We start from the raw sequence: 72089 nt of genomic DNA, 5'->3' as shown, positions 1-72089 counted from the left end.
AATCTGGAATTAAAAAGCCTAATGATCACTATGAAACCATTCTTGATTTTCGTAAAAACCCATCTGGTTCAGTAATGCCCTTTAGAATCATAGAAACCCTACAGTGCAGAAGGAGGCCATTCGGCCCATCGAGTCTGCACCGACCACAATCCCACCCAGGCCCACATATTTTACCCGCTAATCCCTCTAACCTACGCATCCCAGGACTCTAAGGGGCAATTTTTTTAACCTGGCCAATCAACCTAACCCGCACATCTTTGGACTGTGGGAGGAAACCGGAGCACCCGGAGGAAACCCACGCAGACACGAGGAGAATGTGAAAACTCCACACAGACAGTGACCCGAGCCGGGAATCGAACCCGGGACCCTGGCGCTGTGAAGCAGCAGTGCTAACCACTGTGCTACCATGCCACCCCCTTAGGGAAGGAAATCTGTCATCCTTACCTGGTCTGGCCTTTAGTGACTCCAGAGCCACAGCAATGTAGTTGACTCTCAAGTGCCCTCTGAAATGGAGGGTGATTAAAGATGGGCAACAAATGTTGGCCCAGCCAGCGATGCCCACATCCCATAAAATGAATAAAAGAAACATAGAGGCCAATTGTTTCGGTTTGATTTGAAATCTGAAGAGGGAAATTATTAACCAGCTAATAAGGTTTTAGACAGAATACATAAGGCACTGACAGCACTACCAGCAAAGAGTTAAATGATTCTTGAAACAAAGTTAATAAGCTAATGAGACAAATAGTTTACACATATGTGAATGCAATAAGAGAATTGAACAAGTAATTATGATTTTAAAACATATATGCTGATATTTTAAATGTATTTTAAGCATTGAATGAACCGTTGTTCATTTCAGCCAAAAGCAAGTTACTGCAAAGTATGATGGTAAAGGTGAAGAGTTCAGAGCCAAAGGCCTGGGAACCCCGGTAGTCAGCAAAATTCATATCAGAAAGTTTCTGGTGAGGGAACACATTTTGCAACTTGATGAATAGGGACATTCATTGTCTAGACATAGAATAGATATATACCTGGACGCAGGATCACATGTCTATCCAATTTTGGCAATGAGCCAGTGGGAATGTTCACTTTGACCTCTATGTCATAGTTACATAACAACAGAGTTCAGCTCAGATGGGAGTCAGCATCCGGATTAAATGGACGAATGGGATATCATTATGCCGGATGGTAAAACGCGATTGGCTGAGTTACTTGTCAGGAATTATTATTGATCTATGTTGACTAAATGTAATTGATTTTGAATTAATATGAGGCGGGAATGATCAATAAGAAAATCTCTAATTGATCTGTTTTTGATTGTACACACTAGATTCATCGGAGAGGTTCTGTCGTTCTATTCCAGAGTGGCTTAACCCTTTTGGTAATCTCCAAGCAGTTTCTTGTTGTGTTTTTGTTTTAATTAAATGTTATGTCTTTATACAAGTATCTGCCTCATGAGTTATGTATTGTCTGTAGTCAAAAACAGTACCGGCCATCTCAATTCACCCCACAACATTCCAGTTTGATTTGAAATGTGAGAATTCACAAAACAATGTTGTGATTTTGTGTAATTCTCAATAAACGTTATTCACAAACGTCCTGCAATTATCAGAAGCATTTTTCAGGAACTGAGTAAGACAAGCATGTACGGTCCTCACTGAAATGTGAGGCAGCATTATTGGCCACAGTGTATTGCTGAAACAATCGCATTCTTCTGAACCTGACCGCGACAAGATTAATTATCCTGTTGGCTTTTTCTTCTTTCTGCTAACACAAAATCTTCATTTGCAGTAAATTAATTTATCAAACGAGCTAGTCCCTTAAATAAAACCATTAAAGCAACAGTTCAAAGAGTTATCAGGTTTCATGCAAACAGACAGTTATTTCATCTGTGCCAGTCCAAACACTAGCAACCAGCTGCCATCTGCCAGAGACACAGAGAGAAATAGAAAACAAATCTAAATAAAACATCTTTGTTTTCTTTTAATAGAACACTCATGGAAATATTTGGCAGCTTGGTACAACCACCCATCTGTTTGTTATTTAATATGTGTGAATAGATGGGGTAATGAACTGGTTTCTGGAGCATTCAGCAGCAAGAGAGCACAAGTTTTCTTCTAACACACGATAGTTGAAGTGAGGCGTTGCTCTTTTAATCCCACACAAAGCAAGTGACAAATGAACTTCCATAGTTGATTCAGTAGTTACGGCACAGCGACAGACCACCAGATTGACACAAGTATTTATGCCCCACATGAGTCACCTCTCACCATTAACTGGGTGGGAGTGCAACTTGTACAGTGTCCCGGAACCTGTACCTGAGAAAGTGACCCGTAGCAACAGAAATGTTTAGAATAATAAAACTCAGGTACACTATATGGAAAGAAATACTGCTTATGACTACAGCTGCTTTGTGCAAGGTATTCCAGACACTCACAACATATAATTGTGGGCAGCACAGTAGCACAGTGGTTAGCACTGCTGTCTCACGGCACCAGGGACCCGGGTTCGATTCCGACTTGGGTCACTGTCTGTGCGGAGTCTACACGCTCTCCCCGTGTCTGTGTGGGTTTCCTCTGGGTGCTCCGGTTTTCTCCCACAGTCTCCAAGGCATGCTAGTCAGGTACATTGACCCGAACAGGTGTCGAAGTGTGGCGACTAGGGGAATTTCACAGTAACCTCATGGCAGTGTTAATAAAAGTCTTACTTGTGACTAATAAATAAACTGAAAAAAAAGATTTAAAACTTTATACAGGGGAGGATATTGCCGTCGCAATGAATTGTTTCAGAGTTGCTCTGGCTGCACCAAATCATAGAATCCCTACAGTGCAGAAGGAGGCTATTCAGCCCATTGAGTCTGCACCGACAATAATCCCACCTAGGCCCTATCCCCATCACCCCACATATTTACCCCGCTAATCCCTCTAACCTATGCATCCTGGGACACTAAGGGTCAATTTAACATGGCCAATGCACCTAACCCGCACATCTTTGGACTGTGAGAGGAAACCGGAACACCCAAAGGAAACCCACGCAGACACGGGGAGAGTGTGCAAACTGCACACAGACAGTGACCCAAACCGGGAATTGAACCATGTCCCTGGCACTGTGAGGCAGCAGTGCTAACCACTGTGCCACCGTGCTGCCCCAGTAAATTGGCATTGTACAATATGGTGGTGTCAGTACATTAAATCTTCCAGCAGTGTCCTTGGTGTACATATTCTGCGAGGTTGTACTGTCCTTGAAGTCATAGTGCCAGGGGCCAGCAGCCAATGAAAAGCACTGGCTCCCTGTGAAATGCTGGCATATTCGATGGTGGTAGAAGTCGGGGGGAGGCAGTGGTGTAGTGGTATTGTCGCTGGACTATTAATCCAGAGACCCAGGGGAATTTGAATTCAATGCCAAACTGGAATTAAAAGTGATCATGAAGCCATTGTCAATTGAAGTAAATTCCCATCTTGTTCACTCATGTCCTTCAAGGAAGGAAATCTGGCGTCCTTAGCTGGTCTGACCTATATGTCACTCCAGAGCCACAGCAATATGGTTGACACTAAATGCCCTCGGGGAAGGGCAATAAATGCTTGATCAGCCAGCAACGCCCACATCCCATGAACGGATTGCAAAAAAAGAGAGGAGAGAAGTAGTGAGGACTCAGTTGCAGGAGAGGAAGGTAGTCTATACAACAAAGGGAACATTGCCCTGGATCAAATTGTTAAATGTTCGACGCCAAGCTCCCATAGACACCTGCTGGAAACAGCTGGTGTGTGTGTGTGTGTGTGTGTGTGTTGGGGGTCAGTGTTGTTTGTCTGTGTGTTGGGGAGGGGGTTGTGTTTGACTTGATTTGATTTATTATTGTCACATGTATTAGCATACAGTGAAAAGTATTGTTTCTTGTGCGCTATACAGACAAAGCATACCATTCATAGAGAAGGTAACAAGAGAGTGCAGAATGTAGTGTTACAGTCATAGCTAGAATGGAGAGAGAGATCAACTTAATGCAATGTAGGTCCATTCAAAAGTCTGATGGCAGCAGGGAAGAAACTGTTCTTGAGTTGGTTGGTATGTGACCTCAGACATTTGTATCTTTTTCCCGACAGAAGAAGATGGAAGAGAGTATGTCTGGGGTGCATGGGGTCCTTAATTATGCTGGCTGCTTTGCCGAGGCAGTGGGGAGTGTAGACAGAGTCAGTGGATGGGAGGCTGTTTGAGTGATGGATTGGGCTACATTCACGACCTTTTGTAGTTTATGCGGTCTTGGACAATGCAGGAGCCATACCAAGCTGTGATACAACCAGAAAGAATGCTTTCTGTGGTGCATCTATAAAAGTTGGTGAGAGTCGTAGCTGATATGCCAAATTTCCTTCGTCTTCTGAGAAAGTAGAAGCGTTGGTGGGTTTTCTTAAGGTGGGTGAGCTTGCAGCATGGGTTGGTACCTGGGATTTCGATGTTGTGGCCATCTCGGAGACATGGATAGAGCAGGGACAGGAATGGTCGTTGCAGGTTCCAGGGTTTAGATGTTTCAGTAAGTGCAGGGAAGATGGTAAAAGAGGGGGAGGTGTGGCATTGTTAGTCAAGGACAGTATTACGGTGGCAGAAAGGACATTTGATGAGGACTCGTCTACTGAGGTAGTTTGGGCTGAGGTTAGAAACAGGAAAGGAGAGGTCACCCTGTTGGGAGTTTTTTATAGACCTCCGAAAAGTTCCAGAGATGTAGAGGAAAAGATTGCAAAGATGATTCTGGATAGGAGCGAAAGTAACAGGGTAGTTGTACTGGGGGACTTTAACTTTACAAATATTGACTGGAAAAGCTATAGTTCAAGTACTTTAGAGGGGTCGGTTTTTGTCCAATGTGTGCAGGAAGGCTTCCTGACGCAGTATGCAGATAGACCAACAAGAGGCGAGGCCACATTGGATTTGGTACTGGGTAATGAACCAGGCCAGGTGTTAGATTTGGAGGTAGGTGAGCACTTTGGTGACAGTGACCACAATTCGATTACGTTTACCTGAGCAATGGAAAAGGATAGGTATATACCAAAGGGCAAGAGTTATAGCTGGGGGAAAGGAAATTATGATGCGATTAGGCGAGATTTAGCTGGCATAGGTTGGGGAAGGAAACTGCAGGGGATGGGCACAATTGTAATGTGGAACTTGTTCAAGGAATAGCTACTACGCGTCCTTGATAAATATGTACCTGTCAGGCAGGGAGGAAGCAGACGTGTGAGGGAACCGTGGTTTACTAAGGAGGTTGAATCTCTTGTGAAGAGGAAGAAGGAGACTTATGTTAAGATGAGACATGAAGGCTCAGTTAGGGCACTTGAGAGTTACAAGTTAGCCAGGAAGGACCTAAAGAAAGAGTTAAGAAGAGCCAGGAGGGGACATGAGAAGTCTTTGGCAGGTAGGATCAAAGAAAACCCTAAAGCTTTCTATAGGTATGCCAGGAGTAAAAGAATGACGAGGGTAAGATTAGGGCCAGTCAAGGACAGTAGTGGGAAGTTGTGCGTGGAGTCTGAAGAGACTCCGTGGGCGGCACTGTAGCACAGTGGTTAGCACTGCTGCTTCACAGCTCCAGGGACCTGGGTTCGATTCCCCGCTCGGGACACTGTCTGTGTGGAGTTTGCACATTCTCCTCGTGTCTGCGTGGGTTTCCTCCGGGTGCTCCGGTTTCCTCCCACAGTCCAAAAATGTGTGGGTTAGGTTGATTGGCCATGCTAAAATTGCCCCTTAGTATCCTGAGATGTGTAGGTTAGAGGGATTAGTGGGTAAAATATGTAGGGATATGGGGGTAGGGCCTGGGTGGGATTGTGGTCGGTGCAGACTCGATGGCCGAATGGCCTCCTTCTGCACTGTAGGGTTTCTATGATTTCTATGAGATAGAAGAGGCACTAAATGAATATTTTTCATCTGTATTCACACTGGAGAGGGACAGTGTTGTTGAGGGGAGTACTGAGATGCAGGCTGTTGGACTGGATGGAATTGATGTTCATAAGGAGGAGGTGTTAGCAATTCTGGAAAGGGTAAAAATAGATAAGTTCCCTGGGCCGGATGGGATTTATCCTAGGATTCTAGAGAGGAGATTGCAGAGCCTTTGGCTTTGATCTTTGTGTCGTCATTGTCTACAGGAACAGTGCCAGAAGACTGGAGGATAGCAAATGTTGTCCCCTTGTTCAAGAAGGGGAGTAGGGACAACCCTGGTAATTATAGACCAGTGAGCCTTACTTCTGTTGTGGGCAAAGTTTTGGAAAGGATTATAAGAGATAGGATTTATAATCACCTAGAAAGGAATAATTTGATTAGGGATAGTCAGCATGGTTTTGTGAAGGGTAGGTCGTGCCTCACAAACCTTATTGAGTTCTTTGAGAAGGTGACCAAAGAGGTGGATGAGGGTAAATCGGTTGATGTGGTGTATATGGATTTCAGCAAAGCGTTTGATAAGGTTCCCCATGGTAAGATTTTGCAGAAAATACGGACACATGGGATTGAGGGTGATTTAGTGGTTTGGATCAGGAATTGGCTAGCTGTAAGAAAACAGAGGGTGGTGGTTGATGGGAAATATTCATCCTGGAGTTCAGTTACTAGTGGTGTACCGCAAGGATCTGGTTTGGGGCCACTGCTGTTTGTCATTTTTATTAATGACCTGGATGAGGGCGTGGAAGGATGGATTAGTAAACTTGCGGATTACACTAAAGTCGGTGGAGTTGTAGACAGTGCGGAGGGAAGTGGCAGGCTATAGAGGGACATAGATAAGCTGCAGAGCTGGGCTGAGAGGTGGCAAATGGAGTTTAATGCAGAAAAGTGTGAGGTGATTCACTTTGGAAGGAGTGACAGGAATACAGAGTACTGGGCTAATGGTAAGATACTTGGTAGTGTGGATGAACAGAGGGATCTGGGTGTCCATGTGCATAGATCCCTGAAAGTTGGCACCCAGGTTGATAGGGTTGTTAAGAAGGCGTATGGTGTGTTAGCTTTTATTGGTAGAGGGATTGAGTTTTGGAGCCAGGAGGTCATGCTGCAACTGTACAAAACTCTGGTGCGGCCGCATTTGGAGTATTGCGTACAGTTCTGGTCGCCGTATTACAGGGAAGATGTGGAAGTGTTGGAAAGGGTGCAGTGGAGATTCACCAGGATGTTGCCTGGTATGGTGGGAAAATCGTATGAGGAAAGGCTGAGGGGCTTGAGGTTGTTTTCGTTAGAGAGAAGAAGGTTAAGAGGTGACTTAATAGAGGCGTAAAAGATGATCAGAGGATTAGATAGGGTGGATAGTGAGAGCCTTTTCCCTCAGATGGTGATGGCTAGCACAAGGGGACATAGCTTTAAATTGAGGGGTGATAGATATAGGACAGATGTTAGAGGTAGGTTCTTTACTCAGAGAGTAGTAAGGGCGTGGAATGCCCTGCCTGCAGCAGTAGTGGACTCGCTAACATTAAGAGCATTCAAATGGTTATTGGATAAACATATGGATGATATTGGAATAGTGTAGATTAGAGGGGCTTTAGATTGGTTCCACTGGTCGGCGCAACATCAAGGGCCAAAGGGCCTGTACTGCGCTGTAATGTTCTATGTTCTATGTTCTATAGTGTCGGTGTGTGTGTGTGTGTGCGTGTGTTGGGGAGGGGTCGGTGTTGTGTTTGTCTGTGTGTGTGTGTGTGTGTTGGGGGGTTGTGTGTGTTTTGGGAGGTTGGGTTGTATGTGTGTGTTGTGGGTGGGTGTTGTGCGCGTGTGTGTGTGTTTTGGGGGGTTTTGTGTGTGTGTGTGTCTGTGTTGTGGGTTGGTGTTGTATGTGTGTGTGTGTATATGTGTGTTGTGTGTTGGTGTTGTATGTGCATGTGTGTTTGCTGGGGGGTTGTGTGTGTGTGCATATGTGTTGTGGGTTGGCGTTGTGTGTGTGTGTGTTGTGTGTTGTGTGTGTGTTGGCGGGGTTGTGTGTGTGTTCAGGAGGGTGGGTGAGGGGGTTGGTGTTGTGAAGTGGTGCTGGCAGCTCAATCTCTCTGAATCCTCTGTGTCACACTTTAGGCCTTAATGAGTTTTGTGCATGGTTTGTGTGCTGGCTCCTGGTTTCTGGCTGGCTGTATGTTGGCTTGGTGAGTGAGTCAGGTGCACACGAGTTTCATGCCCCTGCACATGATGACACAGAGAGCATGTTCGTCCCGTCAGGAACCTGCACTGCATTCTTATAAACAGAACTTAGTGCTGGCTCCACCATTCTGGAACCATTCATTTAAAAAAACATTTTCTTTGAGAGATTTACAGAGCGAGAAATTTAAGATAGCTTCATGATCACTCAGAGTTATAAATGATATAATTTTCAAGACTAAAGTTGGATTCATCATCAAAGAAGGAAGCCCTTCAGTTGTTACATGAATTTCTATCCTCAAAATACTCATTGTATGCACCTAGGATTTGAGTTGGGAATAAATAATGAAATTACCAGGTTGCAATTGTCACTAATCGTAAATTTTTAACAATATTTTTTGGTGAAAATTGAAATTTGTATAGATTAAAGATTCATAATGTTTATAAATGTAATTTTCAAACAAAGAATTAGCCAAGTTTAAAGTATGTTTATTAGTATCACAAGTAGGCTTACATTAATACTGCAATGAAGTTACTGTGAAAATCCCCTAGTTTAGTTTAGGCACAGTTAGATTTATTAAGATGTCACGTCCTTGGAATGAGTGGATTGTCTCATGAGGAAGGGTTAGACAGACTGGGTTTGTTTCCAATCGGGTTTGGAAGAGTGAGGGGTGACCTGACTGAAGTATACAACACCCTGAACGGTCTCAACAAGGTGAATGTGGAAAGGATATTCCCTCTTGCGGGTGAGTCCAGAACGAGGGGACACATTTAAAATTAATTTAAGGTTTATTTATGAGTGTCGCAAGTAGCTTTACATTAACATGGCAATCAAGTTACTGTGAAAATCCCCTAGTCGCCACACTCTGGCACCTGTTCGGGGACACTGAGGGAGAATTTAACATGGCCAATGCACCTAACCAGCATGTCTTTTGGACTGTGATGACAAGTGATGACAATGATTATTTGTCTTTTGGATTTGAATGAATGACATTTCTGACCCACTGAAAGCCAATCTGAATTCACAATTCAAATAAAAGGAGAAACACTTTGTACCTGAGGCACTGCCTTACTTTATTCCTCATCCACACTCAGGTAGTAGCATTGCTCATTCATACAGACTAACTTGTGCTGGAATGAAGGCTGAGAGAGAAGTTAGGCCGAAGGCTTGCACAGCACTTCAATCCTAAAAGTATCTGAGTCCAAAGTTAATTCTGGTGCCAATGCTATGGGTATGGTTCAAGATGGATCGGAGAATAGTTTTGGAAACAGTCTAGATCATAGAATCCTACAGAGCAGAAGGAGGCCATTCAGCCCATCGAGTCTTCACCGACCGTAATCCCACCAAGGCCCTATTCCCATGCATTTACCATAACTAGTCCCCCTGACACTGAGGGGCAATTTAGTGTGGCCAATCAACCGAACCCGTACAGCTTTGGACTGTGGGAGGAAACTGAAGCACCCGGAGGAAACCATGCAGACACGGGGAGAATGTGCAGACTGTACACAGACAGTGACCCAAGCCAAGAATTGAACCTGGTTTCCTGGTGCTGTGAGGCAGCAGTGCTAACCATTGCGCCACCATGCCATCCACCATGCCACTCTGATCCTGTACAGATTATTTTGACTTCATAGAGTGATTGTGATGAGTCCGTAGAGCAATGCCAGTCCCATTCCCTGCTATATCTCTTTAACCCTGCATGGTTATTTCCCTCAAAGTTCCATCCAATGTCCTTTTGAAATGACCTAAACTTACCAAATTTCTCCTCAATCTCCTTTGCGCCATGGAGCACAATTACCTCCAGTCTAACCTGGTAGCTAAAATGTTATCTATAACTTACTCTCAAACGTCTTATCCATGAGGTATACTCCAATGCTCACTTTTACCTATGTCTGGACCTCATTGTGATATGAGCCTCAGGAGCTACAGAATATGGGTATGATGCAGAGTTAAATTAACAATGTTGTTGTTAATGTTGTTTTGATGCAGACTCAATGGGCCGAATGGCATCCTTCTGCACTGTAGGGTTTCTATGATTCTATGATTCTATAATATACAGTTTTCTGACTAGTTTCAGTCATCCAAAGGGTCCAAATCCAGAGATGTGCGGGTTAGGTGGATTGGCCATGATAAATTGACCCTATGTGTCAGGGGGACTAGCAGGGTAAATACGTGGGTTATGGGGATACGGCCTGAATGGGGATTGTTATCAGTGCAGACTCGATGGGTTGAATGGCCTCCTTCTGCACTGTAGGGATTGTATGACTTAAGAAGCTAATATATTAAAAACATGGAAGCATGGGTTGGATTTTCAGATCCCCTCCCTCCCAAACTTGTGCTTTCCGGTAGCAGAGGCGGCTTGCCATTGGCCGGTGGCAAGACCAGATATTCATGGCATCCCCCACCCCCCACAACTGGGGCATCCAACACACAAGGTCACCTTTAGCGGGACTGGAATATCCCCCAGGTGAAACTGACCGCAAAATCCCTCCTGTAGGTCATTGGGCCCATCAGGCCTGCTCCGCTATTCAATATGATTATGTCTCATTCTCCATCTCAATGCCATACTCCCACACTCCCTCCCACCCCCTACATATCTCTTGGTACCTTTGGAGTCTAGAAATCTATCAATTTTCTTTTAAAATATATTCAGTGATTTTGCCTTTACAGCCACCCTGTGGTAGGGAATGCCACAGGTCCACCTTCCTCTGGCTGAAAAATTTCTCCTCATCTCAGTGCTAAACTGTGTATTCTGGGACTGTGACCCCTTCGGGTGAATCTTCCCGTTCCACCTGCCATGGGAATCGTAGCGGGTGAGGGGTGGACCACAGAAAGGTTTGTTGACCTCAGGCGGGATTTTCTGGTTTCGGGGCGAGTGCAGCTGGAAAAATCCCGCCCCTTGTTCCAGAGTCCCCAGCTAGGAGAAACATCTGCTGAAATCTTGCTGAGTTTCACGCCGGCGGAATCTTATGGTTCTACGGATGGTGCACCCCCACCTTGGATTTCCAGGTGGTAAGGGGTGCGTTCAACAGGAAACCCCGTTGACAAGGCAGTACTGTAAGATTCCACTGCCGGTGAGTGGCGCACTGCCTCCTGCCACCACGCAATGGGAGAAAAATCCTACTCATCATTCCTGCATCCGTCTAGCCCTGTCAGACTCTTCCACTTTCATGAGGTCCGCTCATTCTTAGTGCCATAGAGTCATAGGGGTTTACAGCATGGAAACAGGACCTTCGGCCCAACTTATCCATGCCGTCCTTTTTTTTAAACCACGAAGCTATTCCCAATTGCCTGTGTTTGGCCCATATCCCTCTATACCCATCTTGCTCATGTAACTGTTTAAAGATTTTTAAAAGACATAATTGTACCCGCCTCTACTACTACCTCTGGCAGCTTGTTCCAGACACTCACAACCCTTTGTGTGAAAAAATTGCCCCTCTGGACCCTTTTGTATCTCTCCCCTCTCACCTTAAACCTATACCCTCTAATTTTAGACTCCTCACCTTTGGGAAAAGATGTTGACTATCTAACTGATCTGTGCCCCTCATTATTTTGTAGACTCTTCCAAATGAATATCTTGAAAATGTATTGATCATTAATGTTCTGAGGTGAGAGTGGGGGAGAGAGTCTTTGGGAGGTTGGATATGTCAGGAGATACTGGATAGGTGCAGGAAATATAGGGTTGTTGTAGTGGGAGACTTCAATTTCCCTGGTATAGACTGGAAATCGCTGAGGGCAGGGACTCTGGATGGTGAGGCATTTGTAAAATGTGTACAGGAGGGTTCGTTGGAACAATATGTGGACAGCCCAACTAGAGAGGGGGCTATACTGGACCTGGTGCTGGGGAATGAACCCGGTCAGGTCTTCAAAGTTTTGGTCGGGGAACATGTGGCAAATAGTGACCACAATTCTGTTAGCTTTAGGATAGTGATGGAAAAGGATGAGTGGTGTCCCAAGGGTAAGGTGTTGGATTGGGGGAAGGCTAACTTTATTGGGATCAGGCAGAAATTGGCAGCTCTTGATTGGGAGAGGCTGTTTGAGGGTAAATCCACATCTGGTATGTGGCAGTCTTTTAAGGAATGGTTGTTAGGGCTACAGGACAAGCATGTGCCTGTAAAAAAGAAGGATAGGAAGGGTAGGATTAGAGAACCGTGGATAACCAGGGAAATTGAGGGACTGGTCAAAAGGAAAAGAGAGGCGTATGTTAGGTCCAAGCAGCTAAAAACGGAGGGAGCTCTGGAAGAGTATAATGAAAGTAGGAAAATACTCAAACGGGGAATTAGAAGAGCAAAAAGGGGTCACGAAATGTTCTTGGCAGACAGGATTAAGGAGAATCCCAAGGCATTTTATTCATACGTTAGGAACAAAAGGGTTGTAAGGGAAAAAATCGGACCTCTCAGGGACAAAAGTGGGGACTTATGCTTGGAGCCCAAAGAGGTAGGGGAGATCCTAAATGAATACTTTGCGTCGGTATTCACTAAGGAGAGGGATGTGTTGACTGGGAGTGTCTCGGAGGGGAGTGTTGAACCCTTGGAGAAAATCTCCATTACAAAGGAGGAAGTGTTAGGTTTGTTAGAGAGTATAAAGACTGACAAATCCCCAGGGCCTGATGGAATCTATCCAAGGCTGCTCAGGGAGACGAGAGGTGAAATAGTTGGGCCTCTGACGCAAATCTTTGTCTCGTCACTGGACACAGGTGAGGTCCCAGAGGATTGGAGGATAGCCAATGTGGTCCCGTTATTTAAGAAGGGTAGGAAGGATAACCCGGGTAATTATAGGCCGGTGAGCTTGACGTCCGTGGTGGGGAAGTTGTTGGAGAAGATTCTTAAAGATAGGATGTATGCGCATTTAGAAAGGAATAAACTCATTAACGATAGTCAACATGGTTTTGTGAGAGGGAGGTCATGCCTCACGAACCTGGTGGTGTTTTTTGAAGAAGTGACCAAAATGGTTGACGAAGGAAGGGCCGTGGATGTTGTCTCTATGGACTTTAGTAAAGCGTTTGACAAAGTCCCTCATGGTAGGCTAGTGAAAAAGGTTGGATCCCATGGGATAAAGGGGGAGGTGGCTAGATGGGTGGAGAACTGGCTTGGTCATAGAAGACAGAGGGTGGTAGTGGAAGGGTCTTTTTCCGGCTGGAGGCCTGTGACTAGTGGTGTACCGCAGGGCTCTGTATTGGGACCTCTGCTGTTTGTGATTTATATAAATGATCTGGAAGAAGGAGTAACTGGGGTGATCAGTAAGTTTGCGGACGACACAAAACTGGCAGGACTTGCAGATAGTGAGGAACATTGTCAGAGGCTACAGAAGGATATAGATAGGCTGGAAATTTGGGCAAGGAAATGGCAGATGGAGTTCAATCCTGATAAATGCGAAGTGATGCATTTTGGTGGGAATAATGTAGGGAGGAGCTACACGATAAATGGAAGAACCATAAAGGGTGTAGAGACGCAGAGGGACCTGGGTGTGCAAGTCCACAGATCTTTGAAGGTGACGTCACAGGTGGAGAAGGTGGTGAAGAAGGCATATGGCATGCTTGCCTTTATAGGACGGGGCATAGAGTATAAAAGTTGGGGTCTGATGTTGCAGATGTATAGAACGTTGGTTCGGCCGCATTTGGAATACTGCGTCCAGTTCTGGTCGCCACACTACCAGAAGGACGTGGAGGCTTTGGAGAGAGTACAGAGGAGGTTTACCAGGATGTTGCCTGGTATGGAGGGGCTTGGTTATGAGGAGAGATTGGGGAAACTGGGGTTGTTCTCCTTGGAAAGACGGAGGATGAGGGGAGACTTAATAGAGGTGTATAAAATTATGAAAGGCATAGATAGGGTGAACGGTGGGAAGCTTTTCCCCGGGTCGGTGGTGACGTTCACGAGGGGTCATAGGTTCAAGGTGAAGGGGGGGAGGTTTAACACAGATATCAGAAGGACATATTTCACACAGAGGGTCGTGGGGGCCTGGAATGTGTTGCCGGGCAAGGTGGTGGAGGCGGACACACTGGGAACGTTTAAGACTTATCTAGACAGCTATATGAACGGAGTGGGAATGGAGGGATACAAAAGAGTGATCTAGTTTGGACCAGGGAGCGGCGCGGGCTAATTGTTCCTGGTTTCTCGTTTCAAGGCTTCATTCTACGATCATCTTGCTGGTGCCAGTACAGAGTGATACTGCGGATAGTTGGGAACCTGTCTCGGGGGCAGGGGATTCATATGGTGTTCGTGGAAGTGGAAATGACTAGGGTTGGGAAGCATTTTCCGATCGGGGCCATTGTGATCTCCTGGACTCGTTTCGATCGCCTCAGGGGGTCGGAGAGGAATTTCCCAGATTTTTTTTTCCCCATATTGGCCCTGGGGTTTTTCACTCTGGGTTTTCGCCTCTCCCTGGAGATCACATGGTCTGGAATGGGGGGGTGGGGGTAAGTTAATAGGTTGTAATGAACAAAGCATCGTAGCTGTGAGGGACAGCTCGGTGGATAGGATATTGGTATGTAGATAGGCTGGAAAATTGGGTGGGGATCCTGGATTCAGGATTCAATCCTGGACTGGGGAGCGGCGCGGGCTTGGAGGGCCGAAGGGCCTGTTCCTGTGCTGTATTGTTCTTTGTGCATGAGTTCTTTGTTCTTTGTTCTTAACCCGGGTTCGAATACCGCCACGGCAGGTGGTGGAATTTGAATTCAATAAAAAATATCTGGAATTAAGAATCTATTGATGACCATGGAACCATTGCCAATTGTCGGAAAAAACCCATCTCGTTCGGCAATGTACTTTAGGGAAGGAAATCTGCCTTCTTACCTGGTCTGGCCTGAATGTGACTCCAGAGCCACAGCAATGCGGTTGACTCTCAACTGCCCTCAGGAATTAGGGATGGCCAATAAATGCTGAAAGAAGTCTCACAACACCAGGTTAAAGCCCAACAGGTTTATTTGGTAGCACAAGCCACTAGCTTTCGGAGCGCTGCTCCTTCATCAGGTAAGTGGGGGGTTCTGTAAACAAACAGGGCATATAAAGACACAAACTCAATTTACAAAATAATGGTTGGAATGCGAGTCTTTACAGGTAATCAAGCCTTAAAGGTACTGACAATGTGAGTGGAGAGAGGGTTAAGCACAGGTTAAAGAGATGTGTATTGTCTCCAGCCAGGACAGTTAGTGAGATTTTGCAAGCCCAGGCAAGTCGTGGGGGGTTACAGAGAGTGTGACATGAACCCAAGATCCTGGTTGAGGCTGTCCTCATGTGTGCGGAACTTAGCTATCGGTCTCTGCTCAGCGACTCTGCGTTGTCGTGTGTCGTGAAGGCCGCCTTGGAGAACGCTTACCCGAAGATCAGAGGCCGAATGCCCGTGACCGTTGAAGTGTTCTCCAACAGGAAGAGAACACTCTTGCCTGGTGATTGTCGAGTGGCCAGGCAGCAACACCCATGTCCCACAAATGAATAAAAAAACTAAGTAAGATTCAGCTTCACATTTCGCTCTCTAATACGGGTAGTAGATTCTGCTGCACTTTGTTGTGTTTCTGAATACAATTCACCTTTAATCAGCAAAACTGGTGCAAAGAAATCGCAGAAATTTAATGTCTAATTGTGTTTGATGGAAGTCAATGTTTCTGTGAGCTTTTGTGTTGGCTTTACAAACATCAAGGTGAAAGCTGTTCTTGATTAACAATGTGGCTGACTCGTTCCCCCTGCCCCCCGCCCTCCCACCCCCGCTCCCCCCGACCACCCCCCCACCCCCCAAAGGCTGAACTAATCATCTTTAGGCATATTTTCTAATTGAACTCATGCACAAACTTTTAAGCTGCAGCTTTTGAGCACTTACAGGTATGTTTTGAAACGTTTTGAATAACGTTTTTCTTAATTTAATAAGGAGTAAACTGGTGTACATACATCTAACTAGAAAATTGTTTGGAAAATTATCAAATAAATACAAGAAAAATACTGCAGTGCTGGAAATCTGAAATAAAAAATAAAAGCAAAATACTGCAGATGCTGGAAACCTGAAATAAAAAATCATAGCAATTTCCTGCAGATGCTGGAAATCTGAAATAAAAAGACATGGCAAAACACTGCAGATGCTGGAAACCTGAAATAAAATATCATAACAATTTCCTGCAGATGCTGGAAATCTGAAATAAAAAGTCATGGCAAAACACTGCAGATGCTGGATATCTGAAATAAAAAGTCATAGCAACACACTGCAGATGCTGGAAATCTGAAATAAAAACAGAAAATGCTGGAAACACTCAGCAGGTCTGGCAACATCTGTAGAGAGAGAAACAGAGTTAATTTTCGAGTCCATAGTGGATGCCATTAGACCTATTGGGTTTTGCCAGCATTTTCTGTGTTTATATGGAAAATTGCCAAGACATCTTCCGTCATATGAAATCAAGTTACTCACAGATGGTGGACTGGCACGGTGGCCTAAAATACTTATTTTTGTGATGAGCCCTTTTTCATTTGTATACATCAAACATGATGAGGTTACCACTCATATATATTTTCCAAAGCAAATCTTTTGCAGGCAGCTCGGTGGCACAGTGGTTAGCATTGCTACCTCACAGCGCCAGGAACCTGGGTTCAATTCCCGGCTTGGGTCCCTGTCTGTGTGGAATTTGCACATTCTCCCCGTGTCTGCATGGGTTTCCTCCGGGTGCTCCGGTTTCCTCCCACAGTCCAAAGATGTGTGGGTTAGGTACATTGACCCGAACAGGCGCCAGATTGTGGCGACTCGGGGAATTTCACAGTAACATTGTTGATGTAAGCCTTGCTTGTGACTAATAAATACATTTTTACTTTTAAAGCAACAGTTATGTTTAAAAAACTGCCCGATTAACTTGGAGATTTAGTATTTGGCGCAAATGTATTTGAGTGTAAACCTGAGGAAAAGGTATCATGCTTCCAAACGGATACAATACTGAGAGTAATTTGCACTGGAAGCAGTGGTTTTGTTAAAAACAGAATCTCGACTGTTTTGTTCACAGTTTCTGGTTTACGCACTGTAATTACCAGCATTGATTTCAAATGTCTTATTAACAGGGTGAACTACCAGTTATTTCCTTGCGTCTTGCAGGCACCATGCCCTAAGAGGTGACTATGGACATTCTATGACTTTGTTCATGATTATACTTGGCAATGTACCGCAGTGGTTTGTTGTTGTCTTCTGCAGTATCATTGAACAGGAACTTACCACCTGCTGCACGGTCATAGTGTCATAGAGGTTTACAGCATGGAAACAGGCTCTTCGGCCCAACTTGTCCATGCCGCCCATTTTTTTTAAACCCCTAAGCTAGTCCCAATTGCCCACATTTGGCCCATATCCTTCTATACCCATCTTACCCATGTAACTGTCTAAATGCTTTTTAAAAGACAAAATTGTACCCGCCTCTATTACTATCTCTGACAGCTTGTTCCAGACACTCACCACCCTCTGTGTGAAAAAATTGCACCTCTGGACCCTTTTGTATCTCTCCCCTCTCATCTTAAATCTATGCCCTCTCGTTTTAGACTCCCCTACCTGTGGGAAAAGACGTTGACCTTCTAGCTGATCTACGCCCCTCATTATTTTATCGACCTCTCGAAGATCACCCCTAAGTCTCCTACAATCCTGGGAAAAAAGTCCTAGTCTATCCAGCCTCACTTTATAACTCAAACCCAGCAACATCAAGTCCCGGTAGCATCCTGGTAAGTCTTTTCTGCACTCTTTCGAGTTTAACAATATCCTTTCTATAATGGGGTGACCAGAACTGTACACAGTATTCCAAGTGTGACCTTACAAATGTCTTGTATTGGAGGAATTTACAGTCTGATAACTAAACCATTTGCCAACATTATGAATGCACCTCCTGTGACTATCATTGCAGAAGTACTGGGATGACCAGGGTCGACCAGGGATTAACAACAATCAAAGTTTATTAATAATACTGAGCAGCTCTTACATGCTGTGCATCTGCCCGTGCCCAGGGGAGAAACCCCATCCCGACACATGATCCCTTTTGCATCCTCATCATTCAAGCATCCACCTGACCACCTGGTTCACAATCATGGCCTAGAGGGGACTTGGTGCCCAGAGCTTCTGGTTTAGAGGTAATGCTACTGCCACTGCATCACAAGATGCAGTGGCACAGTGGCACAGTGGTTAGCACTGCTGCCCCACGGCGCCTGGGACCTGGGTTCGATTCCCGCCTCGGGTCACTGCCTGTGTGGAGTTTGCACATTCTCCCTGAGTGTGCATGGATTTCCTCCGGGTGCTCCAGTTTCCTCCAATAGTACAAAGATGTGCGGGTTAGGTGGATTGTCAATGCTAAGTTGCCCCTTAGTGTCAAGGGGTCTAGCTGGGGTAAATATATGGGGTTATGGGGATAGAGCTTGGATGGAATTGTGGTCAGTGCATACTTGATGGGCCGAATAGCCTCCTTCTGCACTGTAGGGTTCTATGATTCTATATTTGTTCAACTACTCTTAAATGTTTAAAGACTTTTTCCAAACAAAATGTGATATATTTTTTTGTTGTGCGTCCAGGAAGCTTAAAAGCTGACGTTATGTAATGACTTTACAACATGTTAAAACAATGTAAGAGTAAGAATTCTCTTCCATTTCAATTCATTTTCATGGATTGTATTGTTGGGGGGTGAGGATTTCCTCTGGGTGATTGGGTTTCCTCCCACACTTTAAAGATGTGCAGGTTAAGTGGATCGGTCATACTAAATTCCCCTTAGTGTCCAAAGGTGTGTAGGTTAGGTGGATGAGCCATAGTAAATGTGTGGGGTTACGGGGATAAGGTGGAGGGGAGGGCTTGGGAGGGATTCTCTTTCGGAGAGTCGGTGCAGACTTGATGGACCAGATGGCCTCTTTCTGCACTGCAGGGATTCTATGCTTCTCATGCAACATGCCAATATTCCTAAGGGGAAAATCATAACCTGGAGAATTACTATATTTGACCTTATGGACTCCTGCCTCCGTGCACTGCAGTCAGCCAGATCCCATTAAAATGGAGCTGTTAGCTATGACACCAAAACAGCAGAAGAGACACTGAAGTTCACAATACAAGACCTCAAGAGGCTGAAAATATATCAAAGAAACAAGGATATTTCTTAAAGTTATGAGATAGCTTGGTTTCTGTCACAGAGAGAGAAAAGCAGCGGAAACAGTTTTTGCAGGAAAGTGCCCTCAGCTTTGAGTGCTTTAGCGTTCTCTTTACTATTGCAACATTTGGGAAAAATGCAGACTTCATTAGTTTTTTTTTTATGGCTGCTGAAAATCTCCCCAATTCCACAGAATGTCTAGAGGGTTATATATAAAACAATTATAAAAATAAAATAAAGACACCTGCTGGCACAGAACTGGGATTCTGAAATATTCTGTAACCTGCTGAAAGGGGGAATTGAAACAACGTGCGTTACACAAAGCCTTACTTTTAAGTTGCGTTACGTTCTAATGAAAAAAGTATGACAAACTAATGAGACAGTGAAGATTTGGATAATTGTTCCTTTTAGAGTTGGTAACATTTCCAACAGTTGTTGGCCAACAGAACAAAACTAATGGGGTTTATTAAACTGGAGGCAACACATCTGCAAAACATTTCCTCACATTCTTTTTGATAATCTTCTCTTCATTTTTATGGTTTAATTAATATAGATGCCTAGCACATTACTTATAGCAGCAGTGTATGAAATCTTAGGATTACAAATTATGTCACTAATATCCTTAAATATCGATTTCCAACGCATGTTGCTATTTTCGTTCTCACTGCCAGTAACAACAGTTTTAGATGCAACGGTGCACTTTTCCTGGGAATGATTCGACAGAAATTATGCATTTCTTAAGAAGTTTAAAGTTTATTTATTAGTGTGACACTAATAACACTGCAATGAAGTTACTGTAAAAACCCCCCCATCGCCACACTCCGTCGCCTGTTTGGATACACTGAAGGAGAATTTAGCATGGCCAATGCACCTAGCCAGCACATCTTTCGGACTGTGGGAGGAAACTGGAGCACCCGGAGGAAACCCACGCAGACACAGGGAGAATGTGCAGACTCCGCACAGACAGTGACCCGAGCCAGGAATCAAACTCAGCTCCTGTTCGATGAGAATACTTAGTGTGGCACAGTGGCACAGTGGTTAGCACTGCTGCCTCACAGCGCCAGGGACCCAGGTCCGATTCCCGGCTTGGGTCACTGTCTGTGCAGAGTCTGCACCTTCTTACCGTGTCTGTGTGAGTTTCCTTCGAGCGCTCCGGTTTCCTCCCACAGTCCGAAAGATGTGCTGGTTAGGTGCATTGGCCATGCTAAATTCTCCCTCAGTGTTCCCAAACATGCGCCGGAATGTTATGACTAGGGGATTTTCACAGTGACTTCATGTAAGCCCACTTGTGATACTAAGAAATAAACGTTAAAACTTAAAGAAAAAATTTACTTAGAGAACTTAAATGAAGTTGTACCACACAGAGAACTGTCTCAATAGTGCTCCAGAGTTTCGAGATACCTTAGTCATGAAAGAATTAAGTCAGGTGACTATCTTTTTGCCTACATATCAGTAACTGCACTGCAACATTAATTCATTGGTCAGAGAGCGCTTTGGATCTGAGAGAGGTAACTCTGAATATTCTCTTAAAGATAAGGCGTTGTCTGTTCATCAAAACATTCACAAAAGGTATTCAGGTAACAAGTAATCAAAAATGCCAATTGAATGTTGGTTGTAATGCAAAAGAGGACATTTTTCTAAAACTGCTTAAACTTTTGTCCATGCCTCATTGCACTGAGTTTTGGGCGTTTTGTTTTGGGAAGGCTATAGAACATAGAACATAGAAAAAATACAGCACAAACAGGCCCTTTGGCCCACAAGTTGCACCGGTCATGTCCCTACCTACCTAGGCTTATATATAGGCTTACCTATAACCCTCAATCCTATTAAGTTCCATGTACTCATCCAGAAGTCTCTTAAAAGACCCTATCAAGTTTGCCTCCACCACCACCGACGGCAGCCGATTCCACTCACCCACCACCCTCTGAGTGAAAAACTTACCCCTGACATCTCCTCTGTACCTACCCCCAGCACCTTAAACCTGTGTCCTCTCGTAGCAGCCATTTCAGCCCTGGGAAAAAGCCTCCGAGAATCCACCCGATCTATACCTCTCAACATCTTGTACACCTCTATCTGGTCACCTCTCATCCTTCGCCTCTCCAAGGAGAAAAGACCGAGCTCCCTCAATCTATCCTCATAAGACATGCCAACCAATCCAGGCAACATCCTTGTAAATCTTCTCTGCACCCTTTCAATAATGTCCACATCCCTCCTGTAATGAGGCGACCAGAACTGAGCACAGTACTCTAAGTGGGGTCTGACGAGGGTCTTATAAAGCTGCATCAGTATCTTGGAGAGGCTGCAATACAAATTCACCGCAACGATACTGTGGCTTAAAAGGTTAAAGTATGAGGCTACCTTGCGTAAACATTGTGCAATCATCAGGACTTCTGACCTTATGACGGAAGGAAGTTCATTGATGAAGCAGCTGAAGATATTTGGGCCTAAGTCTCGGACACTACACTGATGAACTTCTTCAGTGATGTCTCGAGACACTCAATGCTCTTGGGCCTCCATAGTTTCTAACTTTTCACCATTCAGAAAGTACCTTTTTCTATCCTTTTCAGAACTAAAGTGGTTGACCTCATAGTTTCCTATATCTGTCACAGTTTTACCCATTCACTTAATCGATGAGTATCTCTTTGTGGTATTTTGTGTCCAGCTATGCTGTTTACAATGCCTCCTAACTTTGCATTATCAACAAGTATAGATATGTGGCTTTCTATTCCATGATCGAAAGTTGTTACTAAATATTTCGAGTAGATGAGGTGCCAAAACAGATCATTGGCGAATATGACTGGAGAGTGCTCTAACTCTCCCAGTTAGAGTATCTGTCCATTATCCCTACTCTCTGTCTTCTGCTACTCTTGATGTGGAGATGCCGGCGTTAGACTGGGGTAAACGCAGTAAGAAGTCTCACAACACCAGGTTAAAGTCCAACAGGTTTATTTGGTAGCAAAAGCCACTAGCTTTCGGAGCAGTGCTCCTTCATCAGGTAAGTGGGAGTTCTGTTCACAAACAGGGCATATAAAGAAATAAACTCAATTTAGAAAATAATGGTTGGAATGCGAGTCTTTCCAGGTAATCAAGTGTTAAAGGCACAGACGATGTGAATGGAGAGAGGGTTAAGCACAGATTAAAGAGATGTGTATTGTCTCCAGACAGGACAGTTAGTGAGATTTTGCAAGCCCAGGCAAATCATGAGGGTTACAGAAAGTGTAACGTGAACCCAACATGAACGGGTTGAGGCCGTCCTCATGTGTGCGGAACTTGGCTATCAGTCTCTGCTCAGCGACTCTGCGCTGTCGTGTGTCGTGAAGGCCGCCTTGGAGAACACTTACCCGAAGATCAGAGGCCGAATGCCCATGACCGCTGAAGTGTTCCCCAACAGGAAGAGAACACTCTTGCCTGGTGATTGTTGAGTGGTGTTCATTCATCCGTTGTCGTAGCGTCTGCATGGTCTCCCCAATGTACCATGCCTCGGGACATCCTTTCCTGCAGCGTATCAGGTAAACAACATTGGCCGAGTTGCAAGTATATATACCGTGTACCTGGTGGATGGTATTCTCACGTGAGATGATGGCATCCGTGTCGAAGATCTGGCATGTCTTGCAGAGGTTGCTGTGGCAAGGTTGTGTGGTGTCGTGGTAACTGTTCTCCTGAAGGCTGGATAGTTTGCTGCGGACAATGGTCTGTTTGAGGTTGTGCGGTTGTTTGAATTCAAGAGGTGGGGGTGTGGGGATGGCCTTGGCAAGATGTTCGTCTTCATCAATGACATGTTGAAGGCTCCGGGGAAGGTGTTGTAGCTTCTCCGCTCCGGGGAAGTACTGGATGACGAAGGGTACTCTGTCCGCCGTGTCCCGTGTTTGTCTTCTAAGGAGGTCGGTGTGGTTTTTCTCTGTGGCGCGTCGGAACTGTCGATCGATGAGTCGAGTGCCATATCCTGTTCTTATGAGGACATCTTTCAGCGTCTGGAAGTGTCTGTTGCGATGCTCCTCATCTGAGCAGATCCTGTGTATACGGAGGGCTTGTCCGTAGGGGATAGCTTCTTTGACATGTTTAGGGTGGAAGCTGGAGAAGTGGAGCATCGTGAGGTTATCCGTGGGCTTGCGGTACAGTGAAGTGCTGAGGTGACCGTCCTTGATGGAGATGCGTGTGTCCAAGAATGCAACCGATTCCGGAGAGTAGTCCATGGTGAGTCTGATGGTGGGATGGAACTTGTTGATGTCATCATATAGTTGTTTCAGTGATTGTTCACCATGAGTCCAAAGGAAGAAAATATCATTGATGTATCTAGTGTATCGCATCGGTTGAAGGTCCTGTGCGGTGAAGAGGTCTTGTTCAAACCTGTGCATGAAGATGTTGGCATATTGAGGTGCGAATTTGGTCCCCATGGCTGTTCCATGTGTCTGGATGAAGTACTGGCTATTGAAGGTGAAGACATTGTGGTCCAGGAGCACTTTGAGGGACAACATCCACTGCCCTACCCTCATCAATCATCTTCATCACTTCCTCGGAAAACTCGATCAAGTTCGTGAGACACGACCTCCCCTTCATAAATCCGCTTCGTAAATTACTGAGCGACAAGCATGGTTTTCTAATCTAAAGATATAAGGTCAGTTCAGAATTCTCCAGTTAGGAGGAAATGGATTTCTGCATGACCATGCTTAAATACATGCGAGAAGCTGTGCCCTCAGCATCCGAATGAAACTAAATACTTTAATCTTGCTACCAAGTGGATTTACCTGGCTCTTGTATTAACATTAGCATGTTACCATTCACAGCTTCTGTGATGCTCAAATGATGCATTGTACACATACAGGTACACATACAGGTGCACGTACAGGTACATGTACAGGTATCTGTAACTTTGTGCTTCAGAATCAATGGTGAAATCCAAAATCGCAATGAGTTGTTTGTGGCTTTTTAGCGTCATCAAGAGATTCCAGACGTTGTTTGGAACAAAAGGTATTTTTTTAATAAGAGAAACTGAGGTACAGAGACCTTTGCAGCTCTGCACTACCCTTTTTTATTTATTAGTGTTACAAGTAGGCTTACATTAACAGTGCGATGAAGTTACTGTGAAAATCCCTGAGATGCCACACTTTGGCGCTTGTTCAGGTACACTGAGAGTGAATTTAGCATGGCCAATGCACCTAACCAGCACGTTTTTCAGACTGTGGGAGGAAACCGGAGCACCCGGATGAAACCCACGAAGACACGGGGAGAAAGTGCAGACTCCGCACAGACAGTGACCCCAAGCCGGGAATCAAACCCAGGTCCCTAGCACTGTGAGGCAGCAGTGCTATCCACTGATCCACCATGCTGCAGCAGCTCCAATCCTTACATGCTTACTATATGGCTTCTAGAAGATTCTGCCTGAGAGAGGACTCCAACCTCTGGTGTGGTCACTCACTCTGAGTTTCCATTTGTTCCCTTAAGCCAGGTGACACACTTCTGCTGTACTGTCTTAAAGAGACAGGCACACATACATAACAGGTTGCACACTTGGTTTTTCATCTTTGGCATATTATTATTGCAGCTTTAAGAATATTCTAGAATCATGGCCAAGTGTTAAGTAAGTTATTAAGATACTTTGTTTAAATATGACGCTGGAGCATATTGGTTGAGCTCAACAATGCAGCCAAAGTTCTAACTTCCTCTAACCATTAATGTCCTGGGGACCCAGGTTCGAATCCCACCACGGCAGATGGTGGAATTTGAATTCAACAAAAAATATCTAGAATTAAGAATCATGATGACCATGAAGCAATTGTCAATTGTTGGAAAAACCCATCTGGCTCACTCATGTCCTTTAGGGAAGGAAATCTGCCATCCTTATCTGATCTGGCCTACATGTGACTCCAGAGCCACAGCAATGTGGTTGACTTTCAACTGCCCTCCAAAGGGCAACTAGGGATGGGCAATAAATGTTGGCCAGCCAGCGACGCCCATGTCCCATGAATGAACAACAAAAAATTAACATTGGCAATTAGAGTGCACTTGATTTGAAAATATACTTAAAAAGAATTCCAGGGACAAACACATGCAGTTCATGGCCTGCAAGTACATGTAACTGGCAGAAAGACAGAGACAGAAGGGGAGAGACAGACAGGCAGAGACAGAGACAGAGAGGGAGAGACAGAAGGGACATCAATAAAGCAGTGCTGCTTTTTTTTTATTGGCTTTGAAGAAATGTATCCGCTGAGTAAACCTATGATTTTAATTTAATACATTACCAAAATGGGGAATAAAATGAACCACGAGTATGTGAAGGTAGCATTTCCAAATAATCTCTCCCACAAGAATAGTCCTGACTTGTCTATGCAAACTGACTGGCATGTATGAGTTTATGAATGTGGAAAACAAGATTGGAATTCAAATAGTACAAGGTATTTATCAGAGAAGATGTGGAAACAAGCTATTAGATGTCACTTGAATGGATCAGACTTCAGAAGCGGAGACACATCAAATAAAAAATGTTTATACGGCTGGAACTGATGTGTGGAGAATGCACAGGCCACAGCAACCAGGCCAGCCTGCAAATTCACTGCAAATTCGCAGGGCAAGATGTTTGTTTGGGTGCCATTTTCAGTGACAATTTGCAAGCTTTTCACCCGATGGAACATGTTTCCCTGTAACTTTCTCCAGCAACCAGCACGTCAACTTCAATCGAGCCGCCCATTTCTTTCTGAAGTGTTTTTGTGCAACCACTTTCAACTCAGCTAAGAACGAAGTTTCCAGGAGGTCCCTGCACAAACACCACCAGTTCCACTTCAATTTGCAACCTTAAAAAGCAATCCCAAGTGAACTGGTTATTTACTATCTGGGTGAGTAGCTGTCTCACAAAGCTGCTGGACATTTCCTTCACATCCCGCTGAGCTCATGAAGAACACCAACACTTTAAAGTGATGCTCTTAATGGACATTTGAAATGCCGGCCAGGCTGAGTCCAACCACGATGCCAACCAAATACCCATGCAACTGACCACAAATTCCATTTCCCTTCAAATGCCCTGTGACTTTTTATCATCCATGTTGGCTTCTGATGGCTTAGGTTTTAGCAACTGGTGAAATTTGACAGAAAAAGGGACCAGAAATATAAGAGAGACACTAGCAAATCCAGTAAGAAATTCAGGAGAAACTTCTTTACCGAGAGAGTGTTGACCGTATGGAATGTGTTGCCACTTGGAGTAGTTTAGGCAGGATAATATAGATGCAAGCAAGGATAAGCTAGCTAAGGAAGGTAGGAATAGAAGGATCCGCTGAAAGAGTTAGAGGAAGAAGTTGAGAGGAAGATTATGTAAACACCAGCACAGACCAGTTGGGCTGAATGGCCTCTTTTGTAATAACAAAAGCAAGCCAAGGACAACATGATGGAATAGAACAAAAGCAAAATGCTGCGGATGTTGGAATTCTGAAAGAAAAGCTGAAAATGCTGGAAAAACTCAGCAGGTCTGATCTTATGTATAGCGAGAGGAACACACCCTTTAGGTCAATGGTGCTGAACATTCAGTCCTCAGCAGAGGGCTCAATGTCATCTCTTTATGTCCTCATCCCAATTTTGAGCCCAATGTGACTCTGAGGTCGACTTTGACTGCCTTAGCTTCCATGCTCTCTTCTTTGTCCTTTCTTTTCCTCAGAATTCTGGATCAAGTTGGACCCCTTCCACTGATCTCTTTCCCTTTTTAATTGACCACTGTCAATGTGACATTGGCCATATCCTTGTCTCAGCCTCTCACTACTCACTCTATAAAACCAACAGAAATAATTCCGATGAAAGGCCGTTGACCCAAAACTCCTTTCCTTTCCACAGATGCTGCTGCTTATAACAGAGTCAAAAAATACCTCAGGCAGTGATGCAAAATGGGTGATTGTGGTAACACACAGTGCATGGTATTCTGGTTTTCTGCTGTCAATGGAATTAGATGTCGTACCCAACAGGAAGCACATTAAAATTTTGATATGCTGTCTTTTGGGGCTTTGGGCGGGATTTTCCAGCTGCGCTCGCCCCAAGACCTGAAAATCCTGCCCGAGGTCAATGGACCTTTGCATGGTCATGTCCAGCCCGCTATGATTCCCATGGCAGGCGGGGCAGGAAAATTCTGCCTTTTGTCTTTAATTTCAGATATGTTGAAAGGGGTATTGTGATGACATCTGCCTCACAGCAAGTTTGAGTGGTTTGGCTGTTTAAGAATAAAAGGAGACTTAGTGTAGAATTTTCCTGCCCACCACCACTGGGATTGTCCAGTCCCACCAGAGGTCAATAGAATTCTAGCTAGTCTGCTGCATCCCCTCTGATGGGTCCCACCATGGCAGGGCCAGAGAATCCTGGCCCCAGATTGTTTTATGGGTGAGAATGGTAAAATTCTCTGGTAAAATTCTGGCCTGGGTCTCTGAGTCACAGAGGAAAGTTAAAAATGTTAGGTTGTAAAAGTGTATAATTTGAACTGATGCTTGATTCCAGGATAGGGTAGAGTTGGGGTCTAAGGAATAGCTAATCAGCATTTCTACCTGGATACAAAGCCTATGTGATTCACATTGCCATAGTGATAGGCTTTAAGATGAAAAGGTTACAGACGAAGACATTGTGATGTTGAATTATAGGATTTCCTAAACTATCACTGAAAATCACAGGCAGGTTAATCTGCCTGGATTCAGGAGAGGGAGAGCAACCATAAGAAACAAAATGCTATAGTTCACTACACAGCAATATGGGTGCTCGGTCTGAAAAGACCAAAGTCATGAGGAGTTAAAGTAAGACTGGAGGATTTGCCTAGCTTTAATTAGAAGGAGAAGTCTCTGGAGAAATCCACACTGTGAAATACAACTCTGGAGTTAAAAAATTCATGGCAGGGGAAGAAAAAGGTTGAAAGTAAACCCTTAAGAGCTAAGAGCTCTTCTTCGAAGAAGAAACATTTTGAACTAATTCTAGGAGAACCAAATGTCTACTTCAAGGACAATGTAACATAAACCTGTTTTTGCTGAATAAAGATACCTTTTCGTGAAAGCTTTTGCTCAAGAGTACATTTTGTAGGAATGCAACTCCAAGGAAGGCAACAATTTATACCATGCAAGAAAAGAATGCTAATGCTGATTGGGTGACAAATGGACGCTGTTTGGTAGAAGCGTTGCCATGGAGAAAGCACCAGTTGATGGTGACTGACAGCTAACGGCCAAGCATTGATTGAAATTTAAACCGGGTAATTTGACTCTGACTGGTCAAGGCATTGCCTTGAGAAATGCACCAGCAAATGGCTGTCACCTTTTTTATTTGGCTGAAACAGGTATATGTTTACACATTCTTTCGCTCTGTGAAGAACAGGGTTCTGTGTATTAATATATGCAGCTTACACTACACACAAATGTGCCACACTGTGAGCTGGACTGGCAACCTTATATCGGTTGGCAGCATAATTCTTTGCACACTGAGGATTATTTAGCAACTGTTGTTCAATCGTACAATCACATCTAACATTGGAGTTTTGACAAAAGCCCTAAGGAATTGTTAATCAGATAGTCTATTTTCTTTTCAGCAATACTCAAGTTCTGTACTGCCAAATGACTATTTATATACCTGATATTGTTTTTTTCTTGGTTATGCTAAAAGTTCTGTTCCACAGTTTAAATTACAAGCTGCCAACAAAAATAATGTTTAGTTTGCTGATGACACAAAGGTAGGGAGGAAATTAAGTTGTGAAGGAGACTATAAAGGGATATTGATAGGTTAAGTGAGTGGCCAAATATCCAGCAAGTGGAGCATAATGTGGGAAAATGTGAAGTTGCCCATTCTGGCAGGAAGAATGATCTAAATGGTGAGAGATTGCAGTGCTCTGAGATGCAGAGGGATCTGGGTATCTTAGTGCATGAATCGCAAAAGGCTAGAATGCAGGTACGGCAAGTAATTTGGAAAGCTAATGGTGTGTTATAATTTATTGCAAGCAGAATTGAATGTAAAAATAGGGAGGTTATGCTTCAGTTACACAGAGAACGAATGAGATCACATCTGGAGTATTGTGTACAGTATTGATCACTGCAGCACGGTGGTACAGTGGTTAGCACTGCTCCTCACAGCGCCAGGGACCCAGTTTTGATTTCCGGCTTGGGTCACTGTCTGTGTGGAGTTTGCACGTTCTCCCTGTGTCTGCGTGGTTTCCTCCGGGTGCTCCAGTTTCCTCCCACACTCCAAAGCTATGTGGGTTAAGTTGATTGGCCATGCTAAATTGCCCCTTATTGTCAGGGGGTTAGTAGGGTAAATGAATAGGGTTATGGGGATAGGGCCTGGATGGGATTGTGGTCGGTGCAGACTCAATGGGCCAAATGACCTCCTTCTGCACTGTAGGGATTCTATGATTCTATGATTAATTAAGGAAGGATGTAAATGCATTGGAAGCAGTTCAGAGAAGGTTTACCAAACTAATACTTTGAATGGGCGGGTTGTCTTCTGCGGAAAAGTTGGATAGGCCAGGCTTGAATCCACTGGCGTTTAGAAGAATAAGAAGTGAATTGATTGAAACCTTTAAGATCCTGAGGGATCTTGACACGGTGGAGGTGAAGAAGATGTTTCCTCTTATGGGAGAATCTAGAACGAGTTATTACTATTTAAAAATAAGGAGCCACTGATTTAAAATGGAGGCGAGGCAAATTATTTCCTTTCAAAGAGTCTTTGGAACTCTCTTCCTGAAAAGGCGGTGGAAGCAAACTCTTTGAATATTTTTTAGGCGGAGGTGGATAGATTCTTGGTAAGCAAGGGGGTCGTAGGTTACTGGATGTAAGTGGGATGCAAATTTGAGGTGACTATCAAATTAGCCATGATCCGATTGAATGGCAGAAGAGGCTCGGGGGAAGGGGGGAGCGTGAATGGCCTATTCCTTCTCCTAATTTGTATGTATGTCTATTTAGTCTGTTTGATACAGTAAATGTCTTAAAACATGAAATCCTGTTGTGTTATTCTTTTAGCTGTTGCCTGGAAGTTTGAATTTCTTTTTAAAGGGTGCAACTACCCAAGACCACCTGCTGAGTACCATCACGAAGAAGAATCTTCTATCTTAATGAGTTTGATGAAGCATTTTAGATACTAAATGATCCCATATGAATCCGGCATTAAATTTTCCAATGCACCTCCTCAGAAGTAGTTAATTAGGTAGCAGACACAAAGCATAGACCGAGCTAAAGACTTGCACTGAAGTCAGACTCTGCGAAGTGTTGTTAAGTGATTTGGAAATGCTATCTCTGATTTAACCATCACACTGCAGCGACGTTAAAGAAATAAACAATGATGAAGCAGCCATGGAAGTTAAAGAGAAAATTGGTAAGTGGCTCTGCAATGGCTACGTTCGATATGCAGAAAGACCTGGGTTGCTGCAGCAGTTAGCTCCCATGAGTCTCAAAGGTTACAAATACAGAAGGGCTTGCAAGTCTAAATCCACATGATCACATTCTCCAAAATGCTTATGCTTGTGTAAAGTTCTGAGTTATCGATCTTTTATTGGATTTCACAGAGTTGCCCATCCAGAAGTTGCTCAAGACACCTGTGGCCATCCTTTCCTCAGAGCCATCAGTTCACACTGAGTTGCTGAAAGTTCAAAGTTCATGATGTCAAAGTGACATCTTGACCAGGAAACAATCATCCTTCTGGGTAACCTCGTGAAGCACCCCATGAAGCACCCCATGAAGCACCCCATGAGGCACTCCGTGAGGCGCCCCGTGAGGCACCTCCGTGAGGCGCCCCGTGAGGCACCCTGTGAAGCACCCCGTGAGGCACTCCGTGAGGCACCTCCGTGAGGCGCCCCGTGAAGCACTCCGTGAGGCACCCCGTGAGGCGCCCCGTGAGGCACCGTGAGGCACCGTGAGGCACCCCGTGAAGCACTCCGTGAGGCACTCCGTGAGGCACCCTGTGAAGCACCCCGTGAAGCACTCCGTGAGGCACTCCGTGAGGCACCCTGTGAGGCACCCCGTGAAGCACTCCGTGAGGCACTCCGTGAGGCACCCTGTGAAGCACCCCGTGAAGCACTCCGTGAGGCACTCCGTGAAGCACTCCGTGAGGCACCCTGTGAAGCACCCCGTGAGGCACTCCGTGAGGCACCCCGTGAGGCACCCTGTGAAGCACCCCGTGAAGCACTCCGTGAGGCACTCCGTGAAGCACTCCGTGAGGCACCCTGTGAAGCACCCCGTGAAGCACTCCGTGAGGCACTCCGTGAGGCACTCCGTGAGGCACCCCGTGAAGCACTCCATGAGGCACTCCGTGAGGCACTCCGTGAGGCACTCCGTGAGGCACCCCGTGAAGCACTCTGTGAAGCACCCCGTGAGGCACTCCGTGAGGCACCCTGTGAAGCACTCCGTGAGGCACCTCGTGAGGCACTCCGTGAGGCACTCCGTGAGGCACTCCGTGAAGCACTCCGTGAAGCACCCCGTGAGGCACTCCGTGAGGCACTCCGTGAAGCACTCCGTGAGGCACTCCGTGAAGCACTCTGTGAAGCACTCCGTGAAGCACTCTGTGAAGCACCCCGTGAGGCACTCCGTGAAGCACCCTGTGAAGCACCCCGTGAAGCACTCCATGAAGCACTCTGTGAAGCACTCCGTGAAGCACTCTGTGAAGCACCCCGTGAGGCACTCCGTGAAGCACCCTGTGAAGCACCCCGTGAAGCACTCCATGAAGCACCCCATGAAGCACCCCATGAGGCACTCCGTGAGGCGCCCCGTGAGGCACCTCCGTGAGGCGCCCCGTGAGGCACCCTGTGAAGCACCCCGTGAGGCACTCCGTGAGGCACCTCCGTGAGGCGCCCCGTGAAGCACTCCGTGAGGCACCCCGTGAGGCGCCCCGTGAGGCACCGTGAGGCACCGTGAGGCACCCCGTGAAGCACTCCGTGAGGCACTCCGTGAGGCACCCTGTGAAGCACCCCGTGAAGCACTCCGTGAGGCACTCCGTGAGGCACCCTGTGAGGCACCCCGTGAAGCACTCCGTGAGGCACTCCGTGAGGCACCCTGTGAAGCACCCCGTGAAGCACTCCGTGAGGCACTCCGTGAAGCACTCCGTGAGGCACCCTGTGAAGCACCCCGTGAGGCACTCCGTGAGGCACCCCGTGAGGCACCCTGTGAAGCACCCCGTGAAGCACTCCGTGAGGCACTCCGTGAAGCACTCCGTGAGGCACCCTGTGAAGCACCCCGTGAAGCACTCCGTGAGGCACTCCGTGAGGCACTCCGTGAGGCACCCCGTGAAGCACTCCATGAGGCACTCCGTGAGGCACTCCGTGAGGCACTCCGTGAGGCACCCCGTGAAGCACTCTGTGAAGCACCCCGTGAGGCACTCCGTGAGGCACCCTGTGAAGCACTCCGTGAGGCACCCCGTGAGGCACTCCGTGAGGCACTCCGTGAGGCACTCCGTGAAGCACTCCGTGAAGCACCCCGTGAGGCACTCCGTGAGGCACTCCGTGAGGCACTCCGTGAGGCACTCCGTGAAGCACTCCGTGAGGCACTCCGTGAAGCACTCTGTGAAGCACTCCGTGAAGCACTCTGTGAAGCACCCCGTGAGGCACTCCGTGAAGCACCCCGTGAAGCACTCCATGAAGCACCCCGTGAAGCACTCCGTGAAGCACTCCGTGAAGCACTCCGTGAGGCACTCCGTGAAGCACCCCGTGAGGCACCGTGAGGCACCGTGAGGCACCCCGTGAAGCACTCCGTGAGGCACTCCGTGAGGCACCCTGTGAAGCACCCCGTGAAGCACTCTGTGAAGCACCCCGTGAGGCACTCCGTGAAGCACCCCGTGAGGCACTCCGTGAGGCACCCTGTGAAGCACCCCGTGAAGCACTCCATGAAGCACTCCGTGAAGCACTCCGTGAAGCACCCCGTGAAGCACTCCGTGAAGCACCCCGTGAGGCACTCCGTGAAGCACCCCGTGAGGCACTCCGTGAGGCACCCTGTGAAGCACCCCGTGAGGCACTCCGTGAAGCACCCCGTGAGGCACTCCGTGAGGCACCCTGTGAAGCACCCCGTGAAGCACTCCATGAAGCACTCCGTGAAGCACTCCGTGAAGCACCCCGTGAAGCACTCCGTGAAGCACCCCGTGAAGCACTCCATGAAGCACCCCGTGAAGCACTGCGTGAAGCACTCCATGAGGCACTCCGTGAGGCACCCTGTGAAGCACTGCGTGAGGCACCCTGTGAGGCACTCCGTGAGGCACTCCGTGAAGCACCCTGTGAAGCACTCCGTGAAACACCCCGTGAAGCACTGCGTGAGGCACTCCGTGAAGCACCCTGTGAAGCACCCCGTGAAGCACTCCGTGAAACACCCTGTGAAGCACCCCGTGAGGCACTCCATGAAGCACTCCGTGAGGCACTCCGTGAGGCACCCTGTGAAGCACCCCGTGAAGCACTCTGTGAAGCACCCCGTGAAGCACTCCATGAAGCACTCCTTGAAGCACTCCGTGAAGCACCCCGTGAAGCACTCCGTGAAGCACCCTGTGAAGCACCCCGTGAAGCACTCCGTGAAACACCCCGTGAAGCACTGCGTGAGGCACCCTGTGAGGCACTCCATGAGGTGCTCCGTGAGGCACCCCATGAATCACCCTGTGAGGCGCTCCGTGAGGCACCCTGTGAAATGTGAATGCAGCCCAATCCATCAGGCAAACCAGCCTCCCATCCGCTGACTCTGCCGACACTTCCCGCTGCCTCGGCAAAGCAGCCAGCATAATTAAGGACCCCACACACCCCGGACATTCTCTCTTCCACCTTCTTCCGTCGGGAAAAAGATACAAAAGTCTGAGGTCAGGTACCAACCGACACAAAAACAGCTTCTTCCCTGTTGCCATCAGACTTTTGAATGGACTTACCCTGCATTAAGTTGATCTTTCTCTACACCCTAGCTATGACTGTAACACTGCATTCTGCACTCTCTCCTTTCCTTCTGTATGAACGGTATGCTTTGTCTGTATAGCGCGCAAGAAACAAGACTTTTCACTGTATGCTAATACATGTGACAATAATAAATCAAATCAAATCAAATCAACAAATGCTTTCTAAAGATGTTCTCTCATGTCAAGCATCAGAGAGATCATTTTAACCATTGGCAAGGGAAGCTTTCAGAGGGGACAAGCTTCATTGTCAGGGGCCCGGTCATTTTTAAATGCCAGGTATCATTGGACTGTCATTGGTGGGCTATGTGGCTGTTCCTGCCAGAAATATGCCCTGTAGAGAGACACAGATCAGACAGTCAAAAGATCACCTGCCAACTTTGAGAGAAACTTTCTGTCAGTGATGTGAATGTAGGAAGTGGCATGGGGGAGGGCTGGTGGTGGGGGTCTGGTGGGGCGGGGGGAGGGGGCGGGGGCTTAATGTTCTTGTGGCTGGAGGAGTTGGATCCCAGCAAAGAGGTCTGGGATTTCTCAGTGCAGCCCTAAGAAATACTTAATCAAGCATCGGCCTTGCTGGTTTCATGACACCAGGACTATCACTATAGGTAACCTTCTCTGGAACGGTTCAGCATTACACTTGTATTATATGCCTGTCATGGGGCCCCAGTTTTCACTGAGCGTCCCCTCAGATTAGCAAGGTTGGAGCCAGAAATGGAGGCATTTCATCTTAAGAGCTGCCTGTCCATTCCCAACCAAACTGGCGAGTTGAAATCAGTCCTAAGTTAGTTGCATCTCGCTTACTTTAGCAAGGTAACAAGCCAGTGCTCCCAATGATGTTTTGGAGCAATACCGCATTCCATGAAGGAGGACCCATCAGGTCAACTTGCTCAACCATTTCCTCACTTCTGACTTTCGTGTCCTTCTCCCCAGCTGAATATTGACTCTCCATTATATCCTGGTCATCTCCCCTTGCCTAGCCTGAATCTCTCTCTCCTCATGTTAGAGGGGCAATGACTGCAGTGTATCTGATAAACAACTGGCTTTGTGTGATCGGACCTTAATTCCCTCTGTCAAAGCCGTCACTATTCCAGGGTCACACCGTAAAGCAAAGATACCACCAGCTTCTTATCTCCATTGAACCTTTATCTCTTACCACTCCACCATCACTCGGTCTACCTTTGTGAGATGCTCAGGTCCTCTTTGTCACAAAAGTTGAAACTATCTTCTAAACTGTCCCCCTTTCTTTCCTCTCTGCTCTTTTTGAGACTCTCCCTCACCCCATTCACATTTACCTCCGAGTTTATTCCCCATCTCCAATCATGCACGCTCCAAGCTTGCCTTGTGCTTGAAACCCATCTCCTACACCCTTGTGCTTCTGTACCTAACCCACCCTTAACACCACCAATGCAGCTGCTGAGGCCCCACACTCTAAAATTTGCTCTTCTGCCTCCCCACATCCTGTGTATTTCTCTTGCTTATTTCTACCCTCATCAATTCCAATGCAAATTTTTGTGTGACCAAAGATCTCCAAAACTAGTCAGAAGCAAGAACTATATTCAGAGATGGGCTGTATCAACATTACAGATTCAAAATGTATCCGGCCAGAGGATCTGGGTGCCTATGTTCATGAATCACAGGAAGTCAGTATGCAGGTGCTGCACGTAATAAAAAAGGCAAATGGAATGTAAGCATTTATTGCAAAAGGACTGGAGTATAAAAGTAGAGAAGTGTTATTGCAATTGTGTTGGGGAGACCACATCTGGAGTATTGTGTCCAGTTTTGGTCTACTTATTTGAGGAAGGATCATAGAAATCATAGAAGCCCTACAGTACAGAAAGAGGCCATTCGGCCCATCGAGTCTGCACCGACCACAATCCCACCCAGGCCCTACCCTCATATCCCTACATATTTTACCCACTAATCCCTCTAACCTACACATCTCAGGACACTAAGGGGCAATTTTAGCATGGCCAATCAACCTAACCCATCTTTGGACTGTGGGAGGAAACCGGAGCACCCGGAGGAAACCCACGCAGACACGAGGAGAATGTGCAAACTCCACAGACAGTGACCCAAAAGCCGGGAATCGAACCCAGGTCCCTGGAGCTGTGAAGCAGCAGTGCTAACCACTGTGCTACCGTGGGATGTGGTGGCATTGGAGGCAGTTCAGAGGAGGTTCACCAGATTGATTCCGGGAATGAAAGGGTTGACATATGGGGGGAGATTAAACAATTTGGGCTTATACTCACTGGAGTTCAGAAGGATGAGAGGGGATCTGATTGAGGTATACTAAATATTAAAAGGGATTGATAAAGTAAATGCAGACCAAATATTTCTTCTTATGGTGCAATCTAGAACAAGAGGTCACAGCTATCGGTTAAGAGGCGGTAGATTTAGAACTGAGATGAGGAGGAACTACTTCTCGCAGAGGGTGGTGAATTTGTGGAACTTGCTGTCCCATAGCGCGGTGGAGTCTGAATCATTGAATGGTTTCAAGAAGGAGATAGATATATTTCCAATAAAAATAAGGATAAGGATATGGGGAACAGGTGGGGAGGTGGTTTTGAGACCAGGGAGAGATCAGCCATATCTGATTGAATAGTGGAGCAAGCTCGAAGGGCTGAATTTGCCTACTTCTGCTCCTAATTCCTTTGTTCCCATATTCCTACATCTCTTTCGTTGAAAACCATTGGAGTGAAATCCATCAAAACACATTGAGTTCGAAGATGCAGTCGGTACTCATCTGCCAATGGCCTGACTCCAGTCAAAACTGGCAACAAAATCACTTCACATGCCACTCTCAGGCTCTTAGCTGGTGCCAAACTTTGCAATAAAGAGCATTAGCAAGAATTGCTATTCAAATCCAGTCCTGGCACAAAGCTTTGACCTGATTAGGCTTCGCTACTACTATTGTCCTTCAAAAATAAAGTCTTTTCAATATGAGCCAAAGTGAATTGATGTGGACGTGGCAGTTTTACTTCAATCCTCTACAATAATCGTTCAAATCGGGACTCTAACCATCATGCTTCATGTCTGACCTAATGAAAAAAAATGAGGTGATTGCTTCCCCCAGGCCCAATTACTGCAAATTCAGAATTTGTGTCAGGCAAAAAAAAAACAAATTGGTTGATAACTTGGTATCTATTGTAAACAAACATTAACGTAGCATTAACATGATGTTTGTGGACTATGATTCGTAGAAGGTCATAATGGATGGAAAAGTTAAGCATGGAACAAAACAATTTTTTGGTAAATCTTGAGGTAACAGGAAAGCAAACAAAACCTTCCAGATCCAAATCAAATTTGATGCAGGCTTGAGTTAATTGGTCATCTATCATCTTTATTCAGGCTATGGTTAAATCTCAGGAGAAACACGCAGTTTCATTAGGCGCACAATGGCTCATCATCCGACTGGTTATATGAACTAACTAAGCATGAGGCAATAGCTTTATTATGGAGTTCTAATTGGTGTAATGTTTCTAAATGATAAAAGTTCAAAGAGACTGCATCAACATTAGACCTTCAAAATGCTTCAGCTTTATAAACATAGCATAAGATGGTTTCTTTACAGAAGTAATATAACTGAGCTAAAGGCAAAATACTGCGGATGCTGGAATAGTAACAGAAAATACTGGAGAAACCCAGCAGGCCTGACAGCATCTGTGGAGAGAGAATCGAGCCAACGTTTCCAGTCAAGATGACCCTTTGTCAGAGCTGCTCATCTTGACTCGAAACATTGGCTCTATTCTCTCTCCACAGATGCTGTCAGATCTGCTGAGTTTCTCCAGTATTTTCTGTTTGTGTAATATAACCAAGCTTTGTTGATTTGGGACTGTTAGTTTCTACTCAGTTTCTTTTCAAGAATGGACACATATATATTCACATAGTTATGTTAAGTCTCTCACACCAGCGATGTGCATGTGCTGTGTGTCTGCATTTCTTGAATTCTGCCTCATCAGTCGCATTTTTGACATACTGTTTGTGTTACTCTTTTTCCATCATCGCTTCCACTGTCCGCATCTATAATGGAATTTGTTCATGTAAACTTCACACACTGCAATTGTGTAACCAGGCTGCTAGGTGGCACTGCACTCAACTTCTTTGCAGATTCTCTTGAAAGCAAAGCCAACATGGGGAAGAGTTTCTATCGAGTTCCACTGGTTTTCTTCAGCACAATTACCCTGGTATCGTAACCCACATAAAGGATCACAGAATTTTAAATGCCAATTTTGTATGGAGCAAAACTCCTCACCAAGTGAAATCACACTGAAATGCTGGAAAATCTCAGCAGGTCTGACAGCATCTGTGGAGAGAGAATAGAGCCAATGTTTCAAAATGTTGGCTCTATTCTCTCTCCACAGATGCTGTCAGAACTGCTGAAATTCTCCAGCATTTTCTGTTTTTGTTTCAGATTGCAGCAACTGATTCATGGTGGCACGGTGGTTAGCATTGCTGCCTCACAGCACCACGGACCTGAGTTCGATTCCTGACTTGGGTCACTGTCTTTGTGGAGTCTGCACATTCTCCCCGTGTCTATGTGAGTTTCCTTTGGGTGCTCTGGTTTCTTCCCACAGTTCAAAGATGTGCAGATTAAGTGCATTGGCCATGCTAAATTCTCATTCAGTGTACCCAAACAGGTGCTGGAGTGTGGCAGCTAGGGGATTTTCACAGTAACTTCATTGCAAGCTTACTTGTGACACTAATAAATAAATTTAAAAATCGCAATATTTTGCCTTTTATATAAATTATAAATTATAAGTGAAATTATAAATTATAAACTATAAGTGAAATTATAAATTATAAATTATAAGTGAAATTATACTGGATGGTTTTATGTCCAGCACAGACGTGTAGGGCTGAATGGCCTCTTTCTGCACTATATAAGTTTCTCTGATTCTATATAGTAGGCAACATGCTTTCAGTTAGAATTGTGCATATACCTTCCTGCCTACCATACTGGAAGGTTAGTATGCCAGGTAGCAGGTAAAATAAGGACTGTGCATGTACCCCAACAGGTCTTGCACTTTAAAGCAGAGACTGCAGCACATCTGCATTCCCTGGTATAATAATCTCATTTATAGATATATGTGTTTGTCTATGTGAATGTCGATATGTATCTACAAATAAAGATCCTTTACAGAGATTACAGAAATAAATTCAAACTAATTGCTTATTTGAATAGAAAGTTTAGTTTGCTTTTTTAATGTCTTTCATGTGGCAGATAGTAGTAAGCTGGATTGACTTTTTGAGATGGATGTGGACCGAGCAAAAAGGCAGGTTTCCGATTGAAGATATATGTCAAAATATCATTTAAACTCTTATATCCATTGTACAGTTGAGGAGTTAGTGTGTTGCGGTGTAATTGCTCACATGGGACTTCAAATATGTCAGCCCTGCTGAAAAGTAACACACACTTGCCAAATGATTTTCTTGTTGGGAGTTTTCTACTTATCCCTCTGCCCTGCCAGCTCACAGTTTGAAGCTGATGTGACCAATTTATTGATTTTGTTGGTATTTTGTAGAGGGATGCACAAGGTGCGAGGACATCCTAGCACTGAGTAATTCATCTTTAGTGCTAGCAAAGCATTATTCCTGTTTCTTGATGCTCAGAGATCAAGGTGCAGTTGGATTATCAATACAACAGACAAGAAAGAAACAAAGGAGTGCTGGGGGGAAAAAGGACACAAAAGCCGAGCAAAATATTAAATTAAATAAAGCACAAATGAGAGGCTCCGGGTGCTCCGGTTTCCTCCCACAGTCCAAAGATGTGCGGGTTAGGTTGATTGGCCGTGCTAAAATTGCCCCAGAGTGTCCTGAGGTGCGTAGGTTAGAGGGATTAGCGGGTAAATATGTAGGGATATGGGACTAGGGCCTGGGTGGGATTGTGGTCGGTGCAGACTCGATGGGCCAAATGGCCTCTTCCTGCACTGTAGGGTTTCTATGATTTTCTATGAGAAGAAATCAGTCAGAATGATTGCCTTCACTGATGCTACTGAGACAAGAAATATGTTGCTGAAGCTTTTTATCTTGCATTCATCAGGAAAAATCCAAGGATACCAAATTTCAAACAATCACAATTTATACTACGAGAGAAAAAGGACACTGATTGTTTGATACATTGACTCTGATTGGCTGAAGCATTGGGCCCAATTTTACTATCGTGTTGCGCCCATTTTCGGGCACGTAAACTTGGTAAAGTTGGGCGTGAGGCGAGTAGCGCGATCTGCGCCCGCCTCCGTGTGGGTTCCCCCTTTACCAAGTCCCGAAAATGGCTGCGATTGGAACCATGCCCAAAATGGGTGCAATGGCCATTTGAATGCATTTGTATGCATTTAAATTGACTTAATGGGCTGCACGCCCAACTTTTCCAGCACTTCCCCCTTTACCACTGCGTTTGCCTGTCCAGAATTGGTGCAAAACAGACATGCGCCATATAAGTCCGATTCGGGTGCTCCAGTTAGTGAGGAGGTAAGTGCCGAGCATCCGACGGCTCTCTGCTTGAGATTGGTGGGGTGGGTGAGGGGAGGGGGGGGGGGTGGGGAACGTGGGTCCGCTGCCTCTCTCCCTCAGATCGGTGGGGGGGAAGTGATGTCCACTGCCTCTCTGCCTGAAATCAATGGGGGGAAGGGGGGGTGGAGGGGCCCGCGATCGATCTGGGTGGTGGAGGGTGTGGGGGTTAAGTAGGTCAGTAATGTTGGGGGGGGGCAATGTGTGTGGGGGCCAGGGGGAGCAACAGGGAGAGGGGTGTGGCAGGGGAGCAGCATTCTATCTTTTTTTTCTGCGCATGTGCAGTTGGTGGCGCTGATCGGAGCAGGGTTTCGGGTACGTTAAGCCCCACCCACAGGCTTGTGCAGCACAATTCAGACTCACTGATATTTTTGCAGGCAGAGTGGGGGCACCTCAGAACAGGTCTAAAAGTCGGATCTGAAACATTTCCAGATTCCAGTTCGTCCAGCACTTAAAATCAAAATGGTAAAATAGGGCCCATTGTCTCAGAGTCGACTTGCCAACCAGTCAATACCCCTTTCCTCCTGTAGTTTAAATTTATTTATTAGCGTGACAAGTAGGCTTACATTAGCATTGCAATGAGGCTAGTGTGAAAATCTGTGTAGTATAAATTGTTGTGATTGTTTGAAATTTGGTATTCTTGTGTTAGTCCTGATGAGCCTAGGATGAAAAACTTCAGCAACATTTCTCTCGTTTCAGCAAGATTCAAGTTTAGAATCATGAGACTTTTAATTCCAGATTTTTATTGAGTTCAAAGTTTCTGTCAGAATCTTTAGAGCATTGCCCTGGGTCTCTGGGCTACCAATCCAAAGACAATACCACTGTACCACCATCTATCCAGATACCATCTACCTTACAGGGATATAGGAAAAGAGTATGGGCATAGTTGGCGTATGTTGTTGATTATGCTCTACTTTTGCTTTTCAAATATTTTAATACTTTTTTTTGCTGTGCTTTTCGTATCACTATGTGTTTTCATTAAATAATGTCATAAAATAGAGGAAGATGTTGAAGCTGGCCTGGACTTTGCTGCGGAGCTGTTATTGGTGATGACTGATGGAAGCAAGATCACCCTTCAGCCTGATCCTTCAATGTCAGTGTTGACAAATTTGCTGAGAAACTCATTGATGTTATGTGATGTGATGCCGGTGGTGGGGAGCCCCTGTGGTGGGATGGGGTGGGGGGGAGTAATTTTTTTGCTTTGAGCAGGGCATCCTTTAAAAATGGTGCCCCCATTTCAGTGCAGCTGATGTGTTTAAACCTGAGCCCTCAACATGATGACGCAAAACTGGATAGTTGGAAGCTTTTTCCCCGGGTGGAAGAGTCAATTACTCGGGGGCATAGGTTTAAGATGTGAGGGGTAAGGTTTAAAGGAGATGTACAAGGCAAGTTTTTTTTACACAGAGCGCGGTGGATTCCTGGAACTCGCTGCTGGGGGAGATAGTGGAAGCAGATACAATAGTGAATTCTAAGGGGCGTCTTGACAGATACATGAATAGGATGGGAATAGAGGGATACAGTCTCCGGAAGGGTCGGGGGTTTTAGTTCAGTCAGGCAGCATGGTCGGTGCAGGCTTGGAGGGCCGAAGGGCCTGTTCCTGTGCTGTAATTTTCTTTGTTCTTTGTAAAACATGCTTGCCTGTTTATTTTTGACAGAATATCAGAAAATCTGGAGAGAAAGCTGACCCAACACGCTGTTTTTCTGTCAGATCCTGTCACTTTGCCAAATTCTGGTAAGATGGCCCCCAGAGCTTCCACAAGTGACGATAACCCAGGTCAAATGCAGGAAATTGGGCCTTGCTTCTGTTTTCAGTGGGTTTAGACATTGAGCTTTGCATTGTGATTCTTTGAAGGTCTGAGCATTAGTTCTGCTGGAGTCCCAACAAATTAAACCCTTGTGAAAACAGTGCTTGCAGCCCTTCGCCCCATCATTCCCTGGCACCTAAGCGGCAATAACAGCGATATTCACCAGTGTTTCATTATTGCTCTGGTACCGTGGTAAATTCCCTGACTGGAGAAAGCCAAGTGAGCAGGAAAAACAAGGGTTGTTCAAAAAGAATTCTGCTTGAAGGAACTTTGTGAACATTCGGTAATGCATTGTGACATTTACTCAAATAAATCAACGTTATTATTGAATAGCGTTTAACTGATGTTGATGCATGTAGAGAATAAAAGGGAATTTCTAGCCAAGATTCTGTTTTCAATTAATGTTAAAGGATAGGATGTCAACTCAAAAGGAACAATATAATCATCACCTTGTCACCAAGGCTTTGTTTCAACTATATATGAAAACATTGCCTTGGTCATCAACACCTGCGATTATTTGAAGCCCTGTCAGATAAGACGCTTCAAAATGTCTTTCAGTTTCCAAATGACCCCTTGGGTTTAAGGCAAGGGAGTGAAGAATCCGACATGAATCGACAATGTATGTTTGGCTTTCCAGAGTTATTTCCTAAAGTTCTTTGGCAATCTGGACAGGTACTTACCCATCTGGTAAGCCACCCATTTCATTGAAGCAACAAATTGACAACCTTTCAGAACAATTGGGCTTTCCCATGGCAGTACAGTGGTTAGCATTGCTGCCTCACAGCGCCAGGGACCCGGGTTCAATTCCCGGCTTGGGTCACTGTCTGAGTGGAGTCTGCACGTTCTCCCCATTTCTGCGTGAGTTTCCTCTGGGTGCTCCGGTTTCCCTCCACAGTCCAAAAGACGCGCTGGTTAGGTGCTTTAGCCATGCTAAATTCCCCCTCACTGTACTTGAACAAGTGCCGGAGTGTGGCAACTAGGGGATTTTCACAGTAACTTCATTGTCATGTTAATGTAAGCCTACTTGTGACAATAATAAACAAACTTTAAAACCTTAACTTCAAAATGAGAAAAAGCCCATGACGCATGAAATGCCTAAAATGCCAGCAAAAAGTAGCAGCAATAGGTCTTGCCCTCAAGTAATATATTGGAAAACCAAAACAAAAATAAGCGCCTGGATTTTGTCAAAGATAGGCCGGATTGCCAAGCAATAGATCTCGTCCATCTGGAAGAACCTCTGCCAAATCAGGAGGGTGATAAACTGCCCTCAGGGCTCCCATTCTCTTAAAGGATGAGATTCTGCTTCTGGCTGAACAGAGGCTTGGCAGATCATCAGTCCTAGGAACACCAGTGGTCAACGCTGGGACTACACCCAATCCAGAGATCAGGTACTGATGAGGATTTGATTTGATTTGATTTTGATTTGATTTGATTTCATTTATTATTGTTAAATGTATTAACATACAGTGAAAAATATTGTTTCTTGCACGCTCTACAGACAAAACATACCGTTCATAGAGAAGGAAATGAGAGAGTGCAGAATGTTGTGTTACAGTCATAGTTAGGGTGTAGAGAAAGAGCAACTTAATGCGAGGTAGGTCCATTCAATAGTCTGACAGCAGCAGAGAAGAAGCTGTTCTTGAGTCAGTTGGTACGTGACCTCAGACTTTTGTATCTTTTTCCCGATGGAAGAAGGTGGATGACAGTATGCCTGGGGTGTGTGGGATCCTTAATTATGCTGTCTGCTTGCCAAGGCAGCAGGAAGTGTAGACAGAGTCAATGGATGGGAGGCTGGTTTGCATGATGGATTGGGCTACATTCACGACCTTTTGTAGTTCCTTGTGGTCTTGGGCAGAGCAGGAGCCATGCCAGGTTGTGATACAACTATAAAGAATGCTTTCTATGGTGCAACTGTAAAAGTTGGTGAGTCGTAGCTGACATGCCAAATTTCCTTGGTCTTCTGAGAAAGTAGAGGCGTTGGTGGGCTTTCTTAACTATAGTGTCGGCATGGGGGGGCCAGGACAGGTTGTTGGTGATCTGGACACCTAAAAACTTGAGGTTCTTGACCCTTTCTACTTCATCCCCGTTGATGTAGACAGGGGGCCCGATTTTACCATTTAGAGACTAAGTGCCGGGTGCAGGAGTCAAATAGATCCGAGCTCTAGCGCGCCCATACAGTTTTTTCCGGCGCTGGTCCAGTGGGTGGGGCTTAGCGCCGCCGGAACGATAGGAGCTCCGAACTGTGCATGCATCTGACAGAGCGCGCCCGGGCGCAAAAGAAAAAGCAGAGAGCGGAGAGAGCCTCTCTGCCGTTCATCCTCTGGTCACGAGGTGGGAGGAGGGTGGGGTGGGAGGAGGGGAGGGGGTGTGACTTATCATATACTGGGAGGGGGAGAGGGGGTGTGACGTCTCATCCTCTGGGGGAGAGAGGGGGTGTGACGTCTCATCCTCTGGGGGGGAGAGGGGGTGTGACGTCTCATCCTCAGGGGGGGAGAGGGGGTGTGACGTCTCATCCTCTGGGGGGGAGAGGGGGTGTGACGTCTCATCCTCGGGGGGGGAGAGGAGGTGTGACGTCTCATCCTCGGGGGGGGAGAGGGGGTGTGACGTCTCATCCTCTGGTTGGGGGGGAGAGGGCATCTCATCCCCTGGGGGGGCGGGAGAGGGGGTGTTATTTATCATCCCCTGGGGGGGGGGGGGGAGGAGAGGGGGTGTGATGTCTCATCCTCTGGTCGGGGGGGGTTCCGCTGCGTGTCTGCGGCCGATCCCTCCTGGCACCATCACTGGTTCACTACCGGCCACAGATTACTCTTCCCTGCAGGTGTGAGAGAGGGGGAGAGATGGCTGTGGCTGGTAGTGTACCAGTGATGGTGCCAGGAGGGATCGGCTGCAGACAGGCAGCGGAACCCCGCCGACCAGAGGATGAGAGTCACACCCTCTCCCCCCCCTCCACCCACCACCCAGAGGATGAGACATCACACCCCCCTCCCCTCCCACCCCCCACCACCCAGAGGATGAGACGTCACAGCCCCACCCCTCCCACCCCCCACCCCCAAGAGGGCAACGTGGGCCCGCCCCCTCTCCTCATCCCACCACCCACCGCCCCACCCCCCCACCAGAGTTCCAACTGCCCCCCTCCCACCCACCAGAGTTCCAACTGGGCCCCCCCCACCCCCCGCCCTCTTCCAGCAGACGCCAGCAGACCTGTGTGAAGCCCGATCACTTCAGCCGTGGCTCGAAGTCAGTGTCCAGGAACGTGCTGCAGGCTGTCGAAGGACTGAAGGTGAGCGGGAAGGATGGTGGAGGGAGACCACGATCGAGGTAGGTTAGGGGTGTGCTCTGCCGGGGGGGCCTGCCTCCCAGAGGGGTCCGATCCCAGGGGGGTGGGCCTGCCTCCCAGAGGGGGGTTGGTCTGCCGGGGTGGTTAGAGGGGGTGCCCGTGAAGAGTGGGCCTCGGCGATTCCCCTGCCGAATAAAAGTACAAGTTGGACTTTTATTTATCAGGTCGGTAAAGGCGCGGACGCGAATTGGGCCGAACGCAAAGGGGGAATTGATGATAAAGTTGGGTGCGCGCTTCATTAAGTCGATTTAAATGCATGCAAATCCGTTCGGAATCGGGTGCAGATCGCGGCATAGGCCCGACGCCCAACTTTACCATGGGCGCTAAGTTTTGGTAAAATCGGGCCCAGGGGCAGGGAATGGGGGTCACTGGCACCAGTCAGCAGGGACCTTATTGAGGGTGGGAGGGGAGTGTGAGGGGGAAAGGGGGAGGGGGTGTTGCCATAGTAGATGGTTATTGCCATCAGTGTGGGCCTAAGGGTGCCTGATGAGAAGGGCCCACTCTCTGAGCTCAAAGGGAGCCATTAGGCTCTTCCAGGTGGTCTCTCCCCCTTGATGGAACGCCTTGAAGGTGGGCAGGCAATGGACATATCAACACTTGCCCTTCCTTCCAATTTTATTCATCAAAACAAAGCACATTTTAAAAATATTATTTCACTGTTTCCATCCTTTGACACAGAACATTAGTTGCCATTTGTCCTCCCAGATGCTTCGAATCTTGCACTGAAAGCATTTTCCTTGTTCATCATTAATGACATTTTTAGGTTTTGTCTCACAGCATTTGAGCTTTACCATTCGAGTAAAATGCTTGGGTCCACCAACAGCAAGTGAAATGTGACCACCAACCTTGCTTTCAGTTATGAATAAAGTACATGTTATCACAGAAAAAGGTTTACATTGAATTTTATCCCCCCCAAAACAATCAAATTTCCTCACGTGTTTCTGGGGTAATGCATCCAGTTGTAAGGAGTGACATTTATTAACAGGAAATGTTATCATCAAATCATAGAATGGTACAGCACAGAAGGAGGCCATTCAGCCCATTTGAAGAATCATAGAAGGAGAAGGAGGCCATTTGGCCCATCGAGCCTGCACCTACAACAATCTCATCCAGGTCCTGTCCTATCCCTGTAACCCCACATATTTACCCTTCTAATTCCCCTGACATTAAGGAGCAATTTATCGTGGCCAATCAACCTAACCCGCACATATTTGGACTGTGGGAGGAAGCTGGAGCACCCGGAGGAAACCCACGCAGACATGGGGAGAACGTGCAAAGTCCACAGACAATGACGTGAGGCCAGAATTGGACCGGGGTCCCTGGTGCTGTGAGGCAGCAGTGCTAACTATTGTGCCACTGTGCTGGTGTTCAAGTAATAAACAGATGCCATGCATGGTAAAATCAAACTATACCCCCACTCTGCCCCTACCCTTTTCCTGTATCCCTGCAAGGTAGATGATATGTGGGTAGATGGTGGCACAGTGGTGTTGTCATTGGACTGGTAACCCAGAGACCCAGGGCAACGCTCTCAGGACTCTGACAGACGGTGAAATTTGAACTCAATAAGAATCTTAAAAGTCTAAAGATGACCACTGTCGCAAAAACCTGTCTGGCTCATTGATGTCCATTAGGGAAGGAAATCTGCCATCCTTACCCGGTCTGACCTCCAGATGCAAGCCACTCAGCTGAAAGGCAATTAGGGATTGGCAATAAATGTTGGCCCAGCCACGTCCCATGAACGCGCAGAAAAAAAAATTCCTCCAAGTATTTCTCAAATGCTATTAGAATGCTGTTATTGACTCTGTTCCCACCAGCTTACTAGACAGTAGACTCCAAACCATAACCACTTGTTGTGTAAACAATCCTTCCCCCCATCAGCTCTGGTTCTTTGGGTAATGTGTGCCCTCGGGTGATTGCCCCTTCAGCTAGTGGATCTCTCAATACTCAAAAGGAAAATAATCTTTGCCACAAAGGGTTGATATGGTTGACATGAGAATTATAAACCCAACAGGAGGAGCCAACACAATTCTGGACAAAATAATCAGCAATGTTCAATGCAATATTTCAAATTCATCTAACTGGGATTAATCCAATAGCTCTAACAAAGAGTAGGCACAGACTTGATGCGCCAAATTGCCCACTACATCAATCTATGACTATGATTTTATAACTGAAAGACTGTGATAAAGTAAGCAAAGACATATTCAGCTCAGTAAAATAATTATATTTCTATAAGCAATCATCAGTTTAGATTTCTAAGTATGAATAAATCAAAACATAGATATTTTTAACTATGAATTAATTTACTTATCTTTGTCTGTTAAGCTGTCTATGAAATGAATTTAAGTTGTTGATAAAATGATAGCTGAAGTGTGAAATTTAATGCAAATGTTTGCCGGAATTTTCCAACTGTTCACGCCGGTGGGATTCTCCGGTCCCACCGGTGGCGCACCCCCGCCCACCGGTTCCCCGCCAGCGTGGGGTGACGTCATTGGGAATTCCCATTGACAGCGACAGAACCAGAGAATCCCACTGCCAGCAAACAACGTGCCACTTCCCGCCGGTGGGAAACACGCGGCTGGGAGGCCGGAGAATCTCACCCGTATTCTTTACTCTGAAAAATAATTTTCTAGTTTTGGTTTGAAATGAGTCCGGTGAAACAAAGTGAATTAAATTGGGGTGGCACGGTGGCCCAGTGGTTAGCACTGCTGCCTCACAGTATCAGGGACTCAGGTTCGATTCCCGGCTTGGGTCACTGTCTGTGTGGAGTTTGCACATTCTCCCCGTGTCTGCATGGGTTTCCTCCGGGTGCTCCTGTTTCTTCCCACAGTCCAAAGATGTGCGGGTTAGGTGGATTGGCCATGCTAAATTGCCCCTCCGTGTCAGGGGGACTGGCTAGAGTAAATGCGTGGGGATAGGGCCTGGGTGGGATAGTGGTCGGTGCAGACTTGATGAGCCGAATGGCCTCCTTCTGCACTGTAGGATTCTATGGAAATTATTTTCAAAGATTGAGACATAGCCTTCCTCTTGCAATGACAAAATGCAATCAATTCATGTTGGCAGACATGAGTTTAGCTGCATTATTTAGGTAACTTCTACCACTTTATTTTTGCATCGTTGTGATGTGTTGTGTAAAGGGAATATCCGCCTACCCTACATAACCTCTTAATGGTAGAGTTTAAATTCTTCAGAAATATATATATATAGGTTAATAGAGCTCAGCGTAACAGTGGTTCAGGTGTTCAGCTAATAAACAGAAGTCATGCATGGTAAAATCATTTAGCAAAATATTAACAAGAGGTCGGTCTGTGTAGTTGAAACAATGGGCCCCATTTACAAATATTTTCACAAAATACTTTGGAAATGCTTCCATTAATGACAGAATCTTAATTTAAATGTCAATTTGGGGTAAAGAAATGAGATTTATGCTATTTAAATAAATTACCCAAAAACTTTATCGTTGAAATTCATGCGACTCGTACCAGATCTTAAGCGGTAGACTTGAGGCATTAATCTTCCACCACTGTACTTCTTCCACTAGGCTAACTCTAATAATGCATTCAAAAAAATCTGAAGTATCAATTGGCCAAGAGGTCGCCTGGCTCGAATCCATGTTCAGAAATAATGGGCCTTCGTGGAATTAGCAATCATAAAACAGGGGAACGATTTATGCAACAAATTTGAGAGTAATTGGAAAGCATAACTAATGGCAACTTTTATGAGGAAGCCTAAAATAACCAAGTTACAATAAAATGCTTTAGGATGACAATGGGTGGTGACATCTGAGATGCACCTTGTGAATATGGAGGATATGATGTTACAGCACAATCCAGATTAATGATGACTTACAGAGGGAGAAATCTGTTCATGAAGCACCACTTTATATATTCAACATCAAAAACCTGTTTCTCTAATGACCTTGGTTAATGATAACTCTTGGCCAGGGCAACTAGAAAATTCCCTCGGTCCCTTTTGAAATAATAATGCCAACTTTTATACTCAGTGCTCCAGCCGATAAAGGCAAGCATGCTGTACGTCTTCTTGATTACCTTATCCACCTGTGTTGCCACTTTCAGGGATCCATGGACCTGCACGCCCAGATCCCTCTGTATGTCAATGTTCCTAAGGGTTCTGCCATTTACAGTATAATTCGCACCCAAATTCGATCTTCCAAAATGCATCACCTCACATTTGTCCAGATTAAACTCCATCTGCCATTTCTCTGCCTATATCTGCAATCTATCTATGTCCTGCTGTATCCTTTGACAATCCTCGTCACTATCTGCAATTCCGCCAATTTTTGTGTCAGCTGTAAACTTACGAATTAGGCTACCTACATTTTCCTCCAGATCATTTATATGTATATTACAAGCAACAAAGGTCCCAACACTGATCCCTGCAGAACACCACTAGTTACTGATCTCCATTTTGAAAAGAACCTTTGCACCGCTACTTGCTGTCTTTCATGATCAAGCCTGTTCTGTATCCATCTAGCCAGTCCACCCTGAATCTCATGAGAATTTACTTTTTGTACCAGCCTACCATGAGGAACCTTGTCTGATGCCTTACTAAAGTCCATGTAAATAACATCCACTGCCTTTCCCTCATCAATCATTCTTATCACCACTACAAAAAATTCAATTGAGTTGGTGAGACATGACCTTTTCGGCACAAAACCATGCTAACAAGTCCATTCAATTCCAAATGTGAATAAATCCTGTCTTTTAGTAGCTTATCCAACAGCTTCCCCACCACTGATGTCCGGCTCACCGGACTGTAATTACCTGGATTATCTCTGTTTCCCTTCTTAAACAAAGGAACAAAATGAAACAGCTTAATTTTTAACAGTTGAACAAATGGAAAGAAATAACTTAAAATTTAATTTACCACGGTTTCAGTTTCAAATGAGCAACAATCCTCTTCGGCACAGATGCCACTTTGAATACAGTCAGCAAATCCAGGTATTCTTGCTATAAATTGTTACCAGCCTTCAAGCTTTTAAAGAGGTGCCTTTAACCTGGTGTTGTGAGACTTCTTGCTGTAAACAAAGGAACAACATTGGTCATTCTCCAGCCTTCTGGAATGTTAGCCGTGGCCAAAGAGCATGCAACGATATCTGTTAAGGCCCCAGCTATTTCCTCCCTTGCCTCCCAGAGTATCTTGGGACAGATCCCATTCAGCCCTGGGGACTTGTCTACCTTAATGCATTTGAAGGCGCCCAACACTTCCTCCTTCATTATTTGACCTGCCCGAGAGTATTCACACACCCTTCCTTAACCTCAACATTCCTCATGACCCTGTCGTTGGTGAATACTGATGCAAAGCATTCATTAAGGATCTCATCCACTTCCTCTGGCTCCACACATAACCTCCCTCCTTTATCCTTGAGTGGGTCTATTCTTTCCCTATCTGCCCTCTTGCTCCTAATATATGTGTAAAATGCCTTGGCTTAGTTTTAGGGTCCTGGACCCAAACCTCAAGATATATTATGAAGCCAGACCAGACCCCAACAATTGTACTATTTTTGGCATAAATGTGAAGATAGGATATTTTCTCCAGGAACAATTCTATTGACAAATTAGGGATTTTTTAAAATCAAAACGAGCTTTATTCATCCCACAGTTTAAAGATAACTCTAACAAAATGAAACAGCCTAATTTTTAACAGTTGAACAATAGTTCAAACAAATGAAAGGAAATAAACTTAAATGTCTAACTTATCACTATTTCAGTTCCAAATAAGCAACGGTCCTCTTGAACTCAAATGACACCTTAAATACAGTTAGCAAATCCAGGCATACTTGCTATACATTTTTAACAGCCTTGAAGCTTTCAGAGAGGTTTTGATTTTCAAAACAGCTTGCAGACTTCTGCCTTTATACAACCACAGTCAAAAATCGAAAAAAATCTTTCTTGGCTACAAACCTAGCTCTTCCCATTAACCACATTACCACATGACCCTGCATACCAGTCAAAAACCCCAGCTTCCATTCCTTTAATCAAAAGAAAACTCAGGGGAATCTTTTCATCTATAAACAAAAATCCATTAGCTCTCTCCTAAACAGCACATTGTTAAAATGCATAATTATCCTGCGTTCCCAGCATCTGAGCTTCATGTTCTCCAGATACACTGACTACCTGTAGAAAAAAACTGAACGCTAAAACATTCCCCTTAAACATCAAATACATAAATTGCACAGCATCATCATATTAGTAACCAACTTATTTCAAAACTGCACCTACCTTTCCATACCAACTATCCTTATTGATATGAAAAATTCAACCCATCCTAATCACTTCCCCCATTTAGCTTAAGGCAGCACTGCACTGGTTAACTCCCTTTCATGAAACATCAATAAGAATGAGTCATTCACCAGGGTTGACTTTGTTTCATGTTCACTGATGGCAGGTATGCATCATAAATATTAATACCCTGAACAGTATCATCACGGATTTTTATTGTTCTGCTTTCTGCTGCCAGGAACTTGCCCAGGTTTGGAAGGTTCACAGCATCTCATTGACTTGATCAATGATTTCCCCTCACACATACTTAACCAGAAACTGGGGCTGGAAGGGTATTCATCAATGGTTTCTGTCTGTCCTTTCATTCCTTACATGAGAGCCTCAACTGTCTGATCATCAAAATGGGACTTACACTGCCTGTTTTGTACAATCCTTTCAATAAAGCTACACTGAAGGAAAGTTATATTGTTATTTTAAAATGCTAAGTGGCAGCTTTGTGCAACACATGATACTATTGTGTCGGGTGGAACTAACGTGTACTTTGAAATCTGAGATACAGTTTGATATTATATTATTTATCTTTAACCAGTTGTAAGCATCTGCGATTTTTTCAATTTTTTTTTGTCTGCAAGTTAAAAGAAGACGTGAAAATTCTGGAAGGAATTTTATTAGGTTTTGAAGGGAGGTTCTGAATAGAAAGTGCTGAACATGTTCTCTCACTCAGAGCTATTTGCTCAGAAGTTTAATCTTTTCGTAAGTTCTTCCCTTTTATAAGACACAGTTTCTCCAACTGATATCAAGGATCTAATGCTTTCAATTTCTTTGGAAGGACTGCTTTAGAATTACAATGTTCCTTTCCGGTGGCTGTTTATTTTTCTAATATGTTACTTTTATTCTGCTACGTTATGTACTATCGGTCTGCCACATTCCCCAGGTACCAATACTCAGCCAATCCCACAAAATGCTATAGAACCAATAGAATCTCCACAATGCAGAAGGATATCATTCAGCCCATTGAGTCTGCACTGGCTCTCCCATGATGTGGAGATGCCGGCGTTGGACTGGGGTAAACACAGTAAGAAGTTTAACAACACCAGGTTAAAGTCCAACAGGTTTATTTGGTAGCAAAAGCCACACAAGCTTTCGGAGCTGCAAGCCCCTTCTTCAGGTGAGTGGGAATTCTGTTCACAAACAGAGCATATAAAGACACAAACTCAATTTATATGAATAATGGTTGGAATGCGAATACTTACAACTAATCAAGTCTTTAAGAAACAAAACAGCATGAGTGGAGAGAGCATCAAGTCAGGCTAAAAAGATGTGTATTGTCTCCAGACAAGACAGCCAGTGAAACTCTGTGGGGGTTACAAATAGTGGGACATATAGTGGGAAATAGTGGGACTCTCCCACCCAGACCCTCCCCTCTATCCCTTTAAGTCCGTGCATTTACTATGGCTCATCCACCTAACCGACACATCTTTGAACACTAAGGGGCAATTTAGCATGACCAATCCACCTACTCTGCACATCTTTGAACTGTAGGAGAAAACCGGAACACCCGGAGGAAACCCATGCAGACATGAGGAGAATGTGCAAACTCCACAGACAGTCACCAAAGACTAGAATCAAACCTGGATCCCTGACGCTGTGAGGCAGCAGTGCGAACCAATGTGCCACTCTGTCACCCACTGCCAGGTAGTGGGTAGTCCTAGCTTGAGGGTCAGAAACACTGGTAACATTTGCAGGACCAACTCATGCCACAGTACAAAGAGGACACAACTTGGATGGTCAGTGACCATCTGATCATAGCAATGGATTGGAATCACTTACAGTACATGTGGAGCACAAGGTTGTAAGTTCTGTCATGAAAGCCTTTGTTGTTGACATCCAAGAGGTCTACTTTAGTAAAAGTGCTGCGTGCTCTCACATTACAGTCTCTATTTAAATAATGGAAGTGGTGAAAATCTTTTACTGCACAGACAATTGACATTTGGCTTCTATGATGGGGCTGAGCACTGGAGCCATTGACAGAGGTGCTTCATTAGAGGTAGAATTTTTCCAGAGGCCAGGGTAAGTAGCTGGATTAATGTGATGATACAGTGCAGCAGCAGATTGAAGTAAAGTTGGTGCATATATATATATATACTTGTGCATTTATTTATTTTTTATTTTTTGAGTTGTGGGTGACGCAGGCTAGAGCAGTATTTTTATTGCCCATCCCCAGATGCCCTCCCAGAAGATGGTGGTGAGCTGCCTTCTTGAACCACTGCAGTCCCTAAGTGCCTACAGTTCTGTTAGGGAGTGAGTTCCAGAATTTTGATTCAGCAACAGTGAAGGAATGGCAACAGATTTCCATGTCAGGATGGTGAGTGCCTTGATGGTAGTGGTCATGGGTTTGGAAAATGCTGCCTAAGGAACCTTGGTGAGTTCTTGCAGTGCATCTTGTAGATGATACACACAGAAGCCGCCGTTTGGCAATTGTGGAGGGATTGAGTGTTTGTGGAAGGGCTAACAATTAAGCAAGCTACTTTGTCTTGGATGGTGTCAAGCTTCTTGAGTGTTGTTGGAGCTGCGCTTATCCACACAAGTGGCGAGTGTTCCATTACCCTCCTGACTTCTGCCTTATAGGTGGTGGACAGGCTTTGGGGAGTTAGGAAGTGAGTTACTTGTCCTCGGATTCCTTTGCCTTTGACCTGCTCTGATAGCCACAGTATTTACATGGTTAGTCCAGTGTAGCTTCTGGTCAATGGTAACTGCCAGGATGTTGATAGTGGGGGATTCAGTGGTGGTAATGCCATTGAATGTCAACAGGTGATGGTTAAATCCTGACTTGTTGGAGATGGTCATTGCCTGGTACTTGTGTGGTGCGAATGTTATTTGCCATTTGTCAGCCCAAGCCAGGATATTGTGCAGATCTTGCTGCATTCGAACATGGATTGTCTGACTTCAACGATGGGTCAATTAATGTGTGGGCACCCTTGAACTATGGCAACCGGATATGATGGCAGGGTGCAAATCCAGACCTCCCGTAAACTTTGATAAATCTCCAACCGCATAATTAATTAAGCCAACATGACGCAGTATAGCACAAATTCCCAGCAGCCTCTGCGGCAGGAAACTCTTCCAATTCCCACCACGGAACCTAGTCCCCGAGAGCAAAATTCCACTCTTGATTCATAGAATCATAGAATCTCTACAGTGCACAGGAGGCCATTTGGCCCATCGAACCTGCACCAAGTACAATCACACCCAGATCTTATCCCCATAACCCCACCTGCTAATCCCCCTGACGCTAAGGGGCAATTTTAACATGGCCACTCCACCGAACCTACTCATCTTTGGACAATAAGGGGCAACGTAGCATGGCCAATCAACCTAACCTGCGCATCTTTGGGACTGTGGGAGGAAACCGGAGCATCCGGAGGAAACCCACACAGACATAGGGAGAATGTGCAAACTCCACACAGACTGTGACTCAAGCCGGGAATCGAACCCAGGCCCCTGGCGCTGTGAGGCAGCAGTGACTAACCTCTGTGTCACCGTGCCACCCTCATTGGATTTCTACAATTTGATTTTCCAAAATACCACTTAAGCTTGATGTGATTGTATGCTTTACCTGTCAAGAGTTCCAATTTCACGCATTTCTGCCTCTTTGTTGGGCTGGATGTGCAGACTTATTATAGAATTGGCCAATTGCAAAGCATCACTCACAAGTAGGATAGAGAGATACCTTCCTATTGCTTTGCTCCCCCTGCAGATTGGTTACTTGGCACGGAACCGGCTGAGTGTGGCCGTGATATAGCCATCCAACCATTAACTCCTCAAGGGTTGTTACTTCAGTTTCAGATAAGCTGTATGTTGCTAATTTGAAAAGTTTGCTGATCGCAGTTCAGGTTGGCAGGAACAGGAGCCAGGACAGGACTGCTCATTTCGGAGGGTCCTGGAGGTGTTACTCCAGGAGATGCTGCAGTGAAGGATTGCCCTCCTCGGTGCTGAGGGAACACATCTTATCAGGGGTACAGCTCAAAATGCCAGATGGAAGAGGACAAGCAAATCAGTGCACTTGCCAACATCCATAAATTAGGAGAGCAGGTGTGCAAAGGATATTTTGGATTCATGAAGATTGCCAAGGTAAGATTACGCAGACTTTCCTATGTTTGGTGTACAGGGGTGTGATGAATGCCAACAAAAGTTCATTCCTTATCTTGGCACTCCTTCACCGAGATGGCATGCAAAGCACTCAGGCAACCTTTCAGCTGGTTGACACATGTTTGCACGTCTACACTGCCGCAGGGCCCACTTTGTTGTCAGTACAGAAAATCACCTCTAACGGCAGCACAGGATCCTGTAGGCACGCCAAGCCAAGATGAGTTACTTGCACTCTCTGCAAGTCCATGTTTTCACACAGGTTGACATTTGGGTGTCGGTGTCTCTGCTCTTCCAAATTCTGGCACATACCAACCGAGGCGTGGGAATAATTGTGAACCCAGAGCTTCCCTTCCCTTTTTTCCATTCATTCAGTGACTAGCACTGCTGCCTCACAGCGCCAGGGACCCGGGTTCGATTCCCAGCTTGGGTCACTGTCTGTGCGAAGATGGTGGAATGTGAATTCAATAAAAAATATCTGCAAGTTCTCTCTGCGTGGGTTTCCGTGCTCCGGTTTCCTCCCACAGTCTGGTAGATGTGCAGGTTAGGTGCATTGGCCATGCTGAATTCTCCCTCAGTGTACCCGAACAGGGTGTGGTGACTGGGGGATTTTCACAGTAACTTCATTGCAGTGTTAATGTAAGCCTACCTGTGACACTAATAAATAAACTTAAAACTTTCCCTATGAGGAGGTGGCACAGCAAATCCTGGGATCTGGAAGCCATTCAGAGAACCGAAGAGATTGGGTTTTATCCCAATTTGACGCTATTGTCATTCTTGTGTTAATCCCGCTCAGTTTAACACTTCAGCGCAGGGGCATCGCACATTATGGCTGGAATTCTCCCATCCCGCCAACCACTGGAATTTTAGCGGGCGGGTTGCGGAGAATGTGAAATGACGGAGAATGACGGCCGGGTGGGAATTTCCGGCTTTTAGACCAGCGGGGCCGGAGAATTCCGCCCTCTATCTTACCGTATAAGTTCTGCTTGAAAGGATATTGTGCTGCCAAAGTTCTAACAGGTTTTCTTCTGAACCTGTTGGCTGGTATTCAGCAGCAGCAACCATTGAGGTCAATATCTGCCCCGTCGCAAGGACCCCCACAAAGACCTGAAACTGCCAAAAACAGATTGCATAAGTCCAACTAACAGCCATCTTCAAAACTCTAATTATACTGTTATCCATTCCCTTAAACGACTTGCACACCCAACACAGCCTCGAACAATCCTGGACATCTACTTCATTTGGGTTAATTAATGAAGCTCTGTACATCTGATGTAAGCTGGAAAATTGTGTAGATAATTAAATGATATTAGATTAATTCTAACACGTTACAATTAAACTCCTGCCTGTTTCAGGCTATAGATATAATTGGAGCTATATTTCAGGCTGGGACTCCCTGCTCCTGTCAAATTCCTGATATCAGAAAGGCACTTGAAGTATATTAAAGAAGAAAATAACTTACATTTATATGGTGCCTTTCATGGCGTAAGGATGTGTTTTACAACCAATAAAGGATTTTTGAAATGCAGTCACCATTGAAATGTTCAACGCCAAAATTACATTTATACATTTTGGGGAGGTGATGGTCTCGCCATATTATCACTGAACTATGAATTCAGAAACTCAGCTCATGTTCTGGGGACCTGGGTTCGAAAGCCGCCATTGCAGATGGTGGAATTTGAATTCAATAAAAAATATCTGGAATTAATTCATTGATGACCATGAAACCATTACCAATTGTCGGAAAAACCCATCTGTTTCACTAATGCCCTTCAGAGAAGGAAATCTGCCGTCCTTACCCGGTCTGGCCGACATGTGACTCCAGAGCCATAGCAACGTGGTTGACTCTCAACTACGTTCTGAACAAGGGCAACTAGGGATGGGCAATAAATGCTGGCCAGCCAGCGATGCCCATGTCCCACAAATGAATTAAAAAAACACAGCAAAGTTCCACAAGATTAAAAGTCCTAATGACCAGATAATCTGTTTTAGTGATATTTGTTGAGGGGTAAATGTTGGCCAAGACACTCAGGAGAACTCCCCTGCTTTTCAAAATAATAGTAAGAAGTCTCACAACACCAGGTTAAAGTCCAACAGGTTTATTTGGTAGCAAAAGCCACTAGCTTTCGAAGCGCTGCTCCTTCATGAGGTGCTCCTTCATTGCAAAATCTCACCAACTGTCCTGGCTGGAGACAATACACATCTCTTTAACCTGTGCTTAACCCTCTTTCCACTCACATTGTCTGTACCTTTAAGGCTTGATTACCTGTAAAGACTCACATTCCAACCATTATTTTGTAAATTGAGTTTGTGTCTTTATATGCTCTGTTTGTGAACTGAAATCCCACTCACCTGATGAAGGAGTGGTGCTCCGAAAGCTAGTGGCTTGTGCTACCAAATAAACCGGTTGGACTGTAACCTGGTGTTGTGAGACCTCTTACTGTGTTTACCCCAGTCCAACGCGGGCATCACCACATCATTTCAAAATAATACCACTGGATCACTAACAGCACGTAAAAGGGCAAGCAGGCCTTAGGTTTAGCAATTCATCTGAAACATGACAGCTCCATCAATGTAGCACTCCCTCAGTACTGCACTCAAATGTCAACCGGAATTGTTGTACTGAAGTCATCGATGTGCGACTTGTCTCAACAACCTTCTGGTTCAGGGGCAACATTATTACCACTGAGCAAGAAATGACACCCAAATGGAGAGCCAATGTCATCCATCACACTTCCAGTTGCTTACACTCTTGTGGTGAGCCAGAGAGAGGAGGGATATCCTGGTTGGATTGTTGGCCCGTCATTAGCAGCAATAAGGCCATGATGATAAACCTTTGTCTGGAAGGAAAAATCAGCCCAATTGCAATGCAGGAAAGGCTTCTGGGAATGCAAGTGCATGGATATTGTGCGGGTAAGTTCATGATGGAGCATGCCCGACTATAATGCCCTGTGACAGAATAGCGTTTCTCACTCACTGTTTTGCAAGAATAATAGTCAGTTGAACAATGGGCACTGACCGCCAACCTTTTCTGACAGGGAGTCAACTATTTCAGAATATTGTGGGAAGAGACAGCCTTAGCAAGAAAGTGAAACAAAAGAAAACAGCTCTGACGAAAGGTCATCCAGATTTGCAACGTTGGCTCTATTCGCTCTCCAAAGATGCTGCCAGACTTGCTGAGATTTTCCCGCATTTTTTGTTTTCTGGCTTTGGTTACTCAGAAATAAGAGAAAGATAGAAACCCGAGAGAAGGGCAGAGAAGACAGAGTACGTTTGCATGATTCAGTTGGTAGCACCATCACTTCTCAAATCTGAAGGCTGTAGGTTCAAATCCCATTCCAGGTCTTTGAACACAATATCAGAGTACTGCTCTGTTGGAGATGCTGTCTTCCAAGTGTCTTCTTAAACCAAAGTTCAGTTTCTCCCTCTCACATCACGCCAAGAATTCCATGACATTTTTGAAAAAGAGTAGGGGAATTCTGCTGGGTTTCCGTACCAATATTTATCCGGCAACCCAACATCATTACAATAGATTATCTCGTCATTATCACATTGCTGTTTGTGGGACTTTCTGCATTTCCGACATTTCAACAATGACTATGCTTTAAATGTACCTGACTCATCAGCTGTAAAGCTGGAACTTTCTGAAGTTGTGAAAGGGGCGATATAAATGCAAGTTATTTGTTTGTTTCCCTTTTAGATGGAGGGACCCGAGTTGTGAAGGAAGACAAGATCAACTTGACTTTTTTTAGTTATGGAAGGGGTGATAAAAGCCCCATAGGAGTTGCCAGTAATGTTGGTAAAGGTGTCAGTAAAACTTGTGACATTAACTTTTAAAGTTTAAAATTAAAGTTTATTTGTTGGCATCATAAGTAGGCTCACATTAACACTGCGATGAATATATTGTGAAAATCCCCTAGTTGCCACACCCTGGCACCTGTTCGGGTACACTGAGGGAGAATTTAGCATGGCCAATGCACCGAACTTGCACACCTTTTGGACTGTGGGAGGAAACCGGGGTACCGAAGGGAACTCACATAGACACGGGGAGAACATACAGCTCTACACAGACAGTGGCCCAAGATGAGGATTGAACCTGGGTCTCTGGCATGCAACAGTACTAACCATTGTGCCACCGTGCCGCCCCTTGCCAGTGGTACTGGTTCGAACTGGTTATTTTTCCAGTTTACACGTGGGTACTTTAGGATTCAATTGTGAACTATTTTTATTGCTGGTGCATTTATCTGCTGCAGATTCCAAATGAGATAACCAACTCATAGCACACAGTCCCTTTTGGATGTGTGTGTGCGAATGAAGGTGATCTTGTGTGATTTGGCAGAATTTAAGGTAACATCCCCAATTTATCCGTACTGAACACTCAGAATAAATGTTTGAGTAAAAGCTGTACAAATTATATTGTGGGAAAAAGAAAGAGGACAAAGACACATTCAGCCCGGGGACAACACAGCTGGGCGGCACGGTGGCACAGTGGTTCGCAGTGCTGCTTCATAGCTCCAGGGACCAGGGTTCGATTCCCGGCTTGTGACACTGTTTGTGTGGAGTCTGCACATTCTCCCTGTGTCTGCGTGGGTTTCCTCCGGGTGCTCCGGTTTCCTCCCACGTTCTGAAAGATGTGCTGGTTAGCTGCGTTGACCCGAACAGGCGCCGGAGTGTGGCGACTAGGGGAATTTCACAGTAACTTCATTGCAGTGTTAATGTAAACCTTACTTCTGACTAATAAATAAACTTTACTTTTTACAGGACCGAGAGAGCTCCTCACCGTTGATCTTACCGTGAGCCTCAAGCTAGGCACGCTTTTGTTGATGCTCCTGGTCTCCGACTGTGACCTCGGCGTCTGCCACTGCCTCAGCCTCCGTTGCCTCGCTGCCATTTCTGTCTCCTCTTTCGCCATCACCTTAACCTCCTCCAGTACCTCAGTCACCACCTCCTTCACCACTGCTCCCACTGCGCGTTGCCACCTCCTCATCTGCCATCACAGCTGCTGCCTCCACCTCAACCACTGCTTCCATCTCCACTCCTTTCCAGCTTCCACTCCTGCCTCAACCTCCATTCCTGCTTCCTCCTCCACCCCTGCCTCTGCTTCCACTCCTGTCCCAGCCTCCACTCCTGCCTCTGCCTCCACTGCAGCCTCAGACGTCACCTCCACCACCGTAGCCACAAGGTTGCTGCAAGATCCTAAAAATGATTTTGCCCATCAGAATGATTGTTGGGTCAGAATAAGGAACAGGTAGATTAACTGAAGTTGCTTGCATTTATTTAACTGGGGCATGCATTAATTGAAATGTAACAACTGTTAGAATGTAACCAATGATAACATTGGATCTGTGGTAGTGTGGCCAATGGTAATAAGTTGTAAGGGTCAGCTGACCCAGTAAACTGTGTAACCAATGACAAACTGACATAGTGGTCAGCTGACCAGCTGACTCAGTATAAATAAGAATCTGTTGGCAATTGAAGGGAGTTTGGAATGGCCCAGGTTGAGGCCTGAAGTGTTGGAGCAATGATGTTTCTTCATTAAACCTCTTCATTTGATTTATAAATTGGATTAAGTTTTGTTTTGTTTTATTGCCTGCAGCAAGAATTCCTTCTGCTGGATCAACAACAACTGTTATGAAATAGATTTAAAAATGATAGGAGAGAGAGATCTAGATATAAAGATTTGAGGCAGGAATGGCAGTCTGTTCAATTTTCTTTTGACAGGCCACATGATCTTTTGCCATTCTATTTTCTTATATTCTAAACCGTAACCCACTGCAGATTGTTCACAATCAGTGTCCAAAGTTCAAAAGGGCATGCTCCACAACTCAGTCCATAACACACTCATTCGTTTTAATTGAACTTCAAAGTGATGAATATGTGCATTGTTTTAAATATTTGGGAAAACAGACTCCGCAGAATAAAAAGGCTTCTCTTTTTTTTTGCAGCCTGGACAATGTCAGTCATGTCTATATATATGAACGCAATCTTTTCATCGCAGTGTTTCAAATTAATTAGTTGGAGTACTGCTAAGCCCTTTCATCTCACCCCTGATGTGGAAGAGCATGCATTAGGCATTTCCTGTTTTGAAAGGAGTACTTCCATGTCCAGTGGAAACTGCTGAAAGTCTTAATGCACAATATTGACAGACTAATAAAACAACAAATTACACAGCACACTGGATGCCAACATGATTGAGAACCTGGTTGAGCAAAGCGTAAATAGGCCAGCTCACCTTAAGTTCAAGCAGCGTGATGATGGTGTGCATTATTGGCAGTCCATTAAGAAATCATCACCATGCTACATTTTCCCTTTTTTTTTTGAAAGCCAGCTTTGTTAAACATGTTTCCAATTCCGCTGCATCAATGCTTTTCATTTTTATATTCACGGCTGGTTTGAGGCCTGCTTTGTGACTTACAGAGATCCAATGTACGATAATCATAGTGCTGCAATCTAAGCATGGATGCTTTAAAGGCAGCACAGTTATCTCCTCAACACCAACTCTTTAGAATCGAGCTTTTGACCACTCGATGGCCAGTTCTGATGAATCTTAACATCTGACAGTTGAGCTAATTAGAATGTGATTGTCACGGAGGTGGCACTAACATGTTTAAAGTTTATTTATCAGTCACAAGTAAGTCTTACATTAACATTGCAGTGGAGCTACTGTGAAATTCCCCTAGTTGCCACACTCTGGTGCCTGTTCGGATCAATGCACCTAATCAGCATGTCTTTCAGACTGTGGGAGGAAACCAGCACACGCGGAGGAAACCCACGCAGACACAGGGAGATTGTGCAGATTCCACACAGACAGTGTCCCAAGCTGGGAATTGAACCCGGGATCTGGCGCTGTGAGACAGCAGCGCTAACCGCTGTGCCACCGTATAATAATAGTTTTAAAAAGACTGCAGTAACTAGATTTGTCAACTTCTGTTAAATTAACCTCAATTGATTGGCGTTAGTTTAAAACCTGCGATAATCCAATTAAATGAATTATTGTACTGTTTTTAATCCAGTTAAAATGAATTATTGTACTGTTTTTGAATAATAACAATCAGGATTTAAGCCTTTGAATGTTAGGAATTATTTGCAGAATTTTAATTGTCTGACATGATTTTTCTTCCAGAGAAAATCATTCATTTACAAAGGTTCTTTTAACTTGTCAATAAGCATGGTGGCACAGTGGTTAGCACTCACAGCGCCAGGGACCCGGGTTCGATTCCCAACTTGGGTCACTGTCTGTGCAGAGTGTGCACATTCTCCCCGTGTCTGCGTGGGTTTCCTCCGGGTGCTCCGGTTTCCTCCCACCATCTGAAAGACGTGCTGGTTAGGTGCATTGGCCATGCTAAATTCTCCCTCAGTGTATCCGAACAGGCGCCGGAGTGTGGCGACTAGGAGATTTTCACAGTAACTTCATTGCAGTGTTAACGTAAGCCTACTTGCCATTAATGAATAAACTTTAACCTTAATATCACATTTGCTGTCCAAAGGAAAACATGTTCTGGGTTAGAAGTGACAACTCAAAGCACTATAGGATAAATGTGTGCTTGCTGCATGTATATTGGGAAATTATAGGATATTCATTGTTTTTTAAATTCATTGTGTTTTAGACATTAAATCATAAGTTGTTCACTGTTATTTCCTGGCAGGGGCAATGGAAGTGCACAGAGTATTTCTGTAGTTTTTTGATATCTTTGCCCCATTAGTCTTCACCCCTTCACTCCAGTAACTATTGACTGGCTTCTTGCTAGCAGCACATTTTCAGTAGTATTTGTCATCATTTGCTACTTCACCCAAGAATTGTGTGTGTTCCTTGATGGTAAATATGAATAGATCCTTTGACTGTGGCTGGGAGGACAGTCAAGCCAATAAAGCTTCATCAGATGTTCACACCCAACAGTGGTCCTTGAACTTGGATCAGCTGGATAAATCCTGGCCCTTACCTGCACTTAGGGACACTGGATGCAACTGGAGCAGCTGCTGCCTCGGCTGGGATTAATTTAGCAGGGATTGGGGGTCAGATCGTGAAACTTTTTCATTTGTACAATTCAATTGCTCACTAGATTAACTGGCCAACTCATCATTAGGACTACTGGCCTCATTCCGTCAACTTTACAAGCAACATGTTTTAGCCATAAGGTTACATCAGAGAAACTGCGCTTGTTTTTCTTGGCACAAAGGAGATTGGGGGGGAGATTTGATAGAGGTGTATAAGATTGGGCGGCATGGTGGCACAGTGGTTAGCACTGCTGCCTCATAGCTCCAGGGACCCGAGTTCATTTCCGGCGTTGGGTAACTGTCTGTGTGGAACTTTCACATTCTCCCCGTGTCTGCGTGGGTTTCCTCCGGGTGCTCCAGCTTCCTCCCACAGTCCAAAGATGTGTAGGTTAGGTTGATGGACCATGCTAAATTATCCCTTAGCGTCAGGAGGATTAGCAGGGTAAATAGATGGGGTTACGGGGATAGGGCCTGGGTGGGATTGTCGTCAGTGCAGACCCGGTGGCCAAATGGCCTCCTTCTGCACTGTAGGATTCTATGACTCTATGATTATGGCAGGCTTAGATAAGTTCAACAAAGAAACCCTGGACTGGATTTTCCAGCCCCGACACTGCTGGGCATCGTCACTGACAGGAATGGAAAATTTGAAGAGCCATTGACTTTCTCCGAATGTTCAAGTTCCACTTGTGCCAATGCCAGGCGGTGTCAGGGTTGGAAAATCCCAGCCGAAGTTTTCATTAGCTGATTATAGAAGGACCAGGTGAACCAGATTTAAGGTTTCAGGCAAGGGATGCGCGGGGTGGGGATGTGAGGAAGAACTAATTTTTATGCAATGGGTGGTAATGACCTGAGAGGTTGAATGAGAGTCATCGAATCATAGACTCATAGAATCCTACAGTGCAGAAGGAGGCCATTTGGCCCATTGAATCTGCACCGACAACAATCCCACCCAGGCCCTATCCCCATAACCCTATGCACCTACCCTATCCAGTCCCCCTGACATTAAGGGGCAATTTAGCACGGCCAATCCGTCAAACCTGCGCATCTTTGCACTGTGGGAGGAAACCGGAGCACCCGGAGGAAACCCACGCAGAATTGGGGATAAACTCCACACAGTGGAACCTGGGTCCCTGGTTCCGAGGTAGCAATGCTAACCACTGTGTCACCGTGCCGCCCTATGAATGATTTGAAAGGATGCGTAATTGAGTGAGATAATCTCGCAGAGCAACAGGGGGAGCGGGGCTGATTAGATTGTTCTACAAAGAACCAGACAGATGTTAGAGGTAGGTTCTTTACTCAGAGAGTAGTAAGGGCGTGGAATGCCCTGCCTGCAGCAGTAGTGGACTCGTCAACATTAAGAGCATTCAAATGGTTATTGGATAAACATGTGGATGATATTGGAATAGTGTAGATTAGAGGGGCTTTAGATTGGTTCCACAGGTCGGCGCAACATCGAGGGCCGAAGGGCCTGTACTGCGCTGTAATGTTCTATGTAACATGGACACAACGGACTAAGTGGCCTTCTGACCTGTAATGAGATCCATTGCAGATTTGTGAGAAAATAGATCCAATATGAATTCTGCAAAACATAAACCATTTTAGCACCATTAACACCAGCGAGAAGAAAATGAATGCGTCCAAAAACATTGTAATTCCATATACATGGGAGTCAAAATATGCTCATTTCCATTCTTAGTTAAAATACAGTATGAGTTGCTGTGCCTGCATATTTAATCAATGTCTACAAAATATATTTAAAATATACACGGATGAACATCCAAGTGCATCGTGCAACAAAACATGAATTCCGAACTTTTAATTGACACCGTGGTTGCAAAACCTCATCATTGGCCTAATTATTTCTATTGTAACAATCTTGAAAATAATTATTGCATGCATAGCGTTGCAGTTCAGTCATGTGGAATCACTTTGCGAGCTGGCCGCTCACTTTGCATTCGACGGCATGTATTTTTGCAAACCCCCTCTCGCATGCTGTTTAGATACTGATTTATAGTTGCAGTTACCTTCATTAGATGAAATGAGCTCGTAGCCTTATTATACATCGATGCTTGCTTCAAGAACTCGGCCTAATCCATTCGTAACTCAGTGCCAATTCCCTCCAGCAAGCTGGTTTGAAAACAGGAGCCAAGTTCTTGGGCTGTGGAGCATTGGATCCAATTACACTCAACAGTTGAAAAGCACAAAGCTGATTTTAATAGGATTTCAGTTAAATAGGGATCAAAAAATCAAAAGCACAGGCAAAGTATTTTTCCATCTGTAATCGTGAGGCGTCCAGTACGGAATTAGCTTTACATTTTTTTTTCCAATCTAAAGGGACTGCAGGGATTTCTAGAGTTTGAGCGATTATACATTTGTATGGAGAATTGAATGATATGTTCAGTATCTGTGTGCCCAGCCAAACAACGTTCCTTTTACTAATGAGTTGTACAACAGTATAATCTCAGTCACAACCTTTAAGTGTTTTTCTTAGCTTTGCTTGAGGAATGTGTGTCAATAACTCTGCCTTAAATGTCCAGCCTTGCCATTTTGCCGAGGAAATTATTTTTCAATGAATGTGGCATTTTATTGTAAATCAAAGCCTCGCAATTTCTGTCATATTTTCAATTTCAGTGGCTTTACATAGAAACTAGACGCAGGAGTGGGCCATTTGGCCCTTCAAGCCTGCTCCGTCATTCATTTTGATCCATGACTGATCATCAAATTCAATATCTTGATCCCCCCTTTCCCCCATATCCCTTGTTCCCTTTAGCCCCAAGAGCTATATCTAATTTCTTCTTGAAATTAGACAATGTTTTGGCCTCAACTACTTTCTGAGGTAGTGAATTTAACACATTCTCCACTCTCTGGGTGAAGAAATTTCTCCTCCCCTCAGTTCTAAAAGGTTTACCCCTTATCCTCAAACTATGACCCCCTAGTTCTGGACTCCCCCACTATCGGGGACATTCTTTCTGAATCTACCCTGTCTAACCCTGTTAGAATTTTATACGTTTCTATGCGATCCCCTCTCACTCTTCTAAACTCCAGTGAATATAATCCTAACTGACTTAGTCTCTCCTCATGTGATGGACCTGTCATCCCAGGAATCAGCCTGGTAAACCTTCGCTGTGCTCCCTCTACAGCAAAGACATCCTTCCTCAGATAAGGACACCAAAACAGCACACAATACTCCAAGTGTGGCCTCACCAATGCTCGATACAAATGCAGCAAAACATCTCAATTCCTGCACTCAAATCCTCTCACTATGAAGGCCAACATACCATTTGCCTTCTTTACTGCCTGCTGTACCCGCACGCTTGCTTTCAGCGACTGATGCATGAGGACACTAAGGTCTCATTGAGTATCCACCTCCCTCAATTTACACCCATTCAAGTAATAATCTGTCTTCCTATTATTGCTACCGAAGTGGATGGCCTGACATTTATCTACATTATACTGCATCTACCATTTCATTGGATTAGGGGTGATGGGACGCCCCTCAATAGTGTGGCCTGCGGCTGAAGCCGACACGGAGGACTTCTACATCTACTTGAAGAACTGGCTTTCAGTCTTCCATCAGGAGGGGTAGCTGCACTGTTCCCTCGGTCCATGGAGATCTGGAGACCAAATGGAAACGTACCAGTTGGCTTCCAACAATGGGCCTTAATAGGCCTTTATTCACTTCAGTCCACTACCCATCACTTGCAATTGTTTAGCCCTGCCAGTACCTCCACCCAATATCCAGGACAATGGCCTGGGGTTGGATTCCGGCATTCCAGCTGGCAGTGTGACACTCTGTGCCCACCCCCCATGCCATGCCGTGCAGCAAACATGGTCACTGCAGGAAATCACCAAGGTTCTTTAGACAGCACCTTCCAAACCTACAACCTCTACCATGTAGAAGGACAAGAGTAGCAGATAGCTGAGAACACCACTACCTGGAGGTTTCCCTCCAAGCCACTCACCAATCTGACTTGGAAATATAATCGCCATTCCTTCACTGTCGCTGGATAAAAATCCTGGAATTCCCTCCCCAACAGCATTGTGGATGTATTTATACCTCAGGGACTACAGCAATTCAAGAAAGCAGCTCACCACCACCTTCTGAAGAGCAATTAGAGATGGACAATAAATACTGGGCTAGCCAGCGAAGCCCATATCCCATAAATGAATAAAAAGTGCCGTGGGAACAAAAGAGTCAAAAAAGCACGATCTCGCCAATGGAGACCATGGTTCAAGACATCGGTCCTTCGCTGTTGTAGGGGCTGCATTCCATCACTGAGGAACAAGCACATATTCATCAATGCCAACTTGAGATGGCTGAGGGACATATCAAGCTCATGTTCGCTGTGCCTTCTCCTCAAAAAGATAGCCAGGCGCGCTTGAACACTCATAGGGAAGAAGACAAGTGACGGAATGTTGACAGATATGGGTTGTGATGCTATAGGGGACAGGTGATGAAGCTGCAAAGGTTCCAGTATTTTTGAAGTCCATGTTCTGGCTGTTTTGCAGCATGGTGTGTCTGAGATCAGACTGTGCATGGAACATGAGTGTGCTGACCTCTGTCAGACTGGTGCCAAACACTCCCAGTTTATATCTTATCTTGCGCACTCTGCAACTGGTGATCTGCCAGTCGGAGGAGGGGTGGTGGGTAATCAGCCAGTCCATGCGGAGGGATGGGGTGGTGGTGTGGGTGAGTGGCTGGTCCATGCGGAGGGGGGAAGTGAGGGAAGGCGGGATCAGTCCATGCAGTAAGGGAGGGGGATCGGCCGCAGAGGGCAGCAATTGTGGGTGGGGGTGGGGTTTCCACAGAGGCCAGCAGTAGCTGGGGGAAGGTGCCTGACAGATCTCCTTGTGCCATGCTATTGCCCAGAACAGAGAGATCTGCACATGTGTAATGGCTCCTTCTGCTGCAAACTGCCGGTTTTTGGGTGAGCTTAGGCTTCGCCCCCTCCCCTGCTGGCGGGAAACAGATCTTGCTTCATGTTTTTCTCCAAGTGAAGTAACATTCACTCCTGTTTTCACACTCATTCGGCACTTAGAATTCTATTGGTAAGATCGCCCCAGTCTTTGGTGCTACTGGTTCTCGCTCGTCAACAGATAGGCCACATTCTGTCTATATACCCTGGGTCTAGTGAGATGCCTATGAATGACTCTCTGTGGATCTTCCTTTACATGCAGAGGAGGCCCTTTCACCCCTTAATCTTGAAAATTGTGCTGGTTCCTTTGATGAGCCAGGCATCTCTGTTGCATTCTTATCCTTCTTCTATCCTGTCTATAAGCCATGTGGCAGAGAGTGAGATCACCAGGCTCCATATTCCGAATGGTCTCCTCACTGCAGTATCAAAGACAGAGGCATGAGGGTTAGCATATGTCTCCTAAGGACTTCTCTTGGTCCAGTTCCCGTTGCATTTCAAGCCCTCACATTGTGGAGAGTCTTGGTCACCACTTGGACGGCCAATGTTTTGTTTGCTTGATGCTGGCCAAACCAGACCCAACTCTGCCCCGCACCACATGACTGACTGGCGACAGCTTTGGTACTCAACTACATCCTGTGCTTTTGGCCCAGGTATTATTCTAACGTGAGCTCCAACGTTGCGTGGTTAGCTTAAATCACAAGGGTTACTGCTCCAAGTCTGAATAATTACAACGCAAGGGGCTCTGAGCAGCTCCCTCAGTGACTGTTCCATGCCTACCTCTTGTAAGGGGACACCCTAATTTGTCTGGTCACTCGATTAATCTGCAGCCCCATAAAACTCACCTTAATATGCAGTCCCCACCCAAGGGGTTAAAAGTTCAGGAGCAATCAGTGGCGTGATCAGGAATCTGTGTTGTTTGAGAGGGTATAATTGCTTCAGAAGCTAGACTCCAAGCATGTCAATGGAGCTGATGCTGAATGATCTCAGCTGTGGAAGAATGCTCAGACAATTTAGCATGGCCAATCCATCTAACTCGCACATCCTTGGAGTGTGGGAGGAAACCAAGGAACCCAGAGAAAACCCATGCAGACATGGGGAGAACGTGAAAACTCCACACAGCCAGTGAGCCAAACCGGGAATCGAACCCAGGTCCCTGGCACTGTGAGGCAGCAGTGCTAACCACTGTGCCACCGTGCTGCCCCGTTTGACTTGAGACTTTTTGGGAGTAGAAATTGGCTCTCGTTTCCTAAAAGGTACCAAGTTTGTGGAGTCACTTCCGGTGGATTTTTGAAAAATACCCCACCCCATGTCAGCTTGAGTAATTTTTCAGGAGTCACAGGTAGTAACTGAAGATAGGAATTAGGCTTCCTGAATCTGATGATGGGAGGCCAAATGCCTGTTTCAGAAGCCTTCTGCCTGATTAGGCTCCCCTGAGTGAGTCAGGCTCTGGGCCAACTTTTCTCTACTTGTCCAGTTGTGGTTCTGGTGAGGGATGCCAAGGTAAGTAAAAACATTTCTTTTACAGTGTGAATATGGATCCAGAAAGAGCTGGAGTGATATTCCCATCTCCACAGCGTTTCCATCCAGCATCTCCAATCCCATTGTCCCACTAGTGGAAACACAGAATTCGAGGATGCAACCTCAGAATGAAGAGACGCTCCTTTCAAACTGAGATGAAGAGTAATTTCTACATCCAGTGGGTGGTGAATCTGTGAAACACATTGCCACAGAGGGTTGTGGAGGCCAGGTCGTTGAGTATATTTAAGGCAGAGATAGATAGATTCTTGATCAATAAGGGCATTAAGGGTTACGGAGATAAGGTAGAACCTTTGACAAGGTCCCTCATGGCAGACTGGTGCAGAAGGTGAAGTCGCATTGGATCAGAGGTGAGCTGGCAAGGTAGATACAAAACTGGCACCGTCAAAGAAGTCATGATGTGGAGATGCCGGCGTTGGACTGGGGTAAACACAGTAAGAGTTTTAACAACACCAGGTTAAAGTCCAACAGGTTTATTTGGTAGCAAATGCCATTACCTTTCGGAGCACTGCTCCTTCGTCAGATGGAGTGGAAATCTGCTCTCAAACAGGGCACAGAGACACAAAATCAAGTTACAGAATACTGATTAGAATGCGAATCTCTACAGCCAACCAGGTCTTAAAGATACAGACAAGGTGAGTGGAGGGAGCATTAAGCACAGGTTAAAGAGATGTGTATTGTCTCCAGACAGGACAGCCAGTGAGATTCTGCAAGTCCAGGAGGCAAGCTGTGGGGGTTACTGATAGTGTGACATAAACCCAACATCCCGGTTTAGGCCGTCCTCATGTGTGCGGAACTTGGCTATCAGTTTCTGCTCAGCGACTCTGCGCTGTTGTGTGTCGTGAAGGCCGCCTTGGAGAATGCTTACCCGAAGATCAGAGGCTGAATGCCCGTGACTGCTGAAGTGCTCCCCCACAGCAAGAGAACAGTCTTGCCTGGTGATTGTCGAGTGGTGTTCATTCGTCCGTTGTCGTAGTGTCTGCATGGTTTCCCCAATGTACCATGCCTCGGGACATCTTTTCCTGCAACGTATCAGGTAGACAACGTTGGCCGAGTTGCAAGAGTAGGTCCCGTGTACCTGGTAGATGGTGTTCTCACGTGAGATGGTGGCATCCGTGTCGATGAACCGGCACGTCTTGCAGAGGTTGCTGTGGCAGGGTTGTGTGGTGTCGTGGTCACTGTTCTCCTGAAGGCTGGGTAGTTTGCTGTGGACAATGGTCTGTTTGAGGTTGTACCGCGGACGACACAAAGGTTGGTGGATTTGCGGAAAGCGATGAGGACCATCAGAGGATATAGCAGGATATAGATCAGTTGGAGACTTGAGTGGAGAGATGGCACATGGAGTTTAATCCAGACAAATGTGAGGTAATGCATTTTGCGGTTTGAGGTTGTACCGCATTAGACCTTCCAAAATTGCTTTTAAGGGGCGTCATGACAAATACATGAATAGGATGAGAATAGAGGGATATGGTCCCCGGAAGGGTAAGGGGTTTTAGTTAAGTTGGGCAGCATGGTTTGGTGCAGGCTTGGAGGGCCGAAGGGCCTGTTCCTGTGCTGTAATTTTCTTTGTTCTTTAATAGGGATGAGAATCATATTAGCTGTGATTGAATGGC

The sequence above is a fragment of the Mustelus asterias genome, chromosome 10 (genome assembly GCF_964213995.1).
Source record: "Mustelus asterias chromosome 10, sMusAst1.hap1.1, whole genome shotgun sequence".
In the NCBI taxonomy this organism is placed as follows: Eukaryota; Metazoa; Chordata; class Chondrichthyes; order Carcharhiniformes; family Triakidae; genus Mustelus; species Mustelus asterias.
This window is presented reverse-complemented; position numbering follows the sequence as displayed.